Raw genomic sequence first — 72,089 nt, forward strand, 5'->3', positions numbered from 1 at the left:
AACATGCAATGCCTCTGGGACCTCACTCCACACTCTCCTTAACCCCCAATAGACTGACCTCTACCCTTAACAACTAATAAAAGTGCTTTTCCCAGCATTCACAAGTTGGGGGAGCTGTCATTTCTCAATCTTCTGAAAAATGTCTTGAGATTCTCTCCCTAGGCTTCCCTTAGCCCATTCCTGTTTGCTTCTGCTCATTTTGGAGAAGACTGTGTCCTAAACTTCAAGGGACCCATTAATGAATGTGGCTATTGGTAGTGAGATGAAGATAATTGCAACTACCAGGGATATGGCTATTTATTCCTTCTTAAACTAGAATTACAATCTAAATTTATCGGAATGTGTCAGAGATCATGATATAGGAGTTTAATATTTTATTAATAAGGAAGAAAGCAAGGGATGAGATGGGTAAAATGTAGTAAAAGGATAAAACAGAGTAGGTGATATTTAGGCCTATAGAAGACCTGGCAGAAATTTAAAGGGTGAAATATAGGAGGAGGCTCTGTTTTATTTACTTATTAAAGAGCTATGACTAAGCAAGGAAAACTAACTCATTCTTTTTAGACAGAAGAACCCAGGAAAAAGAACTCAGATGGCAATCAATCAGGAGTGATAAGTAGTTTCTTACACAGATTAAATCAGGGGGCTAAGGGAAACGCAGAAATCATGGAAACCATGTTTTGTGGGAACCATGTTTTGTACTGTTAAAAAACATCAGAATGCCCAAAATGACTCTCAAAATATAAGACCAGACAGGCCTTAATCAGTGATGAATGATTGTCCAAAGCGCCATTTATAAAAACTGGGCACATAGACTTGTCCTAAGATCTCCAAGGGGACATGGCTTCTGGCCTGAATCTGGGCCAGACCCCCTCCCTGCCTTTCACTGTATTGGCTCTTTGGTTACAAGGCAGCAAACAATTTATGTGGCTCTAGTTAAGTGTGATGGTGAATCCTGTTCTGCCATTTGTGTCACATTAGTGCCTACCTTCTTCTCTCCTCATGGGAAGTGGCAAGTTGATTGATGCAAGGCCTGTGAAATTCTTTGAGCTTCTTTGGAGAGATCCAAGATGTTATTATTATTATCACAAAATGCTTGGGAATGTTTTCATGCTGTGCTTTCATGCCAGGACAGACCCTATTTTCAGCATTGGATTTTCAGCCTGCACTAAACCTTCATCATGCTGCTGACCTTCCAAGCTCTTCCTTAAAAGAGCTTAGGAAAGAGGGAGAAGAGATCCCTCCTTAAGGAAGACTTTAAGGACAATGATGGACAGAACCCCTCATCTGCTAGTGCCTGTTCCTTGGCAGTTCTGTTTTTCCATGAAATCTGGGTAATTCTCACCAGGCGGAGTAATGGAGAAAATTGCAGGTGATACAAAATCAGTTTTCCTTTGATATGAAAATATAGTTAAAATTTACTTTAGAGGATAATGCCCTGGGAATGTATTTCATACAACAACAAATCCTAATAGCAAAAGGGTGCTATCAGGAATTGACCCAAAAAAAGACCTTTAGGCCCTGGGCCTTGGGTGGGGGCAGAGTTAGGAATAAGAACCAAGTATATGGGACACAACTGAGTGCTCATTTTCTCTCTCATTAAATCACAATTTGTCAACACGGGAGCATGTAATATGAACTTTAGATACTTTAGTATGTTTTTATTCACATCTTAGAAAATAACTATATAATGTAATTTGAGCTACAGAAGGCTGACTCCAAAAATTTCACCTCTAATTCCACCTGTCAGAGAACAGTATAAAAAAACAGCCTGGACTCTGGAAGGGATCATGCTCAGCGAAATAAGCCAGAAAGAAAAAGAAAAATACCGGATGGTCTCACTCATAGCAGGAATCTAGAAAACTTAAATAAGGGACCAGGAAAATTAATAACTATAAGAAAGTGAAAATCAAAATCAACAAAAAACTACGAACCAGAGACACTTTTAGGGGGGCAGGGGCGGGAGGGGAGGGATTGAGGTCAGAATGGGGGGGGCTGCAATTGTATGGGGAATATAAAAATAAAATTTATTATTTAAAAAAAAAACAAAAAAAAAAAAAAACAGCCTGGAGAAGAAATACTGCATTGGTCTTCAGAAACTTCCAGAAGCTAGTTATCTCTGAGAAGTAGCCCATGAACTCTTACTATCTCAGTGACACACTGCAGGGCCCGTGGGTATGGTGTGAAGCAGAGGAGTGGAGGTTGAAAGAGTTCAAAGGTCAAATAATAGGAAATTGCACTGGAGAATCTAACATCAAGTTATCAGGCACTTTGAAAAAAGTTTTGCTATTAAATCCTTCCTTAGAACTAGAAAACTGACATAGCACAGAGATTCATGATCAGGAAGGTCCTTCGGGGGAACTATATCCCTTTACTGACAGGTAACCTGGTTACATCTGTCCAGCTCAGCTCTAAACCAGGGAGGGATAGCATAGCCTGGTGGGCACCATGTCAGCTATTGCCTGGAGCTGACGTGAAAGCAGGGGAAGCCAGGCACTCATGCTTCAGAGTGAGTCTCAGAAAGTCTTTTGCTTTTCAAGTGCAATATAGAACACTTCTAACTATATTTCAAATTCATTGTCATTAGATTTTGAAAATACAGAAACCTATACAGAAAATATTTTCACCTATGAAAAGCAGGGTATTCTCAGAAATCTCTGGCTAACATTCATTTCCCCCTGTTCTGTTTTCCATACATATAAATTTTATGCATGTTTTTCAAGATTTATTTATTTATACAAGCACTGGGGTATAAGCTAGAGGCACGGGAAGGTGAGAGACAGAGACACAGCGGGGAGCAGAACAGGCAGATGACAGAAATACACTGCTGAGGGGAGCAGCGGGCAAGTCGGGAAAGGTCTGCCGTGCCATGTGGGTATCTCCCTGGCCGGCCAGGAATCGAACCGGCACTGCAGAGGCTGTGGACATCTTCATAGTGCTGTGCTCAACCTGCTTCGCCACTGGGGAGGCCCCTTATATGTATTCTCTGTGTCTGATTTCACCCCTCAGTATCTATACTCCATGAGATCAGGGACCTACCTTGGCTGTCTTGTTCACTTTCTATCTTGAATGGCAAACCTTATTATACCTTTGATAAATGGTGAGCAAATGAAAAGATAAATTGAATAGCAAGCTTTCAAAAGTTCTTAATCATATTTCCTCTAGGAGAAAGAAGAAAAGGGGGGGTTTAGAAGATGGAAGTGGTGGTTCTAGACAAACAATGGTGGCGCCCTCACATCACGAGGAGGGACATGGTAGTAGTAACAGTGCCTTTGTATGGTTTTCCTTTGTTCGCCAAAGGACAGAATTGGGGAAGGAAGACACATTCATATAGGTCCCAGCAGGAAACAGATGATAATGCTCAAACTAGGTCAGTAGGAATACTGAAATGGATGGACTTTACAAAGGTACATGCAGGTTAAGGGAAATCTAAAGGGGTTGATGAAGCTGTCTATGCCTAGCAATGGAGAGGCATGGCCGCAACCCTCAGGCCTCTACTGATAGGAGAGGGAGGGATTGTGCAGCCATAGAGTTGTTAAAAAAAGGCTCTCAAGGGCCTCCCTGGTGATGCAGGGGGTTAAGTCTCAGCACTATGAAGTTATCCACAGCCACTGCAGCAGGAGTTTGATCCCTGGCCAGGGAGCTAACCCACATGGCACAGCAGACCTCTCCTGATTCACCCACTGCTCCCCTCAGCAGTGGGTGAGTCAATCCACCTGTTCTGTTCCCCACTCTGTCTCTGGTGAATCCTCTCATTCCCCACACCTCTGGCCTGTACTCCAGTTCTTATATGCATAAATAAATAAATCATTAAAAAAGGCTCTCAAAAGGACCATGGCCTTCCAACAGAGGGTCAGAGACCCACCAACTTGATGATGGGAGTTAAGTACATCCAACACACTGTCCTTTCATGCTCTATCTCCTAATGTCATCTTTTTTTTTTTTTAAGATTTATTTATTTATACAAGCACTGGGGTATAAGCCAGAGGCACGGGAGGGTGAGAGTATTGACCCTCTGTCTAAGAGACAGAGCAGGGAACAGAGCAGGCAGAAGGACCAAAATACAATGCTGAGGGGAACAAAGGGCAAGACAGGAGAGGTCTGCCACACCATGCGGGAATCTTCCTGGCTGGCTGGGAATCGAACCAGCACTGCAGAGGCTGCAGACAGCTTCACAGCACTGTGCTCAACCCGCTGTGCCACCAGGGAGGCCCCTGATGTCATCTTGATTGGTTGAGTCCAAAAGCCAGGTGGCACAAGTCCTATGAACCCAGGAGGTCAGGCTCCCAGCTCATTGAGAGGTATGCAGAAGAGTAAAGAGTAAATCCCAAAAAAAGCTAATAGAAAATCCAGTACAGCTGACCTCGCCAAAAACCACAGGTCTAGCGGAGTTTGTAAACATCTAACAATCTTCAATCTTCAATAAGAAAGCAAAACCCCATAGTTTGGGCTCTTTCCCTAAATATTCATTTAGTTAACAATGATTGAGTACTGCCTCTCTAACAGGCATGGGGCTTAAGGATAGGGAAGTGACTGGACAAAGCAGGGTGTCTACCTTCATATCTAGTGGACAAAACTGTACTTTAAGAAGAAACAGGTGAAGAAGGTGCTGAGAAAGCACAAGGAGAGAGTGCTTTCCAAAGGAAACCAAGTTTAAAACTGGAAAGGAATTAGGGCAGGGCGGGGAAGAAAGGAGGCGTAGCTGGGAAGAAATGCAGTGTCTCAGCAGGAGCAATGTTAGGTGCAAGTCAGGAGGTAAGAGAGAGCATGACCCATTTGTGTAACTCTTGAATGATGCCCAAACTAAAACAGGATGCTTGGGTTGCTCCCAGTTTGCTCTGAGAAGGTAGATCAAGCAGACTACATGACTTCCCTGCACATTTAGAAAAGCCTGAATTTTGTGAGCATTCCCTTGGGTAGGTCAACCAGAACACTCCTGGACACCCCTTCAGTGATGACTATCATCTCCTCTAAGTGTAAAGGGAGCCAGAATTTCTGTCTATTATTTTCAGATGGCTTCCTCTGCAGGAAATTGTGTCAATTCATTTGGACATTTGTGGTTTCACTATACTCCCCGAGCCATTGCATCATGATGTGGTAACTCAGAACTCCAGTGGCACATTATCAGAGCAGACTATTTCTGGAAGCCAGGAGATAACAAACAAAGCGCCTTCATTTGGCCTATAAGCACATTAAACACCATCAGCAGAGGACAGCAGAATGCAAATATGCCTTCCTCCTGACTTTTATCAAGGAGAGGCGAGAGACATGGGATAGATATAAATTATGTGCCCTGCTTCAGTGTAGGATCTATCATAAAATCTAGTGCCACCGATACAAACTGGCTTCAGTGTATAATTTAGTGACAGTTTTGCGCATTATGTCTCCTGGCTGACAAGATTGCTGCATGGTAAAATGTTGCCGTATCTAGGTATGGTGGAAACTGCCTAAAGATTTAAGCCATTTTATTCCATCCTGAATTTACATGCTCAGCCTAATCCTCATCTCCCAGGGAGACTGAGAATTGTGCGAGAGGATGAGCAGAAGGCTTTTCATGCAGGTGGCTGGGACCTGTGTTTCTACTTGCCTGCATACCATTCCCTCTTGTGAGGCCGCTGATTGAAACTTACTCTAAGATTACCTTAGTAATAATTTGAGCCTTATCAGGAAAAAAAAAACACAACAAATTAATGAGGTTTCTGCCGATAAAAGAAATATAAAGGGCTTACTTTCCTAAAGATGCCTGATACCATGGATAAATCATAGACAAATAGAAAGCCTGCTGTAGTTTATGCCTAATTATAAATGACTTAATACCAAGTCAGGCCCAAAAGATTCAGGGGTGTGATCATTCTGAAACCTAATTAGTTAGAGAGAGACAGTTCTATAGTATCAAGATTTTCATTAATGCAAGGACGTCTCTTCTCCCCTCGTATTTAGCATTATCCTGGTAGCAAATAAAGACACTTATCTTCCTGAGTAGATGAACTGGGCTCTAGCCGCTAGAATGTATTGTTTAATAATTGCTGTGTTGGCCTAGGCCAAGGCAGCGAAAGTCAGGTCCTTTCCTAAATCCAGTCAACACAGAAGGTGTTCTGGTCAGTTTGGGCTGCTATAATAGAATATCATAGACTGGGTGGCTGAAGCAACAAACATTTATTTCTCACAGTTCTGCAGGCTGGAAGTTGAGATCAGGGCGCCAGCATGGTTGGACTTTTGGTGAAGGTTTTCTTCCCAGTTTTCATTCGACTCTCTTCTTATTATGTCCTCCCATGGCATAGCTCTAGTCTCTTCTGCTTCTTTTAAAAACATTGGCTTCAGGGTCTTCCTTGTGACACAAGGGGTTGAGTCTCAGCACTATGAAGCTCTCTGCAGCCACTGCAGCACTAGTCCAATCCCCGGCCAGGGAGGTGACCCACATGGCGCAGCAGACCTCTCCTGTCTCTCCTGCTGTTTCCCTCAGCAGTGTATTTCAGTCAGTCTGCCTGTTCTGCTCCCCACTCTGTCTCTGGTGAATCCTCTCACCCCCCACACCTCTGGCCTCTACCCCAGTTCTCGTATGCATAAATAAATAAATCTTTATAAAAACATTGAGCCCCATATAGGGTCTCCAACTTCCTATTACCTCCAGAAGGCCACGCCTCCCTTATATCATCCCATAAGTGTCAAGAGTTTCTACATATGATTTTAGTGAATATATTCATGCACATGGTGTTTATGACCTAGGAACGACCTAGGTCATTATGACCTAGGAATCAGGGTGCTCATGAACTCATTAATGAGTATTTGTTCATCACCATGTTAATGGTCCAAATTTAGTAACAGACATGTTGACCTGAGGATATCTCTGAAGCTGTTTCTTTCCTATATTGGGACTGGATGGCAAGGAAATGGGCTTCCTTCCCACCTTCGTTTCTCTCTTTTCACAGATACAGAGTGTCTCTTACCCTGCCCACCTCAGTTTCTTCACCTGTCATCCTTCCACTGATTTTTCTCTCTCCCCTTTCATGTCATAGTTGATCTGGATCTATGAGAATAGATCATTAAAAGACAAGGTGAAAACTGATTGTCTCTAGAGAATTGTAATCGCCTGAGGGTGGCCAAACATCATCATGAGCCTTTTATGTAGGCTTACCTGTGGGCCTCACCTTCTTGTAAGCAATAAGCCAAGCTCTCCGGTGAAGCCAGGGTGGTCCTCAGCCACAGAGTTGTCACATCAAGAGTCTTCAGGGCGCCCTTTGGACTCTTCACATTCTGCCAGCTAGGTCCTTAGCTCCTTCTCCATTCCTCCATGCTCTCCCCTTTCTCTGTTATCAAATCCTACTTTCGGGATGAATTTTATTTATTTATTTATTTATTTTTGTGGTGTGATTCCATTTTATTTTTTTTTATTTTTTTAAATAAATTTTATTTTTACATTCCCCATACAATTGCAACCCCCTTATTTTGACCCCAATCCCTCCCCTCCCAGCCCCCCACCCCCCATAGAGTGTCTCTGGTTCATAGTTGTTTGTTGATTTTGATTTTCACTTTCTTATATTTATTCTTTTTCCTGGTCCCTTATTTAAGGTTTCTAGATTCCTGCTATGAGTGAGACCATCCGGTATTTTTCTTTTTCTTTCTGGCTTATTTCGCTGAGCATGATCCCTTCCAGCGCCATCCATGTTGCTGCAAATTGCATGTGTTTATCTTTTTGTAATGCTGAGTAATATTCCATGGTGTATATGGACCACATCTTCTTGATCCAGTCATCTATTTTTGGGCATTTGGGTTGTTTCCAAAGCTTAGCTATTGTAAATAGTGCTGCTATAAACATAGGGGTGCAGGTGTTCTTTGGAATGGATGTTTCTGTGTCCTTTGGGTAAATACCTAGGAGTGGAATTGCTGGATCATATGGAAGCTCTATGTTTAGTAGGTCCAGAAATCTCCACACAGCTTTCCACAGTGGTTGGACCAGTTTGCACTCCCACCAACAGTGCAGGAGAGTTCCTTTTTCTCCACATTCAGGATGAATTTTAAATAGCCATTCACAAAGAAGGGTCAGAGGTTGAAAATAAGTATTATTATTCTGACAGGGCACCTCACTTCCAAAATCTCTGCTACTCATCTGCTAGTGATGGCTACATAAAGGACCCTGAATGGGCTGAAGCCTAATTTAAAATGCCCTCAGAGGTCTGACACCACTGTAAAATCCTGTCATTTCTGTTGTACAGTTTCAACTTATGACAAGTATAGTAGAGGCATGAACACCTCACAGGGGCCTCTGAAATCAGATAAGCAGTTCGCTGTGGCCTTTACTCATATTACCATTTAAAAGAGTCCTCAAATTAGAGTAGGAGGGAGGTTAGGGGTAGAAACAAAGTGGGGAGGGTGTTCAGTGGTCTAGGGTAAAGGATTGTGGGTGATGGGTGAGGTGAGGTGCAAACCTATTCCCCTAAATCATATACAGTGTTATAACCTTCTTACTTCAATACAAAATAAATTAATTTTAAAAATAGTCTTCAAAAGAGAAAGAAAGAAACACAGAAATCAGTCCAATGAGGTGGAAGAGGAGATTACCTTCTATGGGTGGCCACTACATCTGTTGGGGGAGAGAGAAAGGCCTCTCAAATAACATACCCACCTCCTCTTTGGTAAGTTGGGGGATTTTAGCACACAATTGTGGAAGAAAGAAATTTTATGCTGTCAAGTGAGGTTTCGCCAGAGCTAGTCTTTAGCACCTTCTTACCTTCGATATTTTTACTTACCTTATTTCTATTCTTGTTGCTCCCTCCATGCTCCTAGAGGGTATCCCATTTTCCACTGTGAACCATTATCACATATATTTCCCTTATTCTGAACTACTAAGGACCTATGGCCACCTTTCTTAGAACAATTTGACTTTTATTAGGGAGCTTGAAGGAAACCTCATATCTCTAATGTACCATAGTTTAGAGAAAGAAAGCTAAAGGTGGGAAAACTTTTAAAGGGTTGAGCATTCAGAGTAGCAGCTCCAAAAATGTTTTGTGTAAGGAAATATCTATTCATAGAAGATTGGCTTTGAGGCAGTCTGTGACTGAGAAGTACTGTGAGGATCTGATTATTAATAATCCTCCCAAAAGACTGGACTTAATTTTGACTAAAGCATATAGCCAATTCTTCGAAGACATGGTCAGCATTCAGTATGTTACCATGCCTTTTAGGATGTGGTGAACATTTTAATTTCCAATCTGTAATAAATAATATCATCGTTATGACAACAGCCAGCCAGTTGTCCTGGACTGCCAGAATTATTCTTTCTTTGTTTGTTTTGGGTTTGAGGTTTGGTGTTGCTGTTATTTGGCACCAACATGGAATTAGCAATTCTTAATTGGACGGTCCTTCATTTCCTCAGCATCTCAGGATTTTGCTCCACAACTGCCTCCTGGTCAGATTGCCCTTAAGGGAGCAAAGTTTGCCAAATACTTCAAAGTCCTGTCAGGTTGAGTGGGTGCAAACTGGGCCTGAACCGTGATGGTTGTGCTTTTCTAATAAACGGGAGAAACAGACAAAATAATCCCTTTTAAAAAAGAATGTTTTAATTTTCAAACTGGCAGCGACACACTAAATATGTACATTTGCTAAGAGGTAATTTTGAAAAGGATAAAGGATAAATGTGTTGTTTGTATTGTATATGTGAGTGCTTAGCTACATATTTTGGCAAAAAGTATTTTGACCAAAAAATTGTGTAGAAATGCCAAAAAAAGAGCTTGTGATACCACATGTAGATTGTTCTGAAATTTGTTATAGATCTAGTTACAAAGGCAAACATGAAAACCAACCTCTCAATGATTTTCTGTGTAAGTAATTGATGAAAGGTGTTCTTGTATATGTGTGTTTTTGTGTTTGGGTTTCTTTTCTACAGAAAATAAAGTGTTTGATTGAGTTCACAGCACAAAACAGGAAGGCAATTTTGTATGCCAATCTTCTAAAACTCATAGCCTTATTTTTTTTTCCCTGCTACGTTTGTTCTATTTAGAGCATTCTGAATGATGAAGGAAAAAAAAAAGGAGAAAACCAAATATATGTTTTTCCTAGACACTTCATGAGGAAATATGAAAAAAAGAAATACTGGAAAATGCATGTGAATTTTTTTCATGATATTTCTGTAAAATAATCCATGGTTGAAACTGCTAACAGCTGTTTTTTCACACTCTATAACCCCCTGCAGGTAGGAAAATCCCCTGCAGATTTCAAGATATTGCATGTCAGTGTAGTAAAGCACAATTCTTTATTATTATTTTCTTAAGGCCAGGTTTTCCACTATTACTTCAACAAGAAAAGTTCCTGCGCTGTGTGGGTAACTGTTTCCTAGCTGACAAAAGGTAGTATCATTTTATTGCTGGCTATACTCTGGGTAGGAGGATCAGCACCTCAACTTCTGCTTGACTGCACCCAAAACAAAGCCAAGGAAAATATAAGGCACCTGGTTGATGTAATCCTGAATTTCTGTTTTAAACTTTAATGTGGGCACTGCATTCATTTTCAGCAGAGCAAGGGCAGTGTTTTAGCTCTCCCCACACTCATTTGCTATGTGATCAGAGGCATAACAAATTCTAATGTATTTTTAGTTTTGTTTTTCTTTGCCAATTACCAAGGAGTGAATTTGCTGGAGGAAAACCCTCATGTGCAGATCTTTCTCATCACTCCATGTTTCCAAAGGGCAGACTGTCCAACCCCTTTTTATGGTAACTGAGAGAACAATTTTCAAACATTAGCAAACGATGTTCAGTTTGGAGTAGAGTTGGAGAATAGACAAGATTGTCTGCTGCAGGAGCACTTAGCTTGTGTCTTACCTTGATCATTTTGCTTTTCTCCACCCCTCATGGTTGGAAGAGAGATGAATTTAAGTCTTATCTCTAATTGTGGAATGAAGGAATATTTTATTGTTGCAGCTCTTGCCCTTCTATATGTGTTGCAACAGGATGCGCTGTTATATGTACTGCCCCTTCTCTAAGGCTGCCATACAGAAGTTTGAAGCATCAATTGTGCTGGCATTCCATTGCCCAGAGCAAGGCAACATCTAGATGCTGAGGAGTTTTATGGTTTTCAATATATTGGTCCTTCACCTCCTTTGTTAAGTTTGCTCCCAAGTAGTTGACTCTTTTCGGTGTGATTGTAAATGGGATTGTTTTCCTTATTTTCCTTTCTTCTGACACATTGTTTGCATATAGACATGTGACTGATTTTGTATACTGCCACCTTATTGTATTCATTTATTATTTCTATGAGTTTTTTTTTATAGAGTCTTTTAGAGCTCTCAATGTATATTATCATGTCATCTGCAAATATGGACAGCTTCACTTCTCTTCCAACTGGATCCCTTTCATTTCTTTTTGTTGCCTGATTGCTCTAGCTAGGACTTCTAAGACTATGTTGGGCAATAGTGGTGACAGAGACATCCTGATCTTAGCAGCAATGTTTTTCACCATAGAGTATGTTGGCTGTGAGTTTATAACATATGACTTTTATGCTTAGATAAGTTCCATTTATTCTTATTTTATTGAGTGTTTTTGTCATAAATGGATGTTGATTCTTGTCTAACAATCTTTTCAGCATCTATTGAAATGTTGGTGCAATGTTTATCTTGTTGATCTGGTAAATGACATTGATTGATTTGCATATGTTGAGCCAGACTTTCATCCATTAGATGATGCCTATTTGATCATGGTGGATTTAATCTTTAGGTTATGTCATATAAAGTGGTGATTGCTCCATGAATTTGCTGCAAGTTTGGAAGAGTGTTTTCCCAGAAATTATTTAAAACCTCAGAAATTTTGTTCTCATTTTTTTTGTGATAGTCTCAATCTAAAATGGAACCGTCCCCACCTCAAGTGGGGGACATCAAGTGGGGACTTCCAAGTCACGGTTTGATCCTGAATTTACTGAGCTCTTGTTTCCATAGGGAAGAAGAGATGGTCTCCATAGCCCTATTCAGTTCTCAGGCTGGAAGCAGAGAGATCACATCTCTTCATTTCCTTTAATGCTATTGGACCAACAAAAATGCTTATTCTTTGATGCATCAGGGCCTGAATTATATGACAGAACAGGAGAAGCTATTTGCTGTAGCAAACATATACCACAGGATCAGAAGTAATGGAGTTCAATGAATGCCCTTTAGATAAGGTGGACTTCATATTTTTAAAATATCTGTATTCCTCCCTTTTATGACAAATGCTTTTGTAAAGAACATATAACTTTTGAGTAATCAAAAGGGACTTGAGCAAATGTTTCATTCCAAATGTCCTAATTTAAAACAACAAAATTAGGCCCTTCATAACTAGCCAATGTTTCCATAAATTGGAATATTTGTACAAAAGTCTATTGTCATTTAAAATGGATACCTACACTCAAACCCTCCTGCACCTTTAAAACTATCCTCTATAATTATTTCTTTGACATAGTTTATGTAATTAAGAACACAAGACACTTAGAGAGATCTCAGATGGATTTTGAATGCACTCTGAGGACTAAAGGGCATTTCTAAAGGTTACAAGTCAGAAGTGATATTTTTAAGATCCCGTTTCTTAGAATACAAATTTTAGCTTAAATCATCTGCCCTTGACTGTGGTGATGGTGCATGGGTGCCTTGGGGAAGGAAATTCTATGGGGATTCAACCTGAGGGGGTGGGGAGAAGAAATTATTGTTTAAAAAGAAATAAAAAATTAACTAAAAAATGAAATAAAGATGCCTGGGTTCTGCCCCCAGAGATTCTAGCTTATTTGACCTAAATAAAATAAAATAATTTCCAAATTTAAAAAAAAAATCATCTGCCTTTAAAGGTGATATATATGGAGAGAAAGTTGTGTTACTTGGTAATGGAGAGGTTTGGAGATAGTCAAAGAGAATTCTACCACTGATTCTCATTAGCTGGATGATTTCAGAGACAGCTATAAAACCTCTCTGTGTCTCAGTTTCCTCATCTAAAGATGGGGCTACAGATAATGTTATTCTACATGGTTGTTGACAGAATTAAATGAAATAATTCAAATTAGGTATTTAGCATACTGTCTGGATAGGATAAACATTCAATAATTGTACATTACTCTTGGTGTACATACTTTACACTAAGTATTTACATATAACAACAAAATTCACACACAAAAATAAAATAAACAGCATGAGTGATACCATCGATCTAATTTGCTTTTATCCAACCAAAGAAAAATCTAAGTGGGGTCACCCCAGTGGCGCAGCGGTTGAGCGCTGGGCTGCGAAGCTGCCCGCAGCCTCTGCAGCACCAGTTCGATCCCTGGCTGCCTGCAAGGGTCCCACATGGTGCGCAGATCTCTCCTGCCGCCCGCTGCTCCCCTCAGCAGTGTACTTCATCAGTCTGCCTGCTCTGCTCCCCACTCTGGCTCTGGTGAATTCTCTCACCCTCCCGCACTTCTGACTGTACCCAGTGCTTGTATAAATAAATAAAATCTTTTTTAAAAAAGAAAAAAAAAGAAAAATCTAACTGAAAACAAAAATAGGTCAAAGATGTGTACTGTTTATAAGTATGTGGAAAGTTTCCTACCAAATTAGACTCCACTGAAGAAAACTATGTATTGTCAATTTGCTATAAATACACATGTAGCAAATAGACACTTTTAAATTACATGTGCAAAATACAACCTGGCATTAAGGCTGCTTTTTGAGTGCAAATAAAACTAGGAGTCAAACAGGAAATCCTCACGATAGACTCGTTTCTGCTCCTTGCCGCTATATGCACAGAAATTATATTTGCGCTTTCATCACATGACCACACACATGGACATAGTTTTGACCAAAATTATCAGGTATTAGAAAAGAGCTACACATTTGGCAGATGCTCTTTTAACTTGTGTTTTATACCACTATATATACCATATATTTTCAGGCAAAAGGACTATGAGTATGTGCATATATGTGTGTGATTCTCTCTTTTTTGTCAAATGAATCTAATAGTTTAGCCTGTGTTTCCTCTGTGGTTGTTCATTGGAGTAGGGTGACACCACTTTATCTTTTTGCAGACTCATCCTATATAGGGGGTCGGTGTCAGGAGTAATGGAGTGTTGGAAATCAATATGAAGAAAATGCTGGCTGGATATAGCTTGCCTTCCACCTACCCACCTATACACTTGCAATCATTATTTATTCACTTTCCAAATGAGCTACCAATTGGAGATTATGTTGCTATGCATTGGTGTGTGTGCTAGTGAGTGCACTTGCAGGGGGCTTGAGGAGATGCTCTGAGAAACACCCTGTAGACTAATGGAATGTTCCTGTGGTAGAATGACACCTGTGCGCTTCTCTCCATCCTATACTTCCCAGCTCTACTCCAAAACATTTAATCCCCTCCATCTCTTACATTTTTTGGTTTCCAAAAATCTTGACCATAGCAAAATTGTGGAGAATTATCCCAAGTTATCAGTGTGAAAGAAAATCACCGGCCAGGAACTTTGCTTGTAATGGGCATTGATATATTTTAGTCCTCTGAAAATTAGCCTATCTTACTTGAGTAGTGTCTTTGTCAAGGATAGTTTTAAAGAATGCCTCCCCACTCCCCACAACAACTCTCATAATATCCGGTTTCATGGAGTACAGATGACTTTCTTGGAACCTCTTCCTGTCTCTCTCCTTCTTCCTCTGGTTTGTTCTGTCCCTCACCTTTGTTGTGTGCTTGCTCTGTTTTCCATACTGTGTGCCAATTTCTTTTCAAGATTCTTAGTTCTAACTCTCTATCACATTGGCTTGTAAGAGCTCCAGGTTTTTGTGGCACTGATTTCGTCCCATAATCATTATCAAATGTCAGAGTCAAATTCTACCAGGGTCATTCTGGAACTTTCAGTTGAAAATCTTTAGAGGCAATATTTAATTATGATTGGTAAGCGAGTGGATTTATCTTTCCTGGGTCACAAGTTCACCCCTTACTCAGTTAGCAGTGGCTCGTAAAGAGGCTGTTGATATAGCACTTCAAGGCTATTGTCTACTATAGAGTAAACAAGAAGGGAAGTTGAATCCACACAACGGATTGACTAAATAGTTTGATTTCACAGAAATTTTTTACGAAGCTGAACACTACAAATTTCAAAACTGCTGGATAACTGAAGATTCACTAAATATACATTTCCTTGTCTTCATATACTTGACATGGTATGAAGTGTGCCATTCAGCACAATGGCATTCCAATTTGATCATTTAATAAAAATTGTTTGATGAAACTGGTCCAACCACTATGGAGAGCTGTGTGGAGATTACTTGACCTACTAAACATAGAACTTCCATATGATCCAGCAATTCCATTCCTAGGTATTTACCCAAAGGACACAGAAACATCAATTCCAAAGAGCACCTGCACCCCTATGTTTATAGCAGCACTATTTACAATAGCTAAACTTTGGAAACAGCCCAAATGCCCAGATGACTGGATCAAGAAGATGTGGTACATATACACCATGGAATATTACTCAGCATTCAAAAAAGATAAACACATGTAATTTGCAGCAACATGGATGGCGCTGGAAGGGATCATGCTCAGCAAAATAAGCCAGAAAGAAAAAGAAAAATATCGGATGGTCTCACTCATAGCAGGAATCTAGAAACCTTAAATAAGGGACCAGGAAAAAGAATAACTATAAGAAAGAAAATATCAAAATCAACAAACAACTATGAACCAGAGACACTCTATGGGAGGTAGGAGGTGTGGAGGGGAGGGATTGGGGTCAAAATAAGGGGGTCACAATTGTATGGGGAATATAAAAATAAAAAAAATTATATAAAAAAATGTTTGATGATATTGATAATGATAATGATGAGACTACTAAGCCTGAATAATTTACTCATCTTCTATGTCACATTCAAAAATAAAATAGAAAAATAAATTCTCCAATGTTATTAATATTTCTTGTGCAACTAGAGATAACTGACAGAATGGCTATAATAAAACTGAGAGACTCTTAGTATTTAATTTTTTATCCCTAAAATAATGTTTATTTTCTTTTCCTAATAGGTTTATAGATTATTATAGATTATAACATTATGATGATCACTTATTTGAACATTTGCAACAAGAAAACTTGAATCTAGTTTATAATGTATAGTATAAACCAATAAACACAACAAAAAAAGTATTGTAAGTTAGCAGAGAGACAGACTCTGTTCTCTTCTGGAGACTGTTAAAATAATGTAAACAAAGCAAAACCTTGACCATAGTTGTGGTAACAGCAAATTGAATATACTACATTTATCTGTAAAACAGAGCACAGACATCATTAAACCACTGTGTATGGCTATTTGATCTTTTGAAATACAGAGGGTGTAATAGCAGAAAGTTTTCACTTGGTCATTTTCTTTAAAGTTAAAAATAAAATCTGTAGATATGGTGTTTGTTTATAGGGTGTGTGGGAAGTAAGGAAGTGAAGACAGACACAGAGAAGTGACAGTTCCCTGAGCTGAGATCAGTGCTAAGGGAGGATGACTGCCTGAGAGGGTGAGGACTATTACAGCTGCCAAGGCTGTGCCCTTGACTTTGCCTACACCAGATCATTATATTCTATTTGCAGGGGGACAGGGGGTCAATTGGAAAAAGAATGTACAGAGGGAAGCTTTTAGGTTTCTTAAATGAATGGGGGATGGATGGAACTTGTTTACTGATTCAAGCACAGAAGCTCAAAGTGGGATGTCACATAGGCCTGTGATGCTGAGTCTGAAAGTGCTATGATTGCTCTACTTGGAGAAAAGATTCAAAATTCAAAATGGCAGAACTGTGTCAGTTTTGTGAATAATTGAAGTGCTTTTAAAAGTATTTCCTACAAGTGCTAGTGAGGTACAAAAATACAAAGACAGATATTTGATATTAAATAATTACCTGTGAAATCAATCCAGTGTTACATATCTCTTTGTGATTCAGATTATCAGGGTGTCTATTACCTGGAAAGGAAGCAAGGGCAGAGGAATGTCCTACCTGTAGAATATCACTAACAAAAATCCATCTAACACAATGTCTATTCCCTAAAGCCAAATGCTAAACAGTCTAATAATAAAATTTCCATTAAAAAAGAAATGGATCAATTAACAATGTGAATATAATTATGTCAAGTATATGCCAATGTGTTGATGACCATAAATAAATGCTTATGTATACAAGTTGTTTGGACTGACAATATCCTGCTGTTGAAGAAATCTTTAATATTGCTGAATATTTCAGATTCTTAAAGAGTTCCTATGTGAAAAGGTAGGTTTTTCATCCAGCATGAATTTTGCCCAATCTCACTCCCCCTTACCTGTACATGTGCAAAGTCCTTGCATAATACTGTTTCTACCACAATACGTCTCTCGTATCTCTCCCTGCTCTTTTGATAAAAACCCATTGGCTATTTGCATACTTCAGATCTAGCACTTTGTTCTATATTTGGACAGTAGCCTATGCATACTATTGATAATTGTAAATATAGCAATTTTAATATTAAACTCAGAAAAACTAGAACTAAACTTAGTAAAGAATGCAACAGCTATGGGGGAAATCATACACACTAGAAATTCATTATCAGGCAGGTGAAAGGGATGAGAGGAATGATTTTGACAGGAAAACAGTAAGATGAAAGGGCACCTTTCAGAAAATTAGTATTAGAAGCCAAGAAAACTGCTTTGAGAGGTAAAGCTAGTGCCTATATGCCAGGTATTACTCTAAGTCCTTTATGTGTCACTTTTAAATTCTAAACTCTTTGCAGTAGCTATTAGTGTTACCCCATTACACAGATAAGAACATGGAGGCAGACAGGTCAAGAAATTTGCTAAGGTCACTGACTTGGAAGAAGCAGAGGTGGGGAATGGATGGAATCAATTTCTTTCAAGTCCATGCTGTTAATCACTACACTATACACTATATGCTATAACCTTGTCCCCAAAATGAGACAGAGAATCTAGAGATTCCTTGATTCTGGGAAGCCATTTTACTAGCAATTCAACAATACTTTTTAAGCACCTACTATGTATAAGTGCTAGATATCTTGGGGGGAAAACAATAAATCAGATAGGCAGCTATCCTCAAGAGACAATGATCAAATCCACTGTAATTTTAGGTAGAATGTGATATAAGTGTAAAAAAGAAGACTCTTGAATGGCCAGGGATATCTCCAGAAAGAACAATTTATTTCTAGTTAGTAGGGGTTAAGAGATGTGGGTAGAGCAGCTGAGGATGTGAAGAAAAAGCCTCATGAAGGTAACATTTCAAAGATAAATTGGTTTTAAATATGTGAAGATGGATGAACAGTTAGGTAAGAGAAAATTTAGAAAAATGTAGGCCGACACAGAGAATCGCAGGTAGGTGGTTAACCTATGCTGACTTCATGAGGAGTAGTGGATGGTGAGACAGGAAAAATGGATTAGGCCATGAGGAACCCTGAATGTCTTATTAGAGTATATGGATCTTATTTGGTTGGGAACTATAAAAGAGTTTTCAACTCTGCTTAGGATGATTAATTCATTCTTTAGAATGGCATGGTGACCTGAAATGCTAATGTCTGAGGTGAATAAAGCCACTTCGATAAATAACCATTTATCTAGGAACATGGTTTTGTGGTAGGTTTGGTTAATATAGAAATAAATATTCCTGAATTACTGGAGCTCCATACAAATATTGTGTTATGAAGATGTGCAAAATTCTGTGAAGGCCAAGACAAAAAGGATATCATTTATGACTGGGGCACTTATGCAAGAAGGCTTTGGGAAAGATTAATTTGTGAGGAGCTCATCCCTTCTCTTAGCCAATAGAAGCTGAGTCATAGTCACCAGACTGTATAGTCGACTTCAGACTCAAACCAAATAAGTTTTCCATCATTAAGGGGCATTTGGAAGAAGTATGTGCATGGGTGAGTAATGATACCCATGACTTCACTTAGACAGCATATCTCATTATTGGTCCCAAGATCTCTTTTCCAGGATGAATGTTGATTATGGATATTGAGAAAACAAAATGTAGTGAAAAACAAAACACACTCAGCTCTACCCCATACCCTTTCTTTATTTCTTGGCCAATCAGTATGTATTTGTCACTAATAATAAAATCCACCATTTTCAATGGTATTTTCTACAAAGCAGAAATCACTGGGAAACCCAGCAAATTGGGAAAACTCAGACAAGCCATCTTGAATACTTAAAAACAGTCACACCCTGTGCAAATACTACATGCTTTAAAAAAATTCTCTTATTTTATAAAATATTTCATTTATCCAATAATCATATACCTTTTATATACTAAAGGTAAAAAGAAAAGGCATTTTTGGGAACTATTTTTATTTCATTATCAGATATCTCCCTCTAGAAAGTAAAAAATAATTTAGATCACAAGTTAAAGAGTCTTCATGATAGATTTAAATCACAGTGCATGACAGCATTTAATTAAGGAAAACATTGCATGATACATCTGTAAGCATTTAGATGCAGAAGCCAGAAAGAAATAATGTGCAAAAAGCATCTTAGAAGAGGCAGTGATTCTCAACAGGGAATGCTGGTTACCACAATCCCTTGGATGTGGTGCATATTTTAGAAAAATCACAATAAATATTAATTAATTTTATATTTGGAAAGGGAGAAGAACAAACATCCTTATTTTCATAATATAAATGTTTTCAGAATACAAATAATAGAGCATAAAGCTTGACAAATATATAGTGGCTACTATTGCTGATTTAAACAAATTAGAAAACAATGGAGTAGACTTAAAGATAAAATACAACTTGTTTGGGTTCAGAGGAGAGAGGAGAATGTTTATTGGTCAGAAAATACAACAAATAGGGCCTCCCCTGTGGCACAGCAGTTTTGCGCTGGGCTAAGAAGCTGCCCGCAGCCTCTGCAGCGCCAGTTCGATCCCCGGCTACCAGCGAGGGTCCCACATGGTGCACAGACCTCTCCTGCCGCCTGCTGCTCCCCTCAGCGTGCATTTCGTCAGTCTGCCTGCTCTGCTCCCCGCTCTGGCTCTGGTGAATCCTCTCACCCTCCCGCGCTTCGACTGTACCCAGTGCTTGTATAAATAAATAAAGAAATAAATCTTTAAAAAAAAAAAGAAAATATAACAAATCAAAGTACAAGATAGAAGGTAGAGGCTAGCCCTGTCTGAGAGGGAGGCAGTGGAGATTATTTAAACAAAGTAGGCCAAATATATTAGATGCTATAGGTATTGGCAAGTCATAGTAAGTTCTCACAGGGGAAAAATACACACTTAAAATTTAATTTATGGAATATTAGATAGATGTTTTTAGAATGTCTGGTTTGGTTTGGGATGTGTGGAGTTATATTTGACAACAGTTTATCCATATTTAAAATATGGGGTTGAATACTAACTCAGGTACACTCTTCAAGGAGGCGATTCAGGAAGAAGCCAAAAGCACACACAGAGTTGAGGTGCAGGTAAGGAGGTTGTGCAAGTGTAGTCAGAGAAATGAAAAACATGAAAAATTTTTCTCAAAAGCTATAGTAATTTTCATTTTTACTTTATTATAATTAGTCTTTTTCCTGGTCCCTTATTTAGGTTTTCTAAATTCCTGCCATGAGTGAGAGCATCAGTATTTTTCTTTTTCTTTCTGGCTTATTTCACTCAACATGATCCCTTCCAGCGCCATCCATGTTGCTGCAAATTGCATGAGTTTATCTTTTGTTTTCTAGTTGCTCAAGACCCAGAACTTTCAGAAAATAGCCTATATTTCAAATTTCTACTTGCTCATCCTCCTTTCTCTTCCTTTCTCTTTTATGAATCTCTGCATTTTCCTATCACCATCTTCTGTGTCTCTTCACCACCAAGAATCCTGTACAGTCAGGAGATCTCAGTATTGAAACACATCGTGAAATGTTCTGTGAACTATACTTTCTTTTAGTTTCTTCCTAACCCCACCTTTACTTTCTTCCTTTCCTTTTCTCTTCTCTCTTATGTCTCTCTCTGTTTTACCTATTATTTTTAGCCTGTCTTGAGCTCTCAACCCTTTATGCCAGTCTTCTTAAGCCTCCTTTAATTTCTACAATAGATCAATTTAAACTTGTTGGTTACTTCCTGTTTAGGTCAAATCAGTTATATATTTTCATGAAATCCTATTTCTCTCCTTGGAAGCACCTGCTGCAGATATAATTTTTAGTTTTTTGTATAATTATCTGAGTGACCTGATTTCCTCCATTTGCTCCTGAGCCACCTAGCTACAGAGTGTGTGTCCATATTGGTTCCAATATCCCCTGCATTAACATAGTGACTAGTCCAGAATAGGCTATCAATAAATATTCACCAAAAGAGAAAAAAAAGAAAAAAGCTCCAGAACTTGGCAGTTGTCACAGTGGAGTCAGAGGTTTTTGTCAAATGCCTCACCTTCCATCCACTTCCCAAAGTACATCAGGCAAGGTGAGGCCTAGAAAAACCCCTTGTACGTTATAGCTTTGGGGGTTAAAAATACAAACCAAATCCTAGCAGTAAACTCGGATTATGCCAACTTCAGAAAAGAACACCAACAACTTAGCAAGATATCTTGTAGAGCCAAATTAATTATCTGTGTTAGAATCCACTGGTCTGTTGATTGGTGTGGGGGATGAGCACAATAGCTATTGATAATTATCAAATTACATGAGAGAATGTGTTTTTTTTAAAACAGCAATGACTTGGCTGAAGTCAGAACTTTAATGTTCTAATAAAGGATCAAATAAAATCCTTTATATTGAGCTCAATAACAAATAATCTATTCAGAATTCTCCAGTTGTCGTAACATTATTTGGTGTCAGCACACAGACGTATGGAAAAATATTAACAAAAGAATAATAAGCTTAGAAGACTCAGTTATTTAAAGAAAAAGAAAATATAAGCACACCTTAAACAACCATGTGGAGAATGTAAACCCACAGGGAAAAAAGAAATAATTTCCCTGCTATCAGGAAACTCTACTTAAGGCTCATGAAATAAAATTAAGAAAAGGGGCAGTAAGCTAAGAATCCTGCAAAACACTTTTCTTATTGAAAGTGTTTGAGCTGTGGCTTAAGCTTCAGGGAAATTGATAACCACGCCTTTCCTGGACAAGGTATTAGAAAGCATATTGCAAGACATATTCTGCTTTGCTGAAGTTTATGATCCAGCCAGATAATTTAGAACATAAAAATTTTATTTCACTCTTCCTTATATTGTGATATGCTTGTCATCACCTGGTACTGCCGCTGAAATTTCTACGAACAGCTGCTTACAACTGTCAATGTTACCACATACCCTGGTGACAATTAAAACATTGTAAATTAATTCTCAAAGAAATGGGCTCACATCATTAAAAGATTAATAATGCTAGAAAATGCAATTTTAAATGACTGTGAGATGAAGGCCATTCACTATATAACTGTGGGCTCAGTTTTAAACCAAGGAAATAAACATGTAAACAGAAGCAGAGAAAGGAAACACAGCTCTTGATTTTGTATGCTTGACCCATTGAAAATGTGGGTATAACTGCAGAGAACTATAGCCTGAAAGATAATGGACAGAGACATGAGTCCTGGCTTGATCTGGAAGACTGTTCATCTGGCCTTTCCCTGTTGGGTGTGAGTTGCATTTCATTGGGTAAATCATCATTCCTGACAGTACCTGCTTTCTCATCTGTTAAATGGGAGGATACCAGTCTCTCATGTCTCATAAAATGCATGAGAACACATTTTAGAGAGTCTGAAGGACTCATGTAAAAGATGAGTAAGCACATCATCCAAAAAGCTTTTATATTTAGCTCTGAAATGTGCTTTCTTTTTCTGCTTACATTTGAATATGGATGTATCTGGTGCTCTGGGAATTCACAACACTTCAAACCATGTAATGAAGCCACACTGTGAACACTTAATTAATTTAGAGTAGGTGCTAATTCTTAATAAGAACTTTAAAACATGGTTTATTGTGAATAAACCATAATTCAGAGTATCCACCCACATATAAATGAGATTTGCCTGTAGCTTAGAGAAAAAACCACTTTAAACAGGATCTGAATAAAACATCAAGAAACCTTATTTCCAGTTTTCTACGGTAAGTGACCTCGATTGTGAGATAATATTTCAAAACTGGAAAAGTGTCCTTTGCTACCAACAGACAAAGTAACAAATTATTCCTTGAACTCTAATTGAAAGTTATCGTTGACTCATCCATTCATTTTTTTCTGTCATCCATTTAATCTCTCAAGTTTTCCAGCAAATGGTGAATAGTTGTATCTGCTGTGGACTCAGGTAGGTCACTCTTGGTTGGCAGAAACCAGTGCAGATGAACTGGACACCTGTGGCAGGTGTCCCACTTGGCCAATGTCTACCTAGCACCTTTCATTACGAGAATGAAAAGACTGGGCTCTGACCGCTGGGAGTGTCACATCTCATTGGATGGCACTGTAATGAATTATATATGAAGTAATTCACACTATCCCGAGGAAGAATGAGGAGAAGTTAATGAAAGCTTCAAAAGAAAGATCAGAGTGAACAGGAAGCAGAAAGGGAGGATGGTAGGCAGAAATGTTTCTTCCCAGACAGAGGGAAAAACATGTGTAAAAGCAAATAGGAGCAAATATGGAGTGTCCCAAGAACAATTCATTATTGATAAAGAAAAAAGTTTATGGAACAGAGTGCGGGAGAATACGACTGAGCAGGAAGCAAATAATGAAATATAAATTACAGGAATTTTGATGATAATGGAAGCTGTGGAAGAATTTTAATGACATGATCAAATTTGTGATGCGCTTCTCTCAGGGAGCTTCCTGAAGTTTGGATGTGGCTAAACATCCATGTGTAACATAGTAAAGAAATAACAAATAAAAAATTTTAAGTGTATAGTTCTGAAAGCATTATTAGGTGAACTGGAAATGGACTGAAAGCTTTCCATGAAAATATTTTAGATACACTACACTAAAAATCAAGAGTATATGACTTCCATAACTACTAAAATTGTCCCTATGAAGACCATGCGAGCATGAACAATTATCCAAAGACTTCAAGATGAAAGGATCCCTGTAGTAAGTAAAGAACTTTCATGTCCAGAATCACCCAGTTTTTCTGTTATTCTAAGCCTCCAAAAATTGCTTGATCTCTACTTAGTTTTGTGTGGACTCAGCCAAAACTGATGTTTCTAACAGCAGTTTCTATGGAACTCAGTAAAATGGTGCCAGAGACCCAGGAGAGAAAAGGTAAGAAGAGAAAAAAAGAACTGTGAATGAATCCGCTTTACAGCTCTGGCTTTTCTTCAGAAATGGCCAATATCTCTCTCCTTTGCAAAATAGTATTCAAAAAGAGAATCCTATATCTACAGATGATCTGGGGGAGCAGCCCAGCTGTGCTTTTCATATATGCACCTAACTTATTTCAAGGGTGTTTTTGTTTTATTTTTACAGCTGCAAAGTGTTAGCAATCCAAAAAGAGCTGCCAAGAGTACAATCAGATGAATTAGCTTAGGGCTGGTTTTCATGGTATATTCAGAGTTGTTCTAAATAAGTTCCCTGTGCGATTGCTGAATACCCGGAGTGATCAGAGCTGTTTCCCAAACAGAGTCGGAATGGTTATTTCCCCATTTGCAGCTGCTTATTTGATTTTTAAAAAAGACCCTTTGAAACATTTTTACATTCCCTTAAAGAACTGTTATATATGCATATATACAGAGTGAGGTTGCTGTTATAACAAGAAAAATGGGGACATTGACAGTCAGTGAAATCCTCAGGAAGGTCAATCATAGAACTGAACCGCAGGTGCACTTCAGTTTATGGATATGTTCTCTAATCAGCAAATCACAAATTCCTTTAACATTATACCATTTTCCTCTGGCTTCACCATAATATTCAAGAAATATTCCTCTCCAATGCAAAATAACCCAGTGGTCTGACAAGAATATATTTGATGAGGAACTGATTAGATTGAAAGTCAGGCTTGTGGTATCTTGAATACATAAACACTGTAGAACTTACAACCTGGCAACAAGTTGCCACCATTGGGATCTCTTTCTGCTATAGCTGGATTGCCTTTTGGCCAATCGTAGGAACGAATACATCTTATTCCTGATGCCACATGTGTAACTCTTGGACTTTAGTCCTTGTGAAGTTTCTTGTTTTGCATGTGATTTATCACGATGGGTTAAGCTTGTGTGCAACTCATTCGTCATGACACCCTTGAGCCTGTGACCTATTATGGCTGAGCATCTTACAAGAAAAAGGTTTTGACATAACTGCTTTTCCTCCTGCCAATAGTCCATTCTAAAAATGTGGACTACTATTTTGCTTAAAGAAATGCTGTTCTCTGTTGCCTAAGGTGTGTGTTTGTTTTTAGTCAATATTTTTTTCTGCTGGTTATAGTCAATACTGCATACAATAGATCACTAGTGGCACTCAAACACTAGTATAAATTGGGGGAAAACAACCAGTGAGTCAGATGTTTATTTCAGCAATGATTCCATGTGTCTGTTCACATTAGTGATGGAGTTTAGAAGAGAAGCCTCAGAACAGGTATTTTCTCTACCTCAAGTTGAGTTAGATACCCTGTTAGGTGTTTCTACATAGCCCTATAATTTCACTTTTTGGTCCTTGTCTGTGTACTTTTTAGATTGGGAGCACCCTGAGGTGGGGACAATGTGCTATACTATTGTCAATCTTGCACCATCTTGCATTTTGTACCACTTATGCTTTACCAGTGTCTGGTACATAGTAAATTTTCAGTGAAAATGATTTCATGACTAGGAATGAACCATTATGCTATAGAAGAATCCTGAAGTAGCAATTAAACTTGCTATTTTCATCTAAACTTGCTATGTCATCCTGGGCAAGGCAAGTCAGATCTGTGGTTTTTCCATTAAAGTATTTGTTCTAAGTGATCACTAGCTTTTCCTTCCAACTCTGGAAATCTGTGGCTGTTGGAGGATAATTTCAGCCCTATGGGGCCTCCCTGGTGGCACAAGGGGTTAAGCACTGCACTATGAAGCAATTCACAGCCTCTGCAGCAGAGTGATTATAACCAGTATTTTATAAAAAATATATTTTTGTAAAATTAATTTTATTAACCTTATGCATGATAGAATAGCCGTAATATGCAGCACTCTGCATGCCTTCTGGAATATTCCAATCCCAGAATACCCCTTTGAAGTGTACTCTGAGTTTCGATAACACGTCATTGTAAGCCCACTTTGGTAAAAACTTTAAAGACCCTGTTAGAATAAAAAAAAAAGTGTCATTTATTTATTCAATAAATAACTATATAACATTTAATATAGACTCAAAATTAAGTAAATACTTTTTGACAGGTACTGTCTGGAGAACTTAACTCAAAGTAAGTTAAAAAAAACATGATGGCTCCTTCTCGTATGGAGTTTACATTTTAAAATATCAAAGTAGTCATCAGGCTATCATCAGATATTAACCTTGAAGGTCATATAATTCCGATTAGCACTTGTCATTGAAGAAATTCTGGAAGAATAGAACTTAGGGTGGTTAAACTCTGATGGAGAAAGGAACAAGAAAGGCTTCCAGAAGATGAAAGAGTTTGGAAGTACATGACAGTATAAGATGCTTCTATACATGACTCTGGGAACACACACTTTAGAGGAGCGCTTTAGAGAAGCCAGACAGATCACACCACGGGAGAAACAATAAGGGCAACCTTAAGCAAGTATTTTATTCTTAAGAACTTAGGTCAGCAATCAATTAAGTGACTGAATAATTGTGTCCCTTGAGATACTTTTTAAATGTAACTATATGAAAAAAATCTAAACCTAGAGAATGGCAATTTGTTATTAGAATTACAGATTTATCTAAAGCTGTGACAATAAACAATTGCTGTATCTGAACTGGTCAATTTGCAAGATGGCGCGAGGTGGGAGAAGAAGCAGTGGACCTTTAATTGTAATTTTCCACATACCTGAAAATCTGTAGTTTAGAGATTTCTAGCAAAAATGTAGACATAGACCAAAACAGTTGAATTTCATTTCCAAAATAATGTTTTAGGACTCTGAAGGGGTCCAGGGGAACATTCAATCTGCTTTGATTGAAAATTGATTAGTACTTTGGGGGAAAGTGTGTAACAAATTGAATTGAACATTAAGGTAAATTAAAATACAATGCTCGATTGACCATCACTGGTCCAATACTTTGGACACCTATGGATTTTGTATTCTACCTATCAATATCTATTCTAGATTGGATGATCAATAGCTAAGGTTGTTGGTGGTCCATCCTGAAAGACCCATTTTTTAGGCTCTAATACCTAATCATATCAGAGTTTGTCTCATGCTACATCAGCTTTACCTCAGGGCACTAACAAAACTTCACACCTTGATATTAGTAGCTATTAGCTCAGAACATCAACATTTTCCCATCTGTCAGTTTCTGAATTGAATTATGTAGTCTTCTTTTACTTTGTCCATAAATAGGTTACTATAAACCTAGTTCCTTTTTTTTTTTTTTAAAGATTTATCTATTTATTTATACAAGCACTGGGTACAGTCAGAAGCGCGGGAGGGTGAGAGAATTCACCAGAGCCAGAGCGGGGAGCAGAGCAGGCAGAAGGACCGAAGTACACTGCTGAAGGGAGCAGCGGGCGGCAGGAGAGGTCTGCGCGCCATGTGGGACCCTCCTCTGGTGGCCGGGGAGCAGCCGGGGATCGAACCGGCGCTGCAGAGGCCGCGGGCAGCTTTGCAACCCAGCGCTCAACTGCTGCACCACTGGGGAGGCCCTAAACCTAGTTCCTTAAGATAATACGATGCATAACACGATTATTGAATAAACAGAATTCATTTGTAGCATATACTGATAGTATCTCTCATATTTTATGAAAGACCTAGAAGATGAATATATATGTTCCATGGCAGAGGAAAAGTGTGTATGTGTATACACACACACACACACACACACACATACATACATACTTAAGATAAAACATACATACATACATACACACACACACACACACACACACACACACACATATATATATATATATATATATACATATATATATGTATATAAGTTCCCTGGAACTTATCCTTCTAAATCCTATCATTCAGAAGACAATGAGAGAAAGGAGCCCAGGAATGTACATCTGTAGACATTTGTCTTGTTCCTATTCAGATGTTGTCTTCTGTTCTTAGCTTGTGAAACCATCTTTACTCGGTATCTCACCCTCCAAGTCTGGCAACAATACTGGGCCATGTAAAACACCCATTCTACATGCAAGCAGAAAGAAGAGCGCTGCACAGAAAAGGTGGAAAAGTATAAGGCCATGAGACTAAAGAACTATCTGAAACTCTTATCCCCAACACAGGCATGCACAAACAGACACCCACACATCCACACACAAATACACCTACTATAGTTATGTAGGGGGTGAGAGTGGAGGAGGTTGGAATTTCTCCCACTAAGAGGTTTGGAGGGGTTTTCAAAGTTGTTATTAACTGACATAGGGAGTTTTCATTTAAGGAAACTTAAACTCTAAAACCACAAAAGTATAAAGAGCTAGGAAATCATGTAAGGACTGCCAAAGCCAAATGGGAAAAAACCATTTCATGGTTATACTGGGAAACTGAGACTCAATAAATTATCTAATTTTCCTAAGGTTATAAAACTAGAAAGTTGTATAGAGTTGGGGTTCTAAGTTAAATTCATCCAACTACAGAGTTGAGTGTTTTCTCACTGTGCTATCTTACCTTCCTAACTAATGAAATCTAGCCAATAAACCCATGTTCGACAGATACAGGTATATGTCTGAAAGTATATTACAGCTCTAAGTTCTTTTGAAATATGATTTCCTCACAGTGCAAAAAAAAAATAGTTTTAGATTACAATCAAACATTGGCTTAAAAGTTCCAATGTGGGGCCTCCCTGGTGGCACAGCAGTTGAACGCTAGGTTGCGAAGTTACCTGCAGCCTCTGCAGCACCGGTTCGATCCCCTGCTGTTCCCTGGCCACCGGAGGAGGGTCCCACATGGTGCACAGACCTCTCCTGCCACCCGCTGCTCCCCTCAGCAATGTACTTCAGTCCTTCAGCCTGCTCTGCTCCCCACTCTGGCTCTGGTGAATTCTCTCACCCTCCCGCCCTTCTGACTGTACCCAGTGCTTGTATAAATAAATAAACAAACAAACAAACAAATAAATAAATAAATAATACTGGAAGTTTAAAAAAAAAGTTCCAATGTGGGGACCTCCCTGGTGGCTCAAGGGGTTAAGACGCAACCTATGAGACTGTCTGCAGCCTCTGCAGCACGAGTTCGATCCCCGGCCAGAGAGCAACCCACATGGCGCAGCAGACCTCTCCTGTCTCACCCGCTGCTCCCCTCAGCAGTGTATTTCATCAGTCTGCCTGTCTGTTCCCCACTCTTTCTCTGGTGAATCTTCTCACCCCCAACACCTCTGGCCTGTACCCTGGCTCTTGTATGCATAAATAAATATAAATCTTTAAAAAATAAAGTTCCTTTGTGGATGGCCTAGAAAATAAAGCCATGCCACCCAGAGGACCTCTCCTCCTACTTCTCAGCAACCCTTTATATTTAGAATATACAGTTAGCATCATGTGGCCATGAAGGAGAGACCTACTGTGGTGAGTCCTGTGCCTTGGTGGGTCATTGAACATGACTCATCATACCAGACCATTCAATCTCAAATCTTCCCTGAGCTCAACCAGCTTTAGCTCACAGTCATCTGACCAGGTGCATCTATCCCCCTAAGACACAGTTGTAGTCTTTGTGCAAAACTAATTGGTCACCAGCCAGTGACCTTGGCTCCATCCCTTCATGTTCCAACCCAGTTCTGTCTAGTACTTGTGCATCAAGAGCCAGACATTCTAGCTGACAGAAATAGTCTGTCCCCAGCTTAGCCTGCTCCGGGAGTCAACACAGGATCATTGCTTATAAAAATACACACACACAAATACTCTGATTTATGTGTACTTGTGAAATGACACTATTTTTACATGTAAATCAATTATACATATATAAATATTTGTTACAAAGACTATTATTATTTCTGAGGGATCTTGATGTACGTGACCAGCCTTAAAATACAGGAGAGAAATGATGCAAATACACTGTTCATACCAAGTCAATCCATTTAAAAGTCGTCATAGCACAGAAACCCTTGATATCATTCGAAACATTAGCAACACAATTATCACTAGTTATAGAAAAAAATGTGAGATGAAATTAATGTATTATATTTTATATAATTACATATCCATGCTATAATCTTAATATATAATATGTAATTTTTATAGCCCAAGACTTGAGAAAAACCTTACTGCAGATCAAAACGTCTTGTTTCCCAACTTTATTTTTATTTTAACAATTCTTGGGCTTTATCTTGACTGGAATTTTTGCTTTTGTTCTCGTTTTAAACATCAAATATTTCAGCACTATTCCAGTTTCTGTGCTACACTGGTTTTTGACTATTTTTTTTTTTTTAACTTTAAACACTTGGTAAGTCCCAATAAAATGGAAGAAAATGTGTTCATCCATCTTTGTTCTTCTTTAATAGAGATTTGTTTCAATCATGTTGTTATCTGCACTTGAAAATAGCAGGCTCATAGAATCTTAGTATGAAGCTCAAAAATGTGCAAATAGTATAAAGGAAATCTTAGAAAACCATCCACATTGGCCCAAGGCCTTGAAAACCCTTATAGAAATGTATGTCTAAAACATTATTAACATCTCGCTCCTGCTTTCACAAAAGCAATCAAAATGAAGTCAGTTTCAGCTCGCTTCTACCACATAAAGAAGAAAAGAAGACTCCATTTCCTCTTATCCACATTTGTGCTAAGTTTAGTCCACAGACACAGAAGATTGTAGTATTTTCCACCCCCGAGGTAAAGAATTGTTTCCTCCCCTAAAATATGGAATCACTGACACATTCTCCCCCTGGATTCAATTTTATCCCTGTGTCCTTTTATTGGCTACAAATTCTTTGAGGAAAATGATGTACTTAAGATAAAACAATGTGCTCTGCCTACCACAGTTGATGGGAACTGGTGTCACAGTGAAGAGCTTTTCAAACTTTCCTGATTTAGTAGTTGGGAATCCCTGGTGGTGGGCTAAGTGGTAAGAAGATCAAATGATTGGAAACACAGAAGTGGGTCCGCTTCGTTTCTGAAGCCAAGAACACTTCCAGAGCAGGCTTTAGTGTGTAGCTGGAGAAGCAGCTGCCGCTCAGCTGAGAGGACTGCTGGTTGCTACATGTTTTTATTATCTTAAAATCCTCACACCTGCCAGAAACACCTCCCTTTGGAACAAGTTCAGCTCTTTCTTGGCCCTCTCCCTTCTGGAAGCAAATGCAGAAATGGGGAAGTAGACAAAGTATAGGCAAGGGAATCTGCACATGTTCAACAATCTGGAAAGAGTCATCGTCCTGTCAGCACAGCTTTCAGAGAACTCTCCTGAGTCATCCTGGGTGCCATTTGGATGTTCTTCAAAGCAGCATGATCCATCTTAGGACAGCATGTTGTGCTCCTCCAAAAATGCTTGACATAATGAGAGACTACCCATCAGAATGATTTTATATAAATGGCAATGTATATAAGGTAAATAGCATGTCACCTGTGCATTACATATACATGTATGCAATGTGGATGAATTATGTGTGCACATGCACTTGTAATTTTTTTTCTTTCTCACTCTCAAATTACACGCCTTTATTGAAAACATTTGGAAAAAATCAAGAAAGTCTAATCCCATAAAATTATAATGGGCTTTTCTGGAGAACTTCTTGTCTATTCCTGTGTTATTATCAATGATAGTAACTTTATTGCCATCAATATTATTAGTGGCATCAACCATGGAGCATCCATGCCAAGTCATCGCAAGTTATTAGGACGTGTTGCTGATGATCACTGCACTTTGATCTACTTGACTTATCCACCCCTTGGGGCTGAAAATACACATATTCACTTAGCAATGTTTACCACAGGGTATTCCCCAGCCCCTCTGGAGCCAACTGTGGACTCTTTTCCCACAGCAACTGCAATGAAAAACAGGTGCCAGGAGTGCCTGCAGTCAGCTCTGGGACAAGAGCTGGAGAGCTGCCCCCAGCTTCCCTGCTAGAGGAAACCTAGGAGGCTTTGTGTCATCTGGACGCATGAAAAGAGCCTTCCCGACATTCTGGGGACAAGTTCTCAGCACCCTCCAGGCTCCTTTTCTTTCCCAGCATGTTCTGCTTAGTTCTTACAAAACTCCTCCTAGGAGAGCATGAAGTCACTCTATGGAAAGTCTGTGGTGCTGTCCTATTCTGCAGGACTATTATGGGGGAGGAGGTACTTCATTCCATCTTACAAAAAGGGAGAAATGTCGATTTGTTTCAAAAAAGTCTAGACCATCAACAAACTTTTCACTGTGGGCTTTACACACAAGGAAATAAATCCATTTGTGTATTAGCAGATAGTTCAAATGATAACCAAAGTCAGATTCAGAGGTACTGAAGCAAAAATGATGATGATGATGATGATGATGATGAGAGACATTTATATTACTATTATGTATAACCTTTGCTCCTCACCACCCCAGATCTTTTACTTGAAGAGAATGAAAGGGGTTCCTGAAGGGTGAAAAGTAGGTCTTTCTTGACTGTAGACATGGGCAAATGCCATTCACCCATGAAAATCTCATTCTTTTTATTAAAGTCCCACTATTTGCATAAAGTTGCACAGGTAATAGAGACAAAGGTCATGATATCTGGATCTCCCACTTGGTGTTTCCTTCTTTCATCCTAAAATGCTCTGTGTGCCACCTAAGAGAAGAGAAGCCCACGTCTGGCCTGTTTGATAGGAGAGAGAACGTGTTTTGTTGCTACTTTATCACCTTTCAAGAGATTCTACTTTTATTATATCAAAGGAAGCTAAAATTGAAAAACCAGGTTGCAAAAGTTACCGAAAAAATAAATTTTTGAGCTAGAGTTTCCTTGCCTTATAAGTTCTGAAATTTCAATCCAAGGGAAGGCTGGCCAGTCATCTTTTCTGGGTGCATTTTTTTTAATATTAGAGTGTAAAGTAAAGAACAAAACAAAAATTAGATCTTCTCTAACATCACAAAGGAGACGGGAGAGGGAGAATTATTGAGGAAGAGGAGCAGAAAAGAATAATACCCAGATAGGTTGTTCCACTTTACTTCTTTCCATTGAATGACAAATAGTTCAATGCCATTTACTCCTTTCAGTTAATTTTGTATGTAGATTTTTGACAGAAACAACACCTTTTAATAGGAAAAAAAATGTGTTCCCTAATGTGTGAATCAAACTATAGCAAAAGAATCTGGGAGTGTTCTCACGAGAACCCCTGTGACTGTAATCATCTCCACTGAGGGCTCATCAGCTGCCAATGGAAGTGTCTTTTCTCTACCCACCCACCCCTGTGGGCCCAGTTCTAAGCTGCAGTGGATAAGTGAGCATGATCTTCATCACAGATATAGAGCAGGTGTTTTTTCAAGCTTAAGTAACCCTCAAAACTCTTTTGCAAGAATTAGTTCAGAGATGCATGGTGCTATATTATTATCTCAGTCATTTTCCCATGACTTGGAAATTGATGTGTTATAAACCCCAAGGTGCTGACACTTGTGAATGCTGTCCCAAGTAGAGATTTTCCAAAATGGCAATGAAACTCTATATGAAGGAAATTGTAAAAGCAAATATGGTATTATCATTTTCAAAAGTGGACATCTGCTATAAAATAGACATAAATTATTCATGGCATTCTAATAAAAATAAGACTAAAGCCATAATACAGGAAAGGTTAAAGCAATGATTTTTTATCAGAACTGGAACAACTCAAGATATCAATGTTTTGTTCTGTACACCTCCGGTTATATGGAGGTTTTCACCTTTTGATTGCATTGATTCAAAGTTCTTTCATATTGGATTCCTGAGTGACCCTTGTGAAATGAGTTGCTGGCTCTGATCCATTCTCTCGTGATTGGTTGACCACAACTCATGATCTGTATTGGTAGGCGCTTAGGGAGGCTAGCCATTGCTTCGCCAGCCAGGAGCTCTATCCTGCTCCATAGGCCATTCTCTGTGTATTTGGATAAAGATAGTTTGTAAGGTTGGGTAACAATGGAGTGAATATTTACATTGTGACTTTCAAAGGCAGCTATACTGTGGCAGAAATCCAGGTGGACCAACTGTGCTGCACAAAGGCTGTTTTTCTGCCATGAATAAAAAAGAATACAACCTCCACAGAAGTTGGGGTTTTGGAATTGGGAATTATCAGAAAGAAGAAGTGATAATGAAAAAAAATGAAGACTGAACCTCCACAAAATATACTTTATTTCACTTTATAACTTAGTGCTTCCTGTACATACAGGCAAATACGTGACTGACTTCCTCACACACGCCCCAACCCCTCCAAGTCTAACTTTTGGGCCTCCGTGTGTGTGTGTGTCTGTATATGGACTTGCATTTGAATGCTGTGATATTAACACCCATTAAAGGCAAGAACAAAAGGGCTTCAACCAAGGTTAAAGATTTGAAATAGTGTAAATGCTTTAGAATTATGTATATCATTGAAACATTTTAAATAAACATGGTGCTATGAAATGGAAATGCACAGAGGTATAGAGGAATTTATAGAGAGGTCATATACATTGATAAAACACTGCGAAGCAATTTGACCTTAATTACCAAGAGCAACAAAAGTAAAAAGTGCCTGAGTTTTAACCTGGTAATCCCACTTGTGGAACTCTCGTCCAAGGAAACAGAATAAAGGCAGAGAAGCCATAAGCATGAAAACGTTCCTCACCACTCTGTGTGAAATATAGGAGTCCATCTAAGTGCCCAACAGTAGAAGAATAGTGTAAGGAATTATGGTGCAGTCATTCAAAGGAATATTTTCTAGCCTGTTAAAATGATGGTCGTGAAGACTGTGTAGCAACACTAAAAATGCACAGTATAAAATACTGAGGAAAAACACAATTGTAGATGCACTACAGTTGCAATTGTGTAAAAATGTAAATGTACATGAGGAGAGACAAAAATGGTAATGAACAACAATAAAATAGCTATATAGAAGATGCGGTAGTAGGTGATTTCTGTCTTTTTTATGACTGAGGTTCCAATGTACTTTTTAACAATAATAAGGGGATAAAGTGTGCATTTATGCTTATCATCAAGAAAATGGCAAAAATAAATCATAGAGCAAGGCACCAGGAAATGCATGTGTATGTATTTGCCTGTGCACATCCACATATCTCAAGTTCCTTGGAGGGCAGTGGCATTTTTAAATCTTAAATTCCAAATTTGGTTGTTTAGAAAATAAAGATTTTGAGCATGAGAACCATGACAGTCAGACATTTCATGAGCACTAAATTCACGCAAAATTACAAAGAGGAGATAGGTTTGATTTTATTTCACAGTGGCAACCTGTTTCAATTTTATGCCCTTAGTCATAGAACTAATCTTTCAAAAGTTGCAGGTGAAATTACTTAAAAATTTGTCACACTTCAAATGACAGTTTTGGAGCTCTAAAGAACATAAATATTTTTACTTTATCACATAATTGCCTCTAACTACCAGTTAATTTAACTATATGGCTGTAAAATTGTTTTCTAAAGTGATGATGTCCCAGTGGGGTTGCATCAAACACCTTTCGCCCACACCCACGCCTATCGCCCTTTTCCTTTTAGCTGGCATATTATAGCCCTGCTAACAGCTCACATTTCCTGCATGAAAGAGGCATTTTAAAGCTACTGATGTATTGTGCCAGTGAATATTGGTCTTGAAAGACAGAACACCAGGGGGCTAAAAAGACTAAATCATGATTAGAAAATAAGTTGAAGTTGTATTTGGAGTGCAAACCAGACTTCTCTAGGCTTTGTGTGAGGCCAAAGGTGTTTTTTCTAAATTATATTACAATTTTTTTGTATATTTCTAAGGTGAGAATATGTTCCCACCTTAGAAAGGGTATTTCACTGTGGTTTGATAAGATAGCAAAAGAGTAGTAAAATGTTGAGGAGTGGGTTGCATCTGAAGGCTTTCCCAAAGTCTGTTAAAAAAAAGTGTGTTAAGGGCCTCCCCGGTGGCGCAACGGTTGAGCGCTGGGCTGCGGAGCTGTGGAGCCTCTGCAGCGCCAGTTTGATCCCCAGCCACCAGCAAGGGTCCCACATGGTGCGCAGACCTCTCCTGCCGCGCCCGCTGCTCCCCTCAGCAGTGTATTTCGTCAGTCTGCCTGTTCTGCTCCCCGCTCTGGCTTTGGTGAATTCTCTCACCCACCCGCTCTTCTGACTGTAACCAGTGCTTGTATAAATAAATAAATAAATCATATATATATATATATATATATATATATATATATATATATATATATAAAGTGTGTGTGTTAAATACAGGGCTTCCCTGGTGATGTAGTGGTTAAAGTCTCGGTGCTATCATGCTATCACCAGCCACTGAGGTGTGAGTAAGATCCCTGGCCAGGGAGCTGACCCACATGATGCAGCAGACCTCTCCTGTCTTACCCACAGCAACCCTCAACAGTGTATTTCAGTAGATCCACCTGTTGCTACCCACTCTGTCTCTGGTGTATCCTCTCACCCCCGCCCCTCTGACCTACACCCCAGCTTTTGTATACATACATAAATATTTTTTTAAATAGTGTGTTAAGTACAAAGAAGTGTATCCTATTAAAGAAATAGAAGATCCAAGAGAAAACCATCCCAGGGCCAGTGAATTCCAGGTGACAAACAGGTATGACCAGAGAAGAAAGATGAGGGATGGGATTGTATATAGAAGAGCATGGGAAAGGAAACATACTCTATTTATGCACATAAGGTGTGCCAGTGGGTCTCTAAGCATTATCTCACTTGGCTCTTTCTGTGAGGTAACTCTAAATTTCACCACATTATCAATGAGAAAGTTGACTAACATGAGTATTGACTTACCTGCCCAAGGTCATACAGCTACTAAGTGGTGGTGGGGGGGCAGGGTTTGAACTCAGGCAATCTAGTTCAGGAACCCATATTCATAATCACTCTCCTCACCAGCTCCCCTATTTAGTTATGAAGACTACAGATAATTGGCTTGGGAAAGAGTGGCAACAAAGTGTGAATGTAAGTCATGTGAACTAAGCAGTGTGGTCCATCGGTGGACACTATGGAAGAGGATGGTTGGCACTGTGGAACAGGAGATGCTCTTTGGGGAGAGAAGGGTGAAAATGGTGTAGCAATGGAAGAAAACAACCATTGTTGCATTGTAGATCTGTCTGGGTTGATCATGACCCTACACAGACAGGAAACATGTGTGAATGTTTTCAACATTCAGTTTTCTTTTAAGAAAGCAGCTTTATGTTTTCACTGCTTTGTCATCCTATTGTTCATTTCTAGTAATACATGCCACTGTGAAGCCAAACCTAAGTTGGCAACAGATAATGAACGTTGGCATCAAGCAAAAGGTGCACAGACCCTTAGGTCCTCTATTGCATGTCATTGCTATAGATAACATCTTTGATAGTCTCAGGTAAAGGTTTTGTTTTGGTCATGTAGCTTTTGTATATTCTCTCTAATAAGCCCTCAGTGGGGAAGTGCTGAAGCAAGGAGGGCTGTGTTCTCAGGGGGATTATGGTGATCCTAGGATGAAACCATGCTCAGCAGGGCTCAATCCAGGATAAATGATTCATAATTATACATGAAGACAAGATTTGAGCTGCACATTATTTTTGCTCTGGTTGAAATGGTTTTGCATCTCATATGCAGGCAGTGTTTTCTGGACAAGAATTGAAGCATCTAAACAGGCCCATTATAAGTATTAAATTCCTACGGCATGTTCATAGAATGGATACATCAATCTTTTACTTACAACAAGGGTAGGTAGACTGGTGTCATCCCCAAGGATGACATTGAATAGGCTTGAATGAATAGGATGCTGGTTTTGGTTGATTGAAGTGGTAGATAAATTTTATTTTTAGGATCCAGGTTTACCACTTTCAAAAGTACCCTAAGGCTGCTCACCCCCAACTACTTGTGTGATAGCTTCTCCCACCCACAGTCACTTCCTTCCTATGATAACTGCTTGCTTTTGTTTAACCCTCAACTACCAAGTCCTAAAGATCTTGTTCCTTTCAAGGAAAACTGATAAATAATTCAATCAAACATGTTAATGACACATGAGATCTTAAAACATCATTCCTTTTATATAACACATTTGTATTTAAATAACTATGATGTTTTCCAGGACATGCTAAAGTCAATAATATGAATTAAGAGATCAATCCTAAAAAAAAGGCACAAAACTAGATTCTAGGTAGTGATGAAGGGGGTAGCTGAGTCCAAGATGGGGGTAGTCCAAGATGGGGGTAGCTGAGTCCAGGGATTCTCAAAATTTACCTGGAAAGCTTGTTAAATCACAGATTTGTGGATTCCTTTCTCAGAGTTTTAGATTCAGAAATTCTGAGGAGCCAAAGGATTTGCATTTCAAAAAAGTTCTGAGTTGCTACTCAGGGACCATACTCTGAAAGCTTCCAGTTTAGAATTTGCATTGCATTTGATCATTAATGAGTCACATCATGTTATAGGTGGTCACTACAATTTAGGTCAAATTCAGTTAATGAAGCCAAATGGAGATGCTTTTGTGGTATTCATTGTCCGTTATTTAGAAATAATCCACAGAAACATGACTATCTGGCTCTCGGGCCCAGAGACAACAGAGGTTTCCAGTGGCATAGCGAGTAGAAAGTCCTGTGCCCTCCACATCCATGTGTTGAGATGACTCTCATCAGTGTAACCTTTTACCAAAAGTTGCTGGGATATGGTTTTATCTTGTGACAGCAAGAGTAAAGACTTCACTAGATGCCAAAATTCCAGCAGAAATCGAAATGCCACATTTATGCTTCCTGATGGTGTTGGCACACACTTTACATGTTTTATTTTTAATTGATAGTCACTGTTACACCTCTTAAAATTATTTATTGCATAAGCAACACCATAATAGCTTTCTTAGGAATGAAAATGGAAGAAGAAAATCATTTCACGTCCCACCACACCAACAAATTATTGCTTCCATATTTGTATCCCTTCCATTTTCCATATGCATTCATCATTTTCTCCTACTTGTAATCATAGCATGGATAAGATTTTATTCTCTCCTTTTTGCACTTAACATTATAGCTGTGGATAATGAATAGATACAGATTATCACATGAACTAGACCAAGAAATGATTTTCTGTGAAAACACTTCCTTATCAAAAGTGTCAGATGTGTGCATGTATCTCTCACCTGTTTTGTCCAAGGCACCATGCCTTCCATTGTGCATACAATAGAGCATAGAAAGGTTTTCTGACTTTCCTCATAGTTTTGTTGTTATCTATAGACTATGTTATCTATAGACTATGTTATATAAAGGCATACAATGGGTAAGTCCCCCAAAGATACTTTGGACATACAGAGCTAAATTAGAAAATTATGCAAAGTTCTGTCTCTGAATGGCTTTTCTTACTGTGGAGCCCTGTTCTCCAAAGGGAGGGCTCTAAGGGATTATAGAAGGGTTAGGTTTGTGCACTCATCTCTTTACTGAAATTAGAACAAGAAAGACAGAGGATGCTAACTGGGAGAGATGGCTACTTTTGGGTAGTCAATGTCAAAATCAAGGTTGAAACTTGAAGCTAAGCTGTCAATGAAAAGACAATCAGGTGTTCAAAGCCTGTCTTTCCCCTTAGTGGCTATGTGACCCTAAGCATGTCAGTTCATCTCTGTGCATCTTGAGTAGCTCATCTCTAAAATGTGTATAGCAATACCTAGCTTAAAAGATAAGTCATTACAAAATGATCAAGTGAGACAACATAGGACATCCAGTAAAGAGTCTGGCACATAATGCATTCTCAGTAAATGGAAACAGTTCTCTCTTATTATAAAATTCTCATATGCTACAGGAGGAGTCTGGTGTACAGGGTAAAATGGTGTACAGGGTAAAATGGAGAAAGGAGGTGGAGAAAGTCTACAGTAGCTTATTCTACAAGATTTAAATGTGGTTCTTTTAAAAGGACAGTAGGAAAGTGTATACCTATGGGGTGGTACCTGTCATCCTCTCTTAGTGACTTTTCTCTAAGCACCTTCACCCCATTTAAATGAAAGCATAGGGCCTCCCTGGTGATGCAGGCAGTTGAGCACAGTGCTGTGAAGCTGTCCGCAGCCTCTGCAGTGTGGGTTCATCCTGGCCGGCCAGGGAGATACCCACATGGCACTGCAAACCTCTCCTGTCTCACCTGCTGCTCCCCTCAGCAGTATATTTCAGTCAATCCACTTGTTCTGTTCCCCACTCTGTCTCTGGTGAGTCCTCTCACCCTCCCGCAACATCTGGCCTGTACACTGGTTCTTGTATGTATAATAAATAAATCTTTAAAAATAAATAAATAAATGAAATGAAATGAAAGCATAGACTGGACAGGTAGCTACCTAATTTAATTTGAAGAACCCACACTTGTGATTTTACTCTTTCTTTAAATTGAGGTTAACATGCTCTTAAATATCAGCAAACTGGCAAACCCAGTGTTCTGCCGTTACATCTCAACCAGATATGTAGATAAGCTTTTTGTCTGAAGTTGATGTCTTGGGTGCTGCTTTCATTAAGTACAGCTAGAATATGGCCTGCATTAGCTTGTTAATGCTCGGCCACCTGCCAAGTGCAGTAAAATCAGCCTGAATTCCAAGCTTTATAATAGATGACCCAAGGACATACCATTGCCCTCATCAAGCAGAACTGATATTGTCATTAAAGTTTAGTAGTGTACTCTTTACAGAGAGTGGGGTCTATTTGCTCTCTGTTTTGGTTAGGGAAATCACATCAAGTTTATATTTTCTTGTTAGTTTTGAATTTACTTCCTTGTGAAGGGCCAGTCAATACATTGGGGTCTATTAACATCCTTTCATCAAAGGAAAAGCCTTGGTTGTTAGACCTGATAACTCTGCTGTTAGAGTGGGCACATTAATTTGTCACCCTACAGTGACTGCCAGGTCCTCTTTACTGTTGGTGGTGAAAGGATTTGAATATAAATTCATTCACATAAAGAGAAGCATTAAATGAAACCTGGAATTCTGATGAAACCAACAGTTGTGTGGAATATGTGCAAAGCTGCAATTTCACTCTAAATCCTTGAGAGAAGAATGGGCAAAAGCTTGTGAAATGATCTTATCAACTTTACAGAGACTTCTGTTCCAAATTCACTGGATCAAGTTATTCACTTACTGGACCTCAGTCATCCCATCTGAAAAAAAGAAACAGCTGTATTAGATAATCTGTAAGTTCCTTGACAGCACTGACCTTCTCTGGTTTTTATACATTTTATATATTCACCCAATATATTCTACACAATGAGAATCTAAGATTGAGTCTCATTCATCCATGGAGTACAGAATACAAACACTAAGTTAATTGTATACCAGGACATACTATGATATCGGAAGCTGATATTCATATTTCACCAAAAAAGGTATATGTATCAAGCTATAATGCATGACAGAAAGTGACAAACACCATGTGCAAAGGACAGGATGGACTGCAAGTTCAAAATGGAGTGAAACAGGATGGGCCTCAAAAAGGAGATAGTTTATCTAGATTTTGAAAAGTGGTGTAATTTCGGCATGCATACATTTGAACCATGTGAAGAGGAGCATATAACATTGTCTTATGATTCCAACTTTTCTAAAAGTATAGGACATGATCACCAATCAGGCAGCCATTCACTTGATCATATTCAATTCAACCTACTAACTCTAAATTGTGCACTAGTTATCTCTAACATTTTGTAAAATAATAATAGCTTTGCTTCTGCCTTCAATAAATGTCATCTTCCTGGGGAGATAAGAAAGAATAGTGCAAAAAATGAATAGTTTACAGAAGAATATAGAATATAAAATGTGTAATTTCCAAAAATAAAGGCAAAAAAAAAAGAACCATAGAGTTCAAAGAGAAGGGAAGTTGACGTGGGTTGAAGTAATTAGGAACAACTTTATAAAGGAGCATGATCTTGAGCAGAGTCTTAGAGCAGAAACTGATTTGAAAAGGGGGAGGTAAGACATTCCAGAGACTGCTGATGGATGAAGAACACTTATGGGCACTTGAATTAACTTGCTATTTTCCAGAAATAAGTAAGAGATTAGCAATGATGGTCCTATCCACTCTGTTTGGCTTAGGAATCTCCATAATTAGTCTAGTCTCGCTACCGAATTGCTAGGATCAAAGGCATTTGGGGGAAAAAATATGTTATTGCCAAAGAATCAACAAACAATGATGGAGAAATAAAGGCAAGAACAGTAAAATAAAAAAAAAATCCTAAAATAAAAGATTTTCTTCAAGCATGATGGAATAAAGAAGTAAACAAATTCTCTCCCTAAAAAGCAACTATAAAACTGCACAATAAGCCCCAGAAGCAGCAATTCAGTTCTCTGGAAATCAACTAAGACATGCAATATACAGAGTAGCAGTTAATGTTGAAAAAGTACTAAACTTCACCTGAAAAGAGTGTAAGTCCATAGGGTTCTTGTCAGGGATTTCTCCCATCTCTCTTCCAGTTTTATTACCTCATGAAAAACCAGAAGTCTTGCTACTCGTGTTGAAGAATGTTCACTGTACTGGAGCATTTGGTAGTTAGTGGTGAACTGAGTAGCAAACTAGGAAATAGATTCAGGGTTTACTAACATGAGATTGCAATTCTATTTGGGATAAGCAATGGACTGGACTGTCAGAAAAGCCAAAACAGAAGTTCCCGAGTAAGACAGGCAAAGGGGAATGGATAAGCATTTCATAGATCCTGAATTGACAGTAGACTCTGTGCAGATATGCAGGAAAGCCTGGGACAGGCTCAAGCTATGACAATATCCCTGGTTGATGGAAAATGCACATCGAGAGGAGATAAGAGGGTGACTGAAAGGAAGCAAAAGCAGTACAAACTTGGGAATCCCCTGAAATTCAGATGGATCCCACTGCCACACCCAGATCCATTAGCAGAGAAGGGAAGTCTTGTTAACTCAGATGTTTCACATGACTTCCAACTAATCTTTGCCTAAACTTAAGTTATGCAGCTAGAGATGATAACTAGGAAGATGGTTTAAAACTAAAATGAAATCAATGAGAACATTAAGTAAGGACTCATCAGCTATAACTTGTAGGGTAGACAGAGCTGGCAGATTTAGTCTATACAGGTTACTAAATGAAGAAATGAATAAAAATCAGAAGCCACAGTTACTGCAACATATTATCTAAAATGCATTCAACCAAAAAAAAAAAAAACTCTAAAAACATTTAGAGAAACATGGAAGTATTACCAATATTAAAGGTGGAATTGGCAATCAATAAATCTGCACTTGGGTATCCTCCAATTTGGAGAAAGCAAAGAGTTTAAAGCATTTTTATTAATAAATTCAATGAACTAAAGGAATCTATGTTTGAACAAAAAAGAGAAAACATTATAACATTTGTCTCAACAAATGGAGAATCTCAATAAAAAGCAGAAATTATAAAAGGGGTCAAAAGGGAATTCTAGAGTTGGAAATAGCATTAGTGGTAAAAAGTGTCACTTGAAGCCTCAAAAATATCTAAGATAGATCTAAGATAGAAGAAGGGGGGAGTGTGAACTTGAAGATAAGTCAATAGAGATTATCCAGTCTGAAGAAAAATAATAAAAAGATTGAAGAAAAATCAACAGGGCTTCAGAGATCTTTGAAACCCACCTTAAGCATGCCAACACATATGTAATTAGGTATCCATACATGTAAGATATAGGAGGGAAGAGAGTGAAAGTGGATATTTAATGGATTGAACCATCTTTTTCAAAAAAAGTAAAGTTCTAAAACCCAAAGTTCTAAGACCCAAATTTAATTAAAAATATTAATCTGCAGGTTAAAGAGGTTCAATGAATCTCGTTTAGAAAAACTCAAGGAGATCCATTTCTGGACTCATTATAAGCTAACTGTCTATAGTCAGAGGAAAAGAGAAAAATTAAAACAGCAAGAGAAAAAAATTCATTACATAAAAGACAATGATAAACAGCCAATTCATCATTAGAAAAAATGGCATCCATAAGTCAGTGAAATGACACCTTCAACTAAAAGAAAATAAAATCTTGTTAATCATATACTGTCTCCAGAAAAACCATACATCAAAAATTAAGGTGAAACAAAGATATTTCTAGATAAACAAAGACTAAAAGAATTGGTTGCTAAAAGACATGACTTATAGTAAATACTTTAAAAAGTCATACACATTGAAAGGAAATGATTACCAGAGAGTAACAAAAAGCCAAAGAACTAAAGAGTACAGGAAATGCTAAATGTGGGCAGATATAAATTATTTTATAAATGTATTTTTCTTTTTTTCATAATTTCTTTAAAATAGGTACAATTGTATAAAACAATAACTAGAATACCGCGGGGGGCTTTATAACATAGGTACGTATGATAAATAGGACAAAATAGCACAAAGAGCAGGAGATGTTTTGAAGCAAAGTTTCTATATTTTATCAGATCTAAATTAGTATTTTTCTGTAGGGTATTGTGATAAGATACATATTTTAATCTATGGAGCAATCACTAAGAAAATAACCATATATATGTACACACACACACACCATACACACACACACACACCCCATATACACACACACATCAACAAAGCAATTAAAATTGTATATAAGGGTCCTCCCCTCGTGGCACAGCGGTTGAGCACTGGGCTGCGAAGCTGCCCGAAACCTATGCAGCACCAGTTCGATCCCCGGCCACCAGCAAGGGTCCCACATGGCGTGCAGACCTCTTCTGCCACCCACTGCTCCCCTCAGCAGTGTACTTTGTCAGTCTGCCTGTTCTGTTCTCTGCTCTGGCTCTGGTGAATTGTCTCACCCTCCCGTGCTTCTGACTGTACCCAGTACTCATATAAATAAATAAATAAATCTTTTTAAAAATAAATAAATAAATAAAAATCTTTTAAACATTGTATATAGGACCTCCCTAATGGCCTAAGGGTTAAGTCTCAGCATGATCACTGCTGCAGCCTGAGTTCGATCCCCCACCAGGGAACTAACCCAAATGGCGCCACAGACCTCTCCTGTCTCACCTGCTGCTTCCCTTGGCAGTGGATTTCAGTGGATCCACCTATTCTGTTCCCCATTCTGTCTCTGGTGAGTCCTCTCACCCCCTGCACCTCTGGCCTGTACCCCAGGACTTCTACAAAATAAATAAATATTTTTTAAAAATTTATATAACATATATATGGTTTTTATTGTGTGTATATATATATAAACATAAAAGCAAACATATATATATATATAAACATGAAAGCAAAAGGAAAAATAGAGGAACTAAAAGATAAGAGAAAACAAATAGTACAATGACACATAAATCATATTCATAATTGCAGTAATTCTGAATAGACTAAACACCTCACTCAAAAGGCAGAGTTGATAAAAATGGAGTATATGCTATCCATAGAGGCACACTTTAAATGCAAAGACAAATAGGTTAAATAGGTTGAAAGTAAAGGATGAGAAAAGTCACACCATGCAAATAGTAACCATAAGAGAGCTGGTGTGACTATCTTAGTGGTAGATAATAAACTCTAAGACAAAATATTTTACCAGAGACTAGGAAGGACATACATAGATGCAAAATCCCTTAGGAAGGTTAATTGATTTCTGCAAAAATGTAAACCATTTAAAATCATGACCAAGCCATATTTATCCCAGGGAAGGTATGTTTAGTTAGCATCAAAATTAAATTAATATACTAAACTATATTATTAGACTAAGTCATGAAAATCATATGATCTCAATAGAGAAAAAGCATGGACAAAATTTGACACTCACCTATGTTAAACACACTAAACAAATTTGAAATAAAAGGAGACTTCTTCAGTATGATAAAGGATACCTTTGAAAAACCTATGGCTGACATTATCCTTAATGCTGAAAAGACTGTTTTTCAACTAAAATCAGAAAAGATACAGGGATGCCTGTTCATGCTACTTCCACTTGTCATTTTGCTGGATGCACTAACTAACAAAATGGGTAACACAGAAATAAAACATTTTTAGAATGAATGAATGGGTTTGACAAGATGTCAGAATAGAAAATCATTATAGAAAAAAAAATCAGTTATCTTTTCATCAGCGAAGTTAAAACTGAAAATGAAATGATTAAGGGGAATTTCATTCACAATGAAATTCATTCACAATTGCATCAAAAATAATAAAATTAGTAATAAATTTTACTAAAAAAGTACAAGGTTTAACAGTAAATTATACGTTACTGAGAAAGAGAAATTATAAATGGAGAAATATGTTATTTCTATGGATTTTTAAAGTGAACACTTTGACGTAGCCAAATTTATCTGTAAATTCAATGCAATCCCTATTAAAATTCCATAAGTTCTTTTAAAAAGAGTCATTGACAAACATCTTAAAGTTCAAAGTCCCTACAATGACCTACACAACATTAAAAAAAGGATGAATTTGGAGAACTTATACTCCCTGTTTTGAATATATATTGTAAGGCTACATTATTCAAGATTGTGTAACATTGCCATAAATGTAGACAAATTAATCATTAGAACAAAGTACAAAGGCTGGAAGTATACTCATGCATTTATCTACATTTGATTCTCAACAGTACAAACATAATCCAAAAAGAAGGAATAGCTTTCAAAAGTCTGTACTAGGGCAGTAGGGTATATCCAGTCACATAAAAAATTAAAATAAACTAGATTCTTACCTCACACCATGTTAAAAAGTGAACTTAAAATACACTATATGCCTAAATGAAAGAAATCTAGCCATCGAACTTAAAAGAAAATGAAGGAAAACATCTTATTAACTTGGGTTAATCAATGAATTCTTATATTCAACACTGAAAGCAAAATCCATAAAAGAGAAAGTTGAAAATTGGATTCATTATAATTAATAAATTTTGTGTTTCAAAAGACACATTTATGAAGATGAAAGTGAAACCAGAGATTGGGGAAAATATTTCCAAGCCATATATTTGATAAGAGTTTTTAGACACACCGAGAAAGCCATGTGTGTGGCCAATAAGCCTGTGAAAAGGTGCTTACTATCATTAATATAATTCAGGAAAATGCAAATTAAAATAGCAAAAGTTTGTGTCCATGTATTTGTATTCATATGCCAGGAAAATCAAGCCTTAAAGAGAACCAGAATTTAAACCACCCGGTTGTCTCTGGAAGATGCTCAGTGTGTCTATCAAGCAGCTGAGAAGACAGTAACAACAGATGAATCTTGCTTTAACATAGTTCTTACCAAAATAAGCTTTCCTCAGTGGAAAGCTACCATGAAGGCTTACTCCAGGATGGCTAATCAATACTTGTTAAGAGTTGATAGCTGTGAATTTTCCAGATATGTTGAAAGAGGTTTGAAAACCATCTGTGGTGTGCCCTGAACTGCCCTGCCTTCTCTATGCTGGTCAGTGTTGGGTTCACTTGCTGTGAGACTGATGTTATACAGATGAAACAGATGTGCAGTCAGAGGTAGAAGAAGATGCTGGGCAGAGTGATTGCAAATGACATGAGAAGATATTACTAAAGTCTTCTTCTGGTCATTGTGAGCCAGTAGGAGGTATTTTTTTGGGGGGGGGATAATAAATAGAGTTATCCATCGTTTACCTTTCAAAGCAATAACTAACCGCATATGGCAATATCAACTATAATCTAACCACAAGCATTTTTTTACTAAGGACTCCGTTAGGGCAACATGATTGATTTGTACATGTGGTCTTTACTTCCAATGTTATTTTTTTCCTCTATATACAATAAATGCAAAGCCATATCACAATGATGCCATAATAATGCAATGCTGTAAAACATAATTCCCACTGCTTATTCTAATCCAGTACCAAACTGAATAAAAATCATAACAATCTCTACATCTATCACATACTAGAATAAATGACTATAATAAAAAAGACAATGCAAAATCTTGGAAACCATGGAGAAATGGAAACCCTTATGCCATTATACAGCCACTTTAGAAACAGTTTAGCAGTTTCTTAAAAATCTAAATATGACGTTTGCATAAAACCCAACAATCTTAGCAGGTCTAGTAGGATAGCTAAGAGAAATTAAAAAAGAAATTTGTTTGAGATTATTCATAACATTATTCCCAATAGTGAATGTAAACTATCCAAATGTTCATCAAGTGGTGAATGTATAAACACAATCTTGTGGGTCTCCCCTGGTGGCGCAGCAGTTGATCGCTGGACAGCGAAGCCGCCCGCAGCCTCTGCAGCACCAGTTCAATCCCCAGCCACCGGCAAGGGTCCCACATGGCACGCAGACCTCTCCTGCCGCCCGCTGCTCCCCTCAGCAGTGTACTTCGGTCCTTCTGCCTGCTCTGCTCCCCGCTCTGGCTCTGGTGAATTCTCTCACCCTCCCGCGCTTCTGACTGTACCCAGCGCTTGTATAACAAACAAACAAAGAAACAAACAAATAAATATAAATAAATCTTTAAAAAAAAAAACACACAATCTTGTATATCCATTATCTGAAATACGATTCAACAACAAAAAAAGGAACAACTGATACATGTCACACCATAAATAAACCTCAACAACTTTATATTTAAAATGTCAGATATAAAAGTCTACATTTTGTCTGATTTCATTTATTTCAACTATTTCATGTATTTCATTTTTTCAGAAAATGAAAATTAATAGGTAATCAGTGATTACCTGGGCTAGAGGTGAAAGGAATTACCTTCAAATAGGCACAAGGGACTATTACTAGTGATGATGGCTGTACAAATTCACACATTTCCTAAAAATCATTGCCTCTTAAATAAATGCCTAAAACTCCATTAAAAGTAGAGATAAAGGATAAATTAAGGAAATAAATACAAATTATATAAAAGGGATTATATAATAGAAATTAAAAATAGGGATTACAAAAATAGACATGGAACCACTTTTCTAATCACGTACCTAAAAAAGCAGAAAGCCGAGTAGCCCGATTCATTCTGTTTCTTCCATCTGGAATGCTTTCCTCTCCACCTCTCCTCATCCCTGATTACTCACCTTCTTCAGTCATCATCTCTAAGATCCTCCTGAACTTTCTGGTTATATTTCACACTTTTAGCTCACATGGCACTTTAATTTCTTCTAACCTTGTTTATTCTCCACTTGGTATTAAAAGTAAATTTTTGTGTGCTTTTTCTCTGCCTCGATTTCTTCCCCTTGAGGGCATTATTAGAGCAGGAAATAAACCTTCCTTATTTTTGTATTCCCATTCTGTTCCGATATTGTAAGTGGCCTATGGAAGATGTTCAACCAATATTTATGGAATTAATGAGTATCCTATTTACATCGGTTATTTGCTATCATAAAGATCCACAGCCAGCACCCTTCCAAATGATAACACTTTGGCCAATGTCCCGTGACAGTAAGGAAAGAACTGACCTCATACCTTCCTTTTCCCTTTCCGACAAAGACTATAGGTGGAAAGGAAAAATTCCTGCCTTTTGAGAGCATAACTTCATGATTAACATCTCCTTTGTCACCTGTTGTGTGAGGGAGGTCCACCATGCCAACCACAAACTCAGAGAAGCCTGGCTGGAGCTCTCTCCAATCTATCTCCTTTGTACTCAATCATAAACCCTGACATTCATTCACTCATGGACCATAAGTCTGTAGAAAGTCTTCTGGAATATATTAAAATACAAAACACAAGCGTCAACCTATGCAAATAAGCTTGTCTTCCCTGGTGAGAGAATAAATTCCCTCCCTGGAGGCAAGAGTGAGAAAAGATGGTGGTATTAAGGAGTTTGGTTTCCAGTTCCACTTCTGGCATAGAACTATGAGAACCTAGGCAATTAAACTCTAAGCCTCTATTTCTTCATTTGTGATATGATAATATACTGGATATTAATGTAGGTCCCCAGCCCCTTATCTGCAATTTCAAATTCCAGAAATCTCTCAAAACAGAATCATTTTTATAACTCACTTGTCAAAACCTGACCTGATCTGACCTTGGTTGGCGGAAAACCTTACTTGAACTGATGGGAGGATATTTATAGTGTTCATTTAATCCTACTTAATGAGAATATTCATACTTTTTTGCTGAAGAAATACAAATGTGTTTGATTACAGGATGCTCTCCCAGATGCTATTGGAGATGTTTGTAATTTATGATATATGCACTGTATTTCCTTTCTAAAATCAGAGCAACTTTGAATCTGAAAGACATGAACCACAAGGATTTTAGATAGGGGATTGGGGACCTGTTCCTACTTCTTTGGGTTTTTTTGTTTGCTTGTTTTTTGCGTGGGGGTAGTAAATGAGATTACAAATGAAGAGTGTACTATGTTTAGCTCTTGTTCTTACTCTTTTTCCTACCTCTGTCATTGTAAAATTCCAGAAAAAGCACCATAGGAAATTCAAAATATACTTTATTCAGTGCAAAGGAGGGAGACAGCAAAATCTGTCTTCTTCATCCCTTCCACTTCACTCTCAGATTCTCTCTTCCTCCACTTTTGGTTATTTTCTCTTGGCTGTCAACCCTGTCATTACATGTATTTTTCCCTTTGTTTTCCAGAGAATTACAAAGTTTAAAGGTGTTTTAAATATTTCAGAACCTCAAATAAATGTTCTACTAGTGAAAGAAAAGGAGCACTTTACTATACCAGTTCTCTAGGCCTTCACAGTGACTTTCCTAGCACATGACCTTAGGTCGTCATGTGCTAATTGGAAAAGTCTGGGTTACCTCATCAGCAAAATTGAGATAATGTCTGATACCTGACAAAGGCAGATGACTGAATGAGGTGATCTTTTGAGGTCACTTCCCGCCCTAAAATCTGTGAGTTATGGGTCCACAAGAGAAAGGGACATTCCCAAAAATCTTTGAATTGCAGTGTTTGGGCCTCTACTTGCTCTCATGATGGGCCCTACTCAGGCCACACTGAAAATGAGACATCCTTTCTTATTAGCAATGATGGATGAAAGGGTATAATAGTGGAGAAGAGAAAACAATAATGAGGGGGGAGGTTGTGGTGTATTCATTGGAACTGAGTAGGTTTGGGGTCATGCTATATGTCATTAAATGACAAATTATATGAATCAAGGATTTAGAGCCCAAAACAAGCATCCACATGGCAGGGACAAGGAGTGTGTCCCTGGGACTTTCCAAGTTGAAGGAAAGCACAGAGGCCTATGTGAGCTTCTTAGGTAAATTGCCCTGCTTTAATACCTAGTAGGAGCCTGTTTGAGGTACCTGGTTCAAATCCGGGTAGTTCTACTTAAAATTGTGTGACTGTGACTAAGTCATTTAACCTCCTCCAACCTGAATCACCATGTTTGGAAAATGGTGGTCATCAATACCTTTCTTCTGGTTTTTTTTTTTTCAGTGAGCTAATGCTTGAAAAGTAGTTCATACAGTGATGACACAACAGAGGTCCAGCAATCCCTGTCCTGATACCTAACTGAAAAGTAAAAAAAAACACCACTGATTCAAATGCATCTATGTTTTCCTGTGTCATTGTAGCACTATTACAACAGCCAGCTTATGGAAACAACTTAAGTGCCCAACAACAGATGAGTGGATTAAGAAGATGGGGTATATATACATAATGAGTGCAATGAGCTATGAAAAAAGATGAAATCTTATCATTTATAACAATAGGGGTGGGGGTTATGCTAAGCTAAAGAAGTCAAAAAGAGAAAGATATATATCTGATGCTCTCACTCCTATGTGGGATACAAAAAGCAAAGCAAAAGAATATACAAAAATAGACCAGAAAACCCTTGAAACTGACAGAACTAAAACTATGAGGGGAGTTGGGGGATGTTGGCAGGATGTGGTGTGATAATATGCATTTGTAGAGGTCTGAGCCTATAACTTCAAACATATGAAGTGATGTTATAAGCCAATATTATCTCAATAAACATAATTATCAAAAAATAGTAACCCAGTATAAAATAGTTTTTAAAGATTGATTCCTGAAGGAAGATGAAAGAGTATTTTTATTTGTTTGAGAAGAAAACTGGATGGTGTAAACGGAAAGGAAAATGAACTGGACTCACCTTTTGCTGTTTTGGACAAGGTGTGTGAAAATGCCAGCTTCCCTTATGCTCTAGGATGAGATCATTGTTGGAAGATGACACTTGGTGTTTGGAATCTTTCTACCACCAGTATTTATAGTGGCCATGCGTTGATGTGGAAGAAATCACTATGGAAAAGACATTGACTCAAAAGCCTATAAATGTGCAGAGGAGAAAATCCACATGGGCAACAATCAAATGAATAAACACCCCACTCCGCTAGTAATGAGAGAAATGCTGATTGAAATGATAATTTGGTAGTACTTAGCCCCTTTTACATTTGAAAATTTTTTAAAAAAGCCAACTCAAGTTTTGAAGAGAACCTGGGTGCATCAAATCTTTCCTACATTGTTGGTAGGAATGTAACTTGGAGGCCAAATTGACACTACAGAGTAGTAAAACTTTATGTTGCTGTCCTGTAAACAAACCCTGTCTCCTCTAGAGAAACTCATTAGTTATGCCTTGTTCATCTTTGTAGCATTGTTTGTAACATATACAGTCAGAAAGCACCCAACTGTCCATTGACAGGAGAAAGGATAAATACATTCAAATCAATGATGTACTCAAATGATGCCATATTATTTGCTAGCTGTAAAAATGTCTTCCTGTTGAGTGGCAATGCAATTTTGCCATGGATATGACAGCTGTATCAATTAAAAAGAAAACAATTCTACATGTCATTTATAAATAAAACAAGAATCTGGCCCACATTACACTAATTATACTGATTCTCTTGAAGAAAACAAAGAATGATATTGGGAAGGAAAACTCAGGAGTATTGTTTATCTGCAAATTTATATTGCTTTAGGAATTACATCTCAAGTAGATATAACAAAGGGTTAATGCTTATTTTTCTCGGATGATGATAAACACATGTGTTTGTTGCATGTTTCTGTGTGTATTTTGTTTTATTTTCTCAAGTTAAAAGATATCAACAAAGATAGGCATCAAACTTGCTGTGGTTGAAGCAATTTGCTTCATCTCAAGAATTAGGATATCTGGGCCTCCCAGGTGGCGCAGCGGTTGAGCATTGGGCTGCGAAGCTTCCCACAGCCTCTGCAGCACCGGTTCGATACCCGGCCACCAGTGAGGGTCCCACATGGCGCGCAGATCTCTCCTACCGCACCCGCTGCTCCCCTCAGCAGTGTATTTCGTCACTCTGCCTGTTCTGTTCCCTGCTCTGGCTCTGGTGAATTCTCTCACTCTCCCGCACTTCTGACTGTACCCAGTGCTTATATAAAAAAAAAATAAATAAACCTTAAAAAAAAAAAAAAGAATTAGGATATCTGCTTGAGCTACTTCAGATTATTACAGGAACTGTGAGATGACATACATAAACATGATTTTAAAACTGAAAAGCAGTATGTTATTCTCATTATTAATGTTATCATTATCACCACCATCAATTCTTCACAAATTGGCACTGAGCAGAACAGCAGTTTTCAAGCTGTGCTCTATGGAACTCCAGACGTCTGCCTGGATCTCAATGAAGTCTTGTAGCACTTTATGGAGAAACGACAAGGCCGGATCCCAGGACTTGTGACCCATTTCATTTGAAAAGCCTAAATTTTTATCTATTTTCACTTTAGATTTCCAAATAAGGTTGCCTTAGAAAACAGTGCATAGCTTTGTAACAACTATGCATTTTCACCTATCGCATGACGATGTCAGAAATGTCACATTATTTTTTTAATCACATTAAATCTGATTCTGATTCTGCTTCACTATTCCAGCTGACTAATGAGAAATTCAGTGTCCTTTATTACTCACTCTCTTTTCTGCTTTGCCTCTATCCCAGAGGATCATGCTAGCTTCTAAAGGTCCTATGCAAAGCATAACATTTCAGGAATCTTCTGGCCTACAGTGCACATGGTCATTGCTGAAAGGCTGTTATACAAGCTGATATGGGCCCTAAAGTGGTTCAGTGGATCCTGAATGACTTGGGGCAGGACAGTTACAGCAGCTGGAGGCCACCTAACATTTCCCTCAGATGACCAGGCACCACTCCAGGCACTGGTTGGTAGGTGCCAACCCCAACCCCCGCCCATCCCCCACCCCCACCCCACCCCCCCACCCACCACATCACATTTCCCTTTAACTTTGGAGCTCTACTTCCACTCCTACAGGAACAAAACCTGACCACCTTCTTGGAGTGAAGGAGGGAATTGCAATAAGGGAAATACATGAACACACATTACAGATTAATACTTTCATAATAAATTAACTTGGGCCACCCTGGTGGCACAGCAGTTGAGTGCTGGGTTCCAAAGCTGCCCGCAGCCTCTGCAGCGCCGGTTCAATCCCCGGCTGCCAGGTGAGGGTCCCACATGGCGCACAGACCTCTCCTGCCGCCTGCTGCTCCCCTCAGCAGTGTATTTCATCAGTCTCCCTGTTCTGCTCCCCGCTCTGGCTCTGGTGAATTCTCTCACCCTCCCACACTTCTGACTGTACCCAGTGCTTGTATAAATAAATAAACAAATACATCTAAAATAAATAATCTTGTTGTGGGACATTTTTACAAATATTTACATTTATGCAAAGATTTGAAAATTGCTGACCCAGTCTCTGTGTTTTGTTTTTAGTGCCTGACCTTTTTTGTTAACATCAAAGGTTTTTAGAGTCCTTTGCTGCCCCGTGACCCAACTCCCCTTGAAATCCCCAGCAATCTTTTGATTAAGAAGATGCAGAGATCATTGTACTCATGAAGCACTTTGGGCTGGTTCCATTTGAGGACCCTGCCCCCAGCAGGTGACCAACTGGGCCATTACTCATCTGGATTAGGATTTGATGTTAGGTCCAAGAGAGATGACACCTACAGTTAAGACGGTGTCTGGTGTTGGGCTTGGTTAAAAGAAGTAGTTCAGATCACCAGATCACTCTGCAACAATTTATTTGTTGTAAATCCTGTGTTACAGTATATATAGTACAACAATATGTATTTTTTGCATGTTAAATGTTTTTGTCTTTTTTAAATGTAAACATTTAAATATGCTGCAATTTATAAAATCTCACTTTGGCTTTTCTCAAATTTTAATATCTATTTGGCTGGAAACAAAGGTAAGTTGCCACATGGCTCAGGAGATTTCCTTAACAATCTCTGCATCTGGGCCTCCCCGGATGTGGCACAGCGGTTGAGCGCTGGGTTGCGAAGCTGCCCGCAGCCTCTGCAGCGCCGGTTCGATCCCCAGCTGCTCCCCGGCTGCTCCTCGGCTGCTCCCCAGCTGCTCCCTGGCCACCGGAGTAGGGTCCCACATGGCGCGCAGACCTCTCTTGCCGCCCGCTGCTCCCCTCAGCAGTGTACTTCGGTCCTCTGCCTGCTCTGCTCCCCGCTCTGGCTCTGGTGAATTCTCTCACCCTCCCGCGCTTCTGACTGTACCCAGTGCTTGTATAAATAAATCTTAAAAAAAAAATCTCTGCATCCACAAATGTTTGGACCTCTAATTTCACCACTGCCTCCCTTTGTCGCATTGCCTGGTCAGCCCCAACGCCTCATCCCTTGGCCACAGCCCTGGCCTTCTCTGGTCGGTGGCATCCTCTCCCCACTGCTGAAGTCACCCTCCATTCACTTCTGAGTCCAGGAGGCTGTCCCTTGACGCAAGACAAATTGAAGTACTTTACAACTCTTCCCAGGCCATACCATCCCAAATGATTAAGTTGTAGCCAAAAGACACAGCAAGGTCCAACCTAATGCTTTTGTGCTTGGACGAGGCCAGGGGAGTCACAGTGATGGAGTGTCCTGAGGCTGTGAGAAAGGTTCAATATGTTTCAGGCTCTCTGAAAAGAGTCACCAATGTGCTTTGCCAAATGTACATTTAGTGCTGGGGAGTTGTAGACTCAGTGAAGTGACCCCCAAACTGACATAAATTCTTAACCGTGTGCAATCCAAAATAGTACCAAACAGCAAACTTCATTTGAATTCCTTCCCATCCCTCCCCCAGCACCCACACCCCCACCTCCGGGTCTATCTGCAAACTGTGCTTCAGTCTTTAGCTTGCACGTTCACAATGATTTCGTTTTTAATTGACTGGGTCATATGTTCATTTCTCTTGGAGACTCACTCTTAAGCCCACTTATTTGAAATATATTTGAGGACAATATTAAGAGCATAGCTGTACACACACTATAACTGGAACATAAAAAATCCCAGAGCCCAATTTGGAAGAAAGCATTTGTAGGGGGGGGAAAAAAAGGCTATTTGCAGAGACTAATATTCCTGGAATTTATACAAGTGGTCGCTACGGCCACTGGCCTTGGGAGTACCAATTATAGATGTTCTGCTGTCTGATTAGAGAATTCTTGAGTTCAGAGCAGTACATTAAGTCAAAGGGTAGGTTTTTGAATTCTGATTAATGAATTTGAATAAACATTTACATTTGTGGGGTGGTTTAAAAACACCCAAGAACTATCACCAATCTTTAATCTGGATTTAAGAAAACTAAATATATGATGTTGAGAACTACTTTGTGGCTAGGATAATTTCCTGAAAAAGCATTGCAGAAAATATTCTGTTAAATAGTTTTACTTAACAGCTGTGGTTTAGGCATATTTAGATTTCCACAGACCTCACTGGCTATAGCTCGCAGAAACCACAAATATTAAAATTTTGTAAGATCATGTTTGGTGAGAAATAGGAATTTGCCCAAATGTTGGTTAAATTATGAAAATAGACAGTTTGAAAATTGGGCATTCAAGATTATCTGTGTGTGTGTGTGTGTGTGTGTGTGTATCCTTTAGTTCATTCTTACCTGAAACTAACAAAAAGATGACTTCTTATAGCTAAAAGTCCTTGAAAACCAAGGCCTATTATTTTCCGGTTGGAGTTGAGTTTCCTATCCACTATTTAGTTCAAAGTATTACAGATTCAGAAGCCAAATTATACATTGTCATGGGTTTATAACAGCATCACTTTTGACTCTAGATGAGGTTGAAAATTTCAGCTTAAGAAATGTCTCCTTGATCATGAGGCAGCATATGTTTCTGAAAGTAAAGGTCATTGGGTTAGCAAAATCATCTCAGAATTAGATGTTATCTCCAGGGAACCACTAGGTCAAAAATACTATTTAAAATGTGTCTGTGATAGTGGCCACTTTCCTCTGACCACATATCTATCAAGTGAGGCTTTTAGATGATTTCTAATTTAAGAAAAAATCTTTTAAGTCTCAAATATGTTTAGGCAAATGTTGTGTATTACTGTTGTATCCCTTTTTAAACATCATTGTGATGTCATATGTATATATACACACACAGACAGAGAAAAAGGAATTCTTGTGCTTTTATGATTGTCTAACTTAGATTGTTGATATTTTGACCCAGAAGATTTTATTCTGAGATGGGAATTTCTATATTGAGCACAGAAGCTGTGCTGTATTCTGGCTCTCCCTTTGGGGGCCCACCTCTGTCACCATTTGTCCAGAGAGTGGCTACCACTCTCTCTTTTGCCTTCCTAAATAGCTTGGATGAACTTTAACAAACAGGCACCACTCTAGTCACATAGTAAGAATCAAATCACATGCACACAGATGTGCAAACACACTAGCACACGTGGGCAACCATTTCTTCCAATATAGGAAAATCACAAACACCAACTATGTACTATTGCTTCTCTAGGAAGTCAACACTTTCAGAGTCCCAGATTCATTATTTTTAATAAGAAAATATATATTCAAGTAAATAAATCATTCATTTGTTGAATGAATATTTTCTCAACCTTGGTCAGATATGGTGTCAGGCTTTAAAGGAGACGCACAGCCACATACAGCACTGTCCTCGTGGAATGACAGCTAATGGTAAGCCAGACCAGACTGTTGGAAAAACAATATTAATTATTAACAGTCAAAACTTCCTGACACTTAAAAAAAAAGTCTTGTTTTAAAGTCAAAGTAATCACTGAATCAGTAAATGTTCTATATGCCCAACAGTTTGATAAGCATTCTGTGTGATAAGAAGAAATGAGGTGCTTTAAACTCAGAAAGAAACATTCAGCACAAAATGTTCAGGTCAAAAGTGAATATGTATATTAAATTAAGGAAACAAGAAAAATTAAAATGTTTTACTATAACAAAAATTATACAAACATGTAAAAAACTCAATAGCTGAGCTGGACAAAACACCTAATTACAAGTGAAATAATAACAATGAATAAGAAGAATTTTAACACAACTGGCAACGCACAAAGTTTCATTCTACAGAACAAAGAAAAATATGCTGAAACTAAAATTAAACTGTAAAACAGGCACAGTTTACTTATAAAATACATTCTAAAATTGTTGTTTAAAGCCAAAAATTATTTTAGCATGACATACTTTCTCTGAATTAAACATTGGTCATGTCATTTCTAAAAGTGAACTTTATATCAATCAAATTCTATCCTTTCACCTTTTGAGATGCCTTCTGCAAACGCTTCATTTTCTTTTCCCTGTTACAACCATAGCCCAGATCCTCATCCTGAATTGCCCTGAGGTAGATTACTGTGGTGCATCTTTGCTGACTTTCCTCCTCCCATCTCTCATAGCTGACATGGCACTGAATTTTCTTAAAATGCCAGTATTAAATCATGTCCCTGGCTCATCATCAGCTTATTCTTGTTTGAACTCGACCTGATCTGTAAATACCCTTGCAAGCCAGCCTTCCTATCCAACTTTATTTTCCACCCCTCCTGACCTCATAATAGTAACATCAAAATCATTTTATTCGGGCCTCCTTGGTGGCGCAACGGGTTAAGACGCAACCTATGAAGCTAACAGCAGCCACTGCAGCGGGAGTTCGATCCCAGGCCAGGGAGCAACCCACATGGAGCAGCAGACCTCTCCTGACTTGCCCGCTGCTCCCCTCAGCAGTGTATTTCAGTCAATCTGCCTGCTCTGTTCCCTACTCTGTCTCTGGTGTATCCTCTCACCGCCCGCACCTCTGACCTGTACCCCCGTTCTTGTATGCATAAATAAATAAATATTTTTTAAAAATCATTTTATTCATCCTACCCTATGCTTTTGATTCCAGTGTTTCCTCATCACTGATGCCATATGCATTCTAATATGTCTACCCAGCACAAACCCATCAAGTGTGATGGGTGTGACAATGCCTGTCTGTACCAGACTCTCCTTTTCACTACATTTTCAGTTCCTGCAAAGTATACCCTTCTTATGTGGCTATTGTTATCTCAAAGGATTTAAATTTTTAGACCCTCGCACTCAAGACATTGGACTCTGGTGTCAAGCCAACTGACTTTTTTTTTTTAATCTCTATTTTTTTTTTTTATTTATTTGCACAAGCACTGGGTACAGTCAGAAGTGTGGGAGTGTGAGAGAATTCACCAGAGCCAGAGCGGGGAGCAGAGCAGGCAGAAGGACCGAGTACACTGCTGAGGGGAGCAGTGGGCGGCAGGAGAGGTCTGCACGCCATGTGGGACCCTCCGCAGGTGGCCGGGGAGCAGCCAGGGATTGAACCAGCGCTGCAGAAGCTGCGGGCAGTTTTGCAACCCAGCGCTCAACCGCTGTGCCACCGGGGAGGCCCAAGCCAACTGACTTTAAATTCTGCTTCCACCATGACTTACTGTTTTACTGTTAGAAAAGTCACTTGACTTTTGTCATTGTCAAAGAGGGAAAAGTAATAGTTGCTCTCCAGTCAGGCTACTGTGAATTTGTGAGATGATGCATGCGGAGCCTAAAGTGTGGTCCTGGCATGCATTAGAGCTCCATAGCTGCTAATTACCTTAACCATTAAGCAAGAATCTGATGGCATTTGCAGGTTTTTATATACAATAAAACAATTATTGAATAGGATCTAAGTTATTCTGAATAGATTTATCTCCTCCTCAGGACTCTGGTTCCCACCCAACCCCAGTTTCCCCATAATATTAGGAATGATCAATATTCAAAGAGTAATTTTCCTTGGGTCATTTTTGGATCTGAATACTGATCTACACAGACACTTTTAGTTTGGGCTAAATTCAGTTGACCTTGTAATATGCAAAGAATACTTAGCTTTTTGATGAGCAAATATGACACTTAAAATAGGATGCCAGAATGTTTATTGGCTGAAAGGACCTCCAAATGGTGTTTGTTAAGCTGTATCTATGAAGTGAAACCAGATCTGGTGATCAGATCACCGAGCTGATGGAAACAAGGGTACTGAGGATACGATTGTTATGTCATTCATTGAAACAAATTAATCCTATCAATTATGTAGTAATCTATTCTATTCCATCTCTTTAATTCTCTTGAGGGGGCTGAAAGAAGATCAGAATATGCATGGCTGCCTCCCAACAGGTAGTCTTTCTTAAATTGTCAATATTATAAAGCTATTGTACAGGGAAATAAGGTCAGTAAGAGAGTCAAGACTGTCTTAACTGAGCTTTCAACAATGCCCAGATAGAAGGCAGGCTAACAGGACCCAGGCTAGCGGGCATCAGCAGGTAGATGGAGACCAGCTAGTACAGGCTGAGCTGTAGATTCTTTAGCAGGAAGAGCTTTAAGGTAGCATCCAGGGGATTGCTAAAGGGAATTCATAAACAGTGGGTGGCTCACGTTGGTAGGTATAGATGCTGGATGAGGTGCATGCAAATTTCTTTTATTAACTTTAACTTGGAGGTTACATTTTTGTTTTTCTATTTGTGCATGCGATCCACTCCCGCTACCAAACCACCCAGAAGATTCAAAAAATAACAGAAATGAACATGGTGTGAGGACTGTAAACCAAGTGTTAAATATATACCATCTCTTCTGCCTCTCAGTTTTTCAGCCTGGCTGAAAAAGGAACCATTATAGAGGACATTCTGTATTTACCCAAATGGAATATTTTCATTGTAAAATTTGTTTTATGACAAAATGAGTCACAACGATATTTCCTTAAACTAAAAGTTTCTGAGAGCACTACTAAATGGCCATGATTTATTAAAAAATAAGAAACCAATTTATTGTCTGTTTTTATTTTAATTTTAACTGAAACTCACTTTTGTAATGTTTAAAATCAAATTTAATTTTTCAAATGTAGAGTAATGCAGATATAGAACTGAAATGAAAGTGACTTTTTGAGACTACGGACCAAATATACAGCTGAATTCAGCACATTGTCCCATCCCAGATAGTGATGGCCAAGGGACAAACAACTTTGAAGGGGCAAATATAAGACCAGGCACCAGGCAAGCTTTCAGCTATTGAAGATGTCGAAGATGAGTGGGGTGGGAGATAGGGCGAGGTGATGTGATAGCTCCCCACCTTTCCTGAATTATCTCAGAACTGAGGCACGTGATATCTTTGCTCAGCCTCAGGCAAAAAGAACTACCCTTGTCTGAGTCCTGCCCATCCGAGGTTCAGAGATGACTTGATTGCACTAAATTACCCTGTTCCTGAGCTAGTGGCCACTGGGGCATTCATTCTGCAGGCAAATATAGGGTTGAGTTAGAAGACTATTAAGACCTCCTTTGATCTTGTGATTCTAAGAACTTTTTTATCTTTAAAGATTTATTTTTTAATTTATTTATGCATACAAGAACTGGGGTATAGGACAGAGATGCAGGAGGAAGGGTGAGAGGATTCACCAGAGACAGAGTGGGGAGCAGAACAGGCAGACTGATGGAAATACACTGCTGAGGGGAGCAGTGGGAAAAACAGGAGAGGTCTGCTGCACCATGTGGGTTAGCTCCCTGGTCAGGGATCAAACTCAGGCCACAGCATCAGTGGAGTGATTGTGCTGATTTAATCCCTGCGCCACCAGAGAGGCCCTAAGAACTTCTCTCTTTTTAATATAATTCATTTATTTATATCTATTTTACGTCATTGTTCATTTTTGTACAATGTTTGCTTTTTCTCTTAGGTGTAGTCCCCATAGAATTCCCACCACCAATTCACCCATGAACATTGCCATAGTCCCTTGTGCTCTTCCCTTCCCTAAGAACTTTTGAATTCAAATGTGTACTCCTAGGACCTGGACCCCAGGAGAATACTTTCAGGTGGGTCTTTCTGGCTTGCAGAAAAGGATTAATCTTGAAGTCTTTCTGTGCCCAGACTCTGCCATCCAAACCTTTTCTGAACTTCTTACCAATGCAAGACAAAATCAACCCATGTAGTTCTCAGAGTTGGACGATATAGGTGTTCCCTTTTGTCTTTGAGCTTTCGTTGCCTGTGATCATATTTTATGTGCATATGTGTTTGTGTACTTACAGAAATAAGCCTCTGTGTTCACGTACTTGTGGAATGCTTGCACTTACCCACAGAAGAAACCTGCTGTCAGCAAAAGCATTAATTGTGTTTCTGTTTACACTTCTATTCCCCAGGCTAGGGTTTTTGTTCAAGTAAGAATTTGTGCCTTAATTATAAATGTTAGTATGTTAAAAAATATTTGCATTTCACAAATATATGTTCTGTTTCACAATCTTTATAGCAGAAAGCCAGGCTCATGAAATATAATATTTGCTTGCATAATTTTCTCTTCTTTCCCCCTGCTATTTCACTTCAACAGCAAGGGTGAAGAAAGTTATTTAAGCATGTAGGTTCACCCTAGCAATCATCATTAATCTTTGCTTTTCTCATCTGAGTTTACTATGAGACTGAGCTAAAGTGTGTCTGGACTTTGTCAAATTTTTCTACAGCGTTGCTTCACATTTCTGAAAAAGATACTTTCAGCAAAATACACCCTAAAAGACATAAGATTGTATATGTTTCTGAGAAAAAGACAGAGATAATTTGCAGATGATAAAAAGCTGGCGTTGTGTCATTTCAGGTATTTTTTTAAGCTGGGATATAAGCATCTCTAAGTCACTGGACGAGGCAGTGGGTTGCTGTAGAATTGTTTCTCTCCCTCCTGGGGCTGAAGGTGCCCTCACAATCCAGAGAGGATAGGGGCAGGAAGGGAGCAGTGTAAGAGGGAACTGGACAGTGATTGAGGAATGATGGCTAAAATTAGTTCTTGCTTCCCCTCCCTTACCATTAGCAGACAGTCTGCTTCTCCAGCTGGCTTCTTTTGAAGTCAAAAAGTTAACCTTTTCTCTGCCTTGGCAAGGACAAAGCATGTTCTTCTCCTGCCTGTCAATGCAGGAGAAGTTTTTAAAATGTGAGCGGGAAGATATGCGTAAAAAACGTCTTGTTGATTGGTTTGATTTTTTTACAGAATTGGCAAAATAAAGAATATGCAAGTGCCAAGTGTATGAATGTAGTATGCTCGTGTTTGATAATAGCTAAGTTTGTTGAGACTTTCATAGATGTTAGTAGTGTCTTAAACACTTTGCATGCACTAAGTTATTTTTCCTCCAACTTACTTTTGACATAGTCATTGTTGTTATTGCTAATCGGCAATGGAAAAAGTGAATCACAGGGCCTCCCCGGTGGCGCAGTGGTTGAGTGCTGGGTTGCGAAGCTTCCTGCAGCCTCTGCAGCACCGGTTCGATCCCCGGCTGCAACCCGGCCACCGGAGGAGGGTCCCACATGGCGCGCAGACCTCTCCTGCCGCCCGCTGCTCCCCTCAGCAGTGTACTTAGGTCCTTCTGCCTGCTCTGCTCCCCGCTCTGGCTCTGGTGAATTCTCTCACCCTCCTGCGCTTCTGACTGTACCCAGTGCATGTATAAATAAATAAATAAATCTTTAAAAAAAAAAAAAAAGTGAATCACAGAGATTACCTGTCCATTGCCTTAGCCCCTATAGGCTGTTATAACAAAATACCACAGACCTGAGTGTCTTATAAATAATAGAAGTTTATTTCTCACTGTCAAAGAGGTTGATGCCAGAGATCAGGGTGCAGCATGGTCAGTTAAGGGGCTTCTGCTGTATCCTCACAGGGGAGAATGAAGAGATATCTCTAGATCTCTTCTATAAGAGCACTAATACTATTCAAAAGGCTCTACTATGATGACACAATCACCTCTCAAAGGCTCCACCTACTAATAATCATTATCTTTGAGGGTTAGAATTTCAACCAGTACATTTTTGAGACACAAACTTTCATACTATAGCACCCATGGCTTCCTGTCTAGTAAATGGTGAGACTGGGATTCTGACTCCATATTCTGTGTCCTTAAACATTCTAAGGAACTATTTCAATTAAGGAAATAAGACTTATTGAATGAATGAGCATAGAAAGCAAAATTACATTGCACACAGTAGATGCTCAGGAAATAGCTGTTGAATAAATTTTCTGTTGTGACCATCAGGCAAATCACTGCTTAGCCTGACTATGGTCCTTCATTGTATGGTTGTCCTTCAGATTTTGTGTGTGTGTGCGCGAGTGTTTGTGTGTGTGTGTGTTCACTAAAACCTAAACATCCAAGCTGGATTAATGTACATCATCTATGTACAATAGAAAACTTAAACTCACAAGGAACACTCAACCTATAAATAACCCCTCTATATATTGGTAACATGGGATTAAGGATACTTGGCAAAGTACAATCTACAAACTATTCCTATAGTGAAAAAGAGAAAAAATGACAGCATCTGACTTCCCATATCCCCCATCTGTTGTGTCTCGAGGTAAACCTGCTGATTGGAGTGTTTTGTGAATCTCAGGTAGTTGCTTTCAGGCTGTAGTGTACCCATGAGTCACCATGACTTGCTGAAGACATAGACCCCAAGGCCTCACCTCCCAATGTCAGACTCTCCAGATCTGGACTGGGACTCCAGACACGTGCATTATTAACGAAAAACTACCTGCGAGAAATGTTGATCTAGTTCACTGAGGTTATACCCAACGTGAGGAAGGACTGCTGCTGTTTCCTGTTCCAAATCAGCAAGGCAGGTCCCTGTACTGTGCTTCATAAAACCATAGGCATCATTTTGCTGGTATTAAATAAAATTTTCACTGCTTTCATTTTGCTTGGTAAGTGGCATGTGACTACTGTACATAGTAATTACATGTTCCTGAAGACTACTTGGTAATTTGCACTTAATAAGACCAAAAATAATTACCCTGTACTCCAATCTAGGAGACATAAATAATTGTAAATATACGGTCCTCACCATGTAATTACTTTGCCACTCCACTCAACTCTCCATAAGATTGAGCAGTTACTGAGGAAGTAAAGAATCATAACAAAATATTCCCTATTTTGCCTGATAAACTTGAGCAACTCAACCACAACATTTGCATTTTCAGGCACATTTTCTGAGGTTCAGAATTTAAATCAGAGAAAATTTAGTGGAAAGAGCATTCCTTAGCTCTTTTGGGACATTCTGATTTGACCTTTTACTTAGTAGTGCTAGACAATTTCTCTGAAATTCAAACAATTTTCAAACCCTTTAGGAATATGACATAACCCACCTGTCTTGGATGACCTTTCAAAGCCACTTCTAATTCTGTTCTCTGACTTAGTAGAAGAGTGATTAAATTTCAGGTCTGAGACACACTTATATAGAAAGGACAGAAGTTAGAGTTTCCCAGAAAATTTTCCTTCTTAAAAGTTAGATCTGAGGCTTTGTTCATTCGTGTGGGATGAACTCCAGGAGTCTTAACACAGGACTAGGTAGCATTTCTTGGCTCTGCCTTTATCCATAGTTTGACACTGACTCTTTAAAACAACATCACGTGTTTGTAATGGGCAGTAGGACCTTCAGAGGTGTCCCAGGACTACAGAGGTGGAAGGACCCAGGTAGGCATAATAATCATTTGTAGTAGTTTGGATTTTATTTTGTTTTAATTTGTATGTTTGTCTTCACTTCCCAGGACAGAATTTTCAAGCCCCTCTCATCTTATTAACTTCCCCTTAACCAAAAGCAATACCCACACCAATGAAGCTCACTGTAACCCTTGAAGGTATGGGGGTAGCAGAAAATTAAAGAAAGAGCCATTCATATCTTCAATAAATATTGTTTGAACACACCTACTGTGTGCAAAGCTGTTAGGAATATAGCAATGAATAAAGCAGAAACGTTCCCTGACCTTATGGAGTTTAAATTCTAGTGAGTAGAGCAAACACATACTCTCAGATCTCTGATAATGCTTGTTTTGAAAATGTGAATTTATTCCAATATATGAAAGGACACTTTGATCACAATGCAAATTCCACGTTTGCTTATACATGATGTCATCTATGAGAAACATCAGAATGCAGAAAACAGCTCCAGCTGAACCTAGTCACAAGGGAATAGAGACCTGCAAACAGACCTCACACATCTACCAGCTACCTCTGTTCTCAGAGTATGTTCTGAGCCACAGCCAGAGGCCCAGCTCTCCAGTGGATTTCACATAACTATCTTTCCTCCACTTCACAACTCAGAAGCTGCAAGTCTCTCCACGCCCACTCCCACAAGTAAACTGACATATTGATGATAGAATTTATGAATAGCTTGGCTATTTAGCATATAAAACACAGTGCTGCCATTTTTGTTTCTCTCTCTTTTAAAATATATAATGAATGAAACCTTGGGGTGTTAGGTCCCAACTCTGTTTTTCCCCATAAGACCTGTGGTTTATACTGTGTAATTGCAAATAGCAATTATTATCGAACTATCTGTAAAGAACGCAAAGCTACCCAGTAAACAATACAATCCCAATTAGTGGTAAGTGCTTTGAAAAAATTAAGTCAGGGAATGTGATTGAGAGAACCTGGCTGGAAAGGAGAGGCACTGAGTGGCCATGGAAACCTCTCTGAGAGGGTCACGTTTGAACAAACTCTTGACTAACAAGAAGGATCCAGTTATGCAAAAATCTGGGGTAACAGCATTCTGCCAGGAAATGTTCAAAATGTGATAGGGGAGTTTGTTTGGGGGAAAAGGGTATGTGCAGAAGTCCCAAAGGAGGAGTAAGCTTGGAGTGTTAAAGGCAAAAAGAGACCAAGAGCAAGAAACAGAAAGGTGGGACAGTAGCTGGACTCCCAGTCACATAGACAGGGTGGGACACTGTCAGTAATTGGAATTTTAAGTGTCATGAGAATTCATTGCTCACTCTATTTACAGACGAATGTGGGCTCTGGGAAATTTTCACTTCTTATGTTATAGGACAGGAAGAGAGGGGCAGCCCAAACCCCGCAAACCTACCTATTCTAAATGGGTTCTGCCATCCGCCGCATCAACACAAAACATAGGAGACTTTAATGGGAAGGAACTTTAATAAAACTAGGAAACAATACAGGAAAGGCAGAGTCTAGTTTCTAAATGAAGCACCCAAAGTTACCCATCCCCTCGTGGGTAAAAGTCCATCCATATGGGAATGGCACAGAGCAAGGCCCCAAAGCCTGCCACAAGTCTAAAGCATCTTCCAGTGGGGACCCACAGAAAAGGGTCAGAAACAACCAGACAAGCCCGGAAGGAAAAGAGCAAAATCAACATTAAGATAAAAGCTGCCATTGTCACATCCCCACGGGTCTCACCCACATCTGTGTCCCCCAGTCCACGACCAAAAGACAAGCGCAGTTTCTTCACGTGCCTCTAGGCTCCATGCGCCTCCTCCAGGTCTCCTGGCTCCATCCTGCTTCCTTCCTCAGTCTCTTCTGCAGCTTCTCTTCTTCCTGCTCAGCTCCACCCTTCCTTGGGTGGGGCAGGGAAACTCCCCCTTTCCTGGGGACCACCCTGTTACAATCCCCCCTTTTAATTTTTATTCCACCATATCTATGGTGGCACAGATCTCATGGTGTAATCTTTGGAGATAGTCTTTTTTTCAGGGTTACAATGTGTGTAAGAGAAGCAACAATTAGTCAGCAGCATTGTCCATGAATGTCCAGTATGACAGTTTCATTACTTAAAAATAGTCCATTATCCAAGCCAAAAGAAAAAAATTTGGAGCATTGGCTAAAACAAGATAGCAAATATATCAAAATCACAGGGAAAAAAATGTTAAAGTGGTTCAACTTATGCAAAAACAAATTCTCTCAACCTTGATCCCAAACTTTTTAACAGCATAGCAAAAGTTTGCAAATTAAATCTACTTTTAAATCATTTTTCCTATTTTTGCATAAAATCACAGGGCAGAAATAACTAACAGCAATTTTTAGCTGGCTTTGTTGAAATACTCCATATAGGATCAGAGCGAACCATTGGCATCCGGTCGATGTAGGCTTCAGGTACAAAGTTGGTCTGATCAGACTCCACCTGGGCTTTCCTCTTTTCGAGGGTACCAGGGCATTTTCGTTGGCCGGGTTGTCCAGTCCTGCCAATGGAGGCAAGCTTCCTCACCTTCTTTGGAGGTCTCTGGAACCCTACAAACAAGGCAAACAGGTTTTCCTCTTCTTGGTTCAGCTCTTTTTCAACTTTTTGGAAGAACTCCACACAAAGCCACACAATCAAACTCACGTCCAATTTTTTTGTTAAAACAGACAAAATCCCTATGGAAGTTATGCAAAAACAGACTCTAAGATAAGTAGCAAAAATTACTACCACTATTTGTATGGCTGCCCCTCTCCCTGTCCTATAACATTGGTATCAAGGGGAGAGAAAATGTGACAAGTTAGCTTTGCTGGAAAAAATTGCAACCTTGCTGCAGATCCTGGTTACTCAAAACAAAACAAAACAAAACTTTGTGGATTCAGGACAAAATGCATAAAAATTACCAGTATTATGTCAAAGAACACTTAGTAAATGTCAGGTGTATTTCCAGGTCTATTCAGTCCTTTGTAGGAAAGTTTTTTACTCTCAACAGTTCCATCAATAGGAATCTGTTGAGACCTTTTCTCCCATTATTTCCAGAAACAATTTCTGTAGATGTGAAACAATTGAATTATACAATATTACAAGGTGACAGTCACCATTGACAATTTACATACATACCAGATACCGAGAGGGTTTTATATATATATATATATATACATTTTAGAAAACTACTGTTAACATTTTGTACATACCAAAGTTTTACCATTTTCCCAAGTGACAATGCTTCCCTTCCAGTTTTACTTCATTAGGTAAAAGCCAAATAGAACAAATTCATCTGATGCCTTCCCAGGAGGAAAGGGAGAAACTTTGTGGAGTGTCTCAGGAGCTCTACTGAGGTTCCACAAAATTTCCTTGCATCAGTCAAATGACAGGCTACCAAATTTGTACTTGAATTTAGATTTCTGGGAAGCTTTGCCATAAATATCAGAAAATTAACAGAAACAACAATATTCAATCTCTATGAAGTCACCGGCTTAGTTCAGTAGCACAACGTTGACAATCAAACCATAACTTTTTGTTTTTCTCATAACTGGAGACTTTTTTTTTTTTTTCCTTTCCAACGTCTATGGGCACCATGTATACCAATTTGTCGATCACTGGAGGTCAAGACAGTTAGACACAAGTGTTGTAGAGCAACCCCGATACAAAACGGGGTGCCTGACTGTGGGTCCTCACCCACGCGCTTAAAAGGACTTATCAATGCTCTACTGCAGGCACACGTGAAAGGTTAATAAAAGGTTTATTTACAAGGGAAGGGGAAATGAGGAAATATACAGCTCTGGGAGAAAAGCGGGAGACAAAGTTTTAAATGAGTCCTACCCGATCCGCCGATCAGGAATCCCAAAATGGCGCTCTGAGAGCTGGCCGCCAGCCAGGAGCGGTGAAGCCAGGAGGCGAGCGATCGCGAGCCAGAGAGCCAGCAAGGCCCACGTGTTTGGTTTTTATATCCAACCTGGCTGCCCAACTCCACCCTCAGGTCCCAGCCACCCTCCCCTTGGTGGTGATGGGATTTGTCTTTCCCAATGTCCTGATGGCTTTAGTCTGGAGTGGGGGTGGAGTCCACAAAGCCTGTGTGGGATTAACTCAGGACATCACTTCCCCCTAACACAAGGACATACAGACAGACAACATATAGACACAAAGACAGTTTTTTTTAGTTATGCCACGTAGAATATGTTATGTAACTGCAGTTTTACGCCATAGGCTCAGAAAAAAATGTCAAAGTCCAAAAAAAATGTGGAGTGTTGCTGGCAGAAAAATTTGCAGTTGTCATCCTACAAACCTAAGACTTTGGAAATAGGGAGGAAAAGTTTTATTAATCACAAGAGTTACATGACCTTGTTTATCACCTTAGGGTATTCAGTGTTGAAGACTTTTTATTAGAAGTCAATCCGGGCCTCCCCGGTGGCGCAGCGGTTGAGCGCTGGGTTGCGAACCTGCCCGCAGCCCGCAGCCTGCAGCCTCTGCGGCGCCGGTTCGATCCCCGGCTGCTCCGCAGCCACCGGAGGAGGGTCCCACATGGCGCGCAGACCTCTCCTGTCGCCCGCTGCTCCCCTCAGCAGTGTACTTCGGTCCTTCTGCCTGCTCTGCTCCCCGCTCTGGCTCTGGTGAATTCTCTCACCCTCCCGCGCTTCTGACTGTGCCCAGTGCATGTATAAACAAAAAACAAACAAACAAACAAATAAATAAACATGCCTCTATAAAATTAAAAAAAAAAAGTCAATCCTGGGGTATTCTGTACAGCAACTGAAAGAATAAAAGTTAACTTTTAAGCAAAAGGAGTCATCTCTTGTTAGCCACCAAGCAGGCACTCCTTGGGTTTCCTGGAATAGAACCTGAAAAAGCAAAATCAAAATATCAGTAATTAACTTTCAATTAAAAGGAGTCATCTCCTTACTTCTGTTGGCCACTCTGGGACAGAAGCTGAAAGAGCAGATTAAACATCTAAGCATAGATTACACCTCCCCCACACTAGAGAGGGACAACAACAACACAGGTATGAAAACCTGGTACAGTTATATGATCCACCCTAAAGAGTGCTTTCCATAACAGACCTTCCTCAGTAGGAAGCAGAAACTTAGAATCTTGTCTTACACCAGCAATTGAACAAATCCAGGATTCAAAATGGCAAACATGCCCAAAACAAATTGTGTAGACAAAATTCACAGCAGCAAATCCTTTCAGACTCAGACAAAATCTTGTTAATTTTTCTGATGCAGACTTTGCAAAAATTTAAGTTATTTCCAAGAATCCATCAAGGCTACCAGCAATTACCAGTTACTGCTTAAGGCTACTCTTTCCTTAACACCCAGGCATACATTTGCTAATTTAAACACCACTGCTCCACAATTGGCTGGCAAAATCCATCAGGCAGAGAGCAGGAAGTAGCCAAAGACAAAGCAACATACCACTGAAGAACCATTATTGCCTTTAGAAATGCTAATGAGACAGCAGAGATTACAAAAAGAAAGAAAAAAAAAAGTTCCAAAGTCCTAGCAACAAGAACCTCTGAATTTTACAAGAGCACGCCAAGTGGCCTCAGACGCCATCTTTGATCTGGCCACATGGTCCAATGTACTGCCTAATCTTTTGAGTAAAACTGGCACAGAAAAAATTTCCACAAATTAAAATCTCTTAGCAAGTCACTACAAACAAATTACACACAAACACACAGAATCTTCACAAAGCCCAAGCCAGTTTTTCAACAGCAAATCGACATATGAAACAAACACACTGGAGAAACCAAAAATCACATTTGCGCTTATGGTAGCCAGTGCCATAGGGAAGCCCAATTTCCCCACGGGGCTGACTAACCACGGATGGCTCTGTCCTAAATCACTTATGCAAGGCCCCATCATCAGCTGGAATCTAGATCTCATATCTTTTTGCTTGGAAATCATACATCCACAGCAATCCCTAGATGAATCATTCATTTGAACAGGGAAGAAGGTACCAACTGGGAAATCTTGCCAGATTATCTAAATAACAGATACTGGAGCCATTAATTGCTTCCTCAAGTCTGATGATATTGGGAAGAAGTCCAGTTTAGCTAGGCTATGCTCAGTGCCCTGCTTCATCACACTGCTAAAAGAAGATAGACCAGAATAAATGTCACTAAGCCATCATAGATGTTAGCAAGTTTTTAAGGCAGCCAATCTTGCTTAGAACAACTGCCAAAGCCCAGATCTGTCCACCCAGAGCAGTGCTTATAAGATGTCTGGATTGCCCTCTTGTTGTCCAGTTAACTGACACCTGACAAAAGCATGAGAATTTTTTGACAGTAGATTACAAGGCCCAGAAATGACTCATTGAAAAAAAGGTGTAGGTTTGCTCTGTTTAGATGGATTGACACTTACTATTTTTCTCTTTTTTTTAAATCAAAGTCAGTCAGAGACAAAAGAATGAATTTAACCTGACAATAGGCTAAATGCCACAAGGTAAATGCCTTGGCCACAGGCAGCCTATTTGGGGTTTTGCTCTATATCAAACAGAAGTGGCAGCTGCCTCCAGGGTGTGGTGTTAAGAGCTTGCATTTGTCCCTTGT

This window comes from Talpa europaea (assembly GCF_964194135.1).
Source record: "Talpa europaea genome assembly, chromosome: 8".
Classification (NCBI taxonomy): domain Eukaryota; kingdom Metazoa; phylum Chordata; class Mammalia; order Eulipotyphla; family Talpidae; genus Talpa; species Talpa europaea.